The 66,128-nt window shown below is 47.7% G+C and overlaps 1 protein-coding gene and 1 pseudogene across 1 annotated transcript; both read left to right on the top strand.

The window, feature by feature from the left end:
- Positions 1–8,948: 8,948 nt before the first annotated feature.
- PECAM1 (platelet and endothelial cell adhesion molecule 1) lies at positions 8,949–62,763 on the top strand. Its single transcript, XM_049779098.1, has 16 exons — positions 8,949–9,158; positions 9,246–9,272; positions 17,468–17,764; positions 21,387–21,692; positions 23,341–23,616; positions 27,140–27,388; positions 30,942–31,217; positions 34,568–34,855; positions 35,709–35,816; positions 36,950–36,977; positions 38,182–38,258; positions 40,577–40,627; positions 42,944–43,006; positions 48,112–48,168; positions 57,180–57,202; positions 62,082–62,763. The coding sequence occupies exons 1-16, from the start codon at positions 9,095–9,097 to the stop codon at positions 62,112–62,114; spliced, it is 2,223 nt and encodes a 740-aa protein (XP_049635055.1). The 5' UTR covers positions 8,949–9,094; the 3' UTR covers positions 62,115–62,763.
- Positions 29,668–29,802, top strand: LOC126032102 (uncharacterized; annotated as a pseudogene).
- Positions 62,764–66,128: the final 3,365 nt, after the last annotated feature.

Genomic DNA, 66,128 nt, shown 5'->3' with positions numbered 1-66,128 from the left:
CTAATGTCTGAGGCACAGGATAAAGCAAGACCTTCCCTGAGAAGGACTACACTCTCTGTAGCTCCCCATATCACCGAGAACTGTCACCTTTAGGTGCCTCACAGTCCAAATCCAACCTACTTACTGAGACACGATTTGAGGGCATCAACCTGAATTCTATACATTTAGCATTTGTATATTTAGCACATCTAGAAAAAACTATATATGTATATATACTTTTAATATAGTTAGCATTTGCTCAAATGCCAACTTGAAAACAAATTTCTGGATCCAAGCCTAGTGATAAGCTGGAAACTGTACTTTTAGTTATTTTCAGTATCTGAAACTCAGTTGGCTGATCTTTCGATAAATCAGGGCCTCTCCCCTCATCCTTGAGATTTGTTCCTGGCAGGTTCTTTCTTCTGATAAGTCGGTTATGCCTTCTGCTTAGTTTGAGCCATGTTTGCTTCGATTTAGATAGAAGGGTCAGAAAAAGGGAGGGTGCACACAACCCGAATCCATCCCTGTGATCACAGCTGTCTCGGGGAATCTAATGGAATCCATTGTCTAAGGGAAGCTGTTTGCTGGTATTTCTGGATTTCTTGAAAGACAAGGGTGGGAGATTGGACCACACCAGGCAGTGTTTACTTCTGGCTCTGTGCTCAGGATCAATTCTGATGAGATTCAGGGGACCATACATGGAGCTGAGGATTGAGCTAGGGTAGGTTGTGTACAAAGTAAGCATCTTTTTTGTGGGAGCACACATGGCAGTGGTGCTCAGACATTACTCCTGGCTCTGTACTCAGGAATCACTCCTGACAGGCTCGAAGGACCATATGGAATGTTGGGGATCGAATCCAGATCAGCTGTATGCAAGGCAAATGCTTTATCCACTGTTCTGATCACTCCAACCTCCAAAATAAGCATCTTAATCTCAGTGTTGTCTCTCTGGCCATGGTCCTTCTGGATTTTATCCAAACACCAAAGACTGCTACAATGCTGGGGTCCACAGTGCTTAAGAGACCAGGAGGAGCTGGGTATCAAATGTGGGTCCCTACCTCTGAGCTTTCCCCTGGCCCTAAATAATTTTATGAAGGATTTGATGATAGTTCGGGTGATCTGATAAACTCAAAATTGGGAGAACTGGGAAGAAGAGTGTCAGACTTAGAGGATAAACTGTTGTTTATCAGTTTTTAGGGAGTTATTTATCAGTGAGTTGTTAGGGATATGGAAAAAGTCACTGCTGAGAGAGAGAGAGACTGTCAGGCAAACAGATAGGCAGGTAGGCAGATAGGCAGACAGAAAGTGACAGAGAGACAGAATGACAACGAGACAGAGACAGAGTGACAAAGAGAGACAGAGACAGAGAAGAATAAAGACAGAGAAACAGAGAAAGATGGAAACAGAGAGAAAGAGAGACAGAGAGGGAGGGAGGGATGAGGAAAGCTGGAGTAAGCCTTGGGGAGGAAACTGTCTTCCAGTATTTCCCAGAAGAGCAGCTACTCAGCAAGCCTGAAGCCAGTGATGTCACTTGTGTCAGGTAAACATCCTCTGTCCACTCCCAATAGAGATCACATCTTGGTCTCCCAGAGTGGATTCTTGCTGATTCCTCCCTCCAGGATCTTCTTGAGGATACCCACATGTTTCTTCCTGGTGTGTGGCCCCCTAAGCCACTTGATAGGAAAGGAAAACATTAACAAGTGGGCTCCTTCAGCCTTTCCTAAAAGAATTTGGAACATTTCTCCATAGAAGTAGGGTTTGACACAAACATCCTTGAAAAGGGGATTGTTTCTCATGGGGATCCTGAGGGAGGGCTGTCTTGTTATATGCAGGTGGATTTCCTTTTTGTTTTTGTTTTTGTTTTTGTTTTTGGGCCACATCCGGCGGTGCTCAGGGGTTACTCCTGGCTGTCTGCTCAGAAATAGCTCCTGGCAGGCACGGGGGACCATATGGGACACCGGGATTCAAACCAACCACCTTTGGTCCTGGATCGGCTGCTTGCAAGGCAAACGCCACTGTGCTATCTCTCCGGGCCCGCAGGTGGATTTCTAAGGAACCATAAGGACTTTGGGGAGTTACGCACACATGTAGAGCAGACATTGCCTGCAAAGTGACATGTTGTTTTGGTGAGCTCCAGGGACTTTTCTTTGCTAGATCAGGAACCCTCACTCTGAGCACATCCAAGGTGGCTCAGAGGTGATAGTTAAGAGCCTTTCAGGAAGCCTGGCTTGGGCTACTCCCTGTCAGTACCAACAGTCACCTATAGAGATGCTGGTCCCCCAAACCACATCTTCTTCCACTGATTCTAGCTCCACAGGTGTTCTGGGTGCTCCGAGGATCCTACCTCAGCACTGGGGTCTGCTATCTAGGGCTGGTCAGACCATGGCCACAGCAGCCATGAATCACTGTGGACAGCACATGATGGTATGTGATGACTATCTCCAAACTGCATTTCAGGCTTGTTTTCTTAGCAAATCTTTCTTCATTCATGACCCACCCACCCAGGCTCAGACCCAGGGGTGTTGGGGGAACCTCCAAGGCCTGGAATTTCTGTTTCCCAAGGCTGTCCTCTGCACACAACTCTCAGTTTTATCTACGTCCAATCTGTTGTTAGCACTATTTTTAATTTTTTTATATATTATTTTGGATTTTTTGGGCCACACCGGTGACACTCAGGGGTTACTTATGGCTCTGAGCTCAAAATTGATTCTGGCTTGGGGACCATATGGAATGCGGGGGAATCAAACCGTGGTCCGTCCTGGGTCAGCCGCATGCAAGGCAAATCCCCTTTCACTGCACCATCACTCTGGCTCTTGTTAGAGCTTTTATTCCAAGTGGTTTGAGAAATAGGATGCTCCGTAAACTCCCAAGCATCTGGGGCATAGTGCTTCCTTTACCCTTCTTCCAAGGGGAAAGGTCTGGCCACTTAAGGCAGAGAAAAGCAGCCTCTTTCCCCTTATCCCAACAAATACAAGCTCCAGTGCCCTCAACTGTTTTAGGAGCCCATGAAAAAACTGGCTTAAATTAGAATAGTAGCTAAGGAAAAAATTCCAAAGATATGTTTTAGTCATAGAATATTAACCTATTTTTATTTATACTCACATAGTTGTTGGAGGAAGACAAAAGCTTCCATAGTCAGGGGCCATAGAGATAGCTCAATGGGTTGAGCACATGCTTTGTGTGCAGGAAGCCTGGATTCAGTCCCCATGCCCCCATAGTCCCCTGAACACTTCTGGGAGTGACCCATGGATATCAAGCATATCAGGGTCTGACCCTGAACCTCCAAACAAAAAATGTCCACTCGTTGTATTCATGTTCAACCTCAGGGGGCAGGAGAGATAGGATAGCAGCTAAGACACTTGCCTTGCATGCTGCAGACCCGGGTTTGATCCCAGCATTCCACATAGTCCCCAGAGCACTGCCAAAAGTGATTCCTGAGTGCAGAGGCAAAATTAAACCCCGAGTGCTGCCAAGCATGGTCCCAAAATAATCAAAAGAACCCTCCCCCCCCCAAAAAAGGGAAACAATCCCATTACTGGCAGAGTGACTAAACATTATTATTATTCTGCCAAACTTGTTCTTCCTTTTTATTCCTCTCCCAATGTTGGCCTTTGTGAGGGGCCAGTGAGGGATTGGGGGACTCTGAGAACAGCATATGAGCATGGAGCCCAGGCCTGGAGCCCCTGCATCTCCAGAGCAGTAGTTTAACGGGGGCAGGCAGATGTCCAATGATCATGATTTCCACTCCTGTGATTAGTGTTACAGTAGTCCTGGTGCTGGCTAAATATGCCTTGAAATGGGAGCGTTTTTTGGTCTTCACGACAAACCCATTCAGCAGGTAGAGGTGGGCATACCATGCCCATGTTATAAATGAGAAAAGGAAACTTCAGAAATCTCAAGCTAGCCAGCTGCAGAAATGTTGCTGAAAGCTCAAGTTCTGCAGTGCACATGACTCTATCTATGCTTTCCCCTTGAGGTAGCTGCCTGATCCCCTCACTGGGGGCCTCTGTCTTACTTAGGAGCTGCCTAGCTTGGTTCATCAAATCCTCAACTGGGAGAAATGTCTGGAGGCAGGAGGGAGTGTGACCTCCTGGTGCCTGCAGGTCTCTGAGTAGCATACAGCCTGTCTCCCCTACTCTACCTGCAGCTTCTCAGAGGGACACACACACACACACACACACACACACACACACACACACACACACACACACACACACACACACACACACACACCACTTCCTGAGCAGTTCCAGCAGGCAGCTGAACTGTGGTGCTTGGGTTTTTTACTTCCCTGGTGTTTGAAGGCAGCAGAAGTCTGTTCTCTTTCAATCCTCTGGGAATCCTGAGCTAGCTGTGGTGCCCACAGAAACCCCTGAGTTCTTTCTTTTTGGGGGATGGTGACTCATCTATCAATGCTCAAGGGTCACTCCTGGTTCTGTGTTCAGGAATTATTCCTGGTGGTACTTAGAGGGCCATCTAGGATGACGAGTTGAAGCCAGTCTTACCCACTATCTATCTCGACTTGAACATCTGAGTTCTGTTTTTGCCAACATGAGAGTTTAATTGTTGATAAAATCACCCAAGGGTTGATATAGTCTCTCTCTCTCTCTCTCTCTCTCTCTCTCTCTCTCTCTCTCTCTTTCTCTCTCTCTCTCTCTCTCTGTCTCTCTCTCTCTCCTCTCTCTCTCACTCTCACTCTCTAACTCTCTCTCTCTTTTTTTTTTTTTTTTTGCACAAGGAGTGGGGGTTGGACCACACCCCTTGGTGCTCAGGGGACCAAATAAGATTCTAGGGATTGAGCCTGGGTTGGCTGTGTGGAAGGCAAGCACCCTACCTGCTGTGCTAGCTCTCCAACCCCAACCCCTGAGATAGTATTCTTTCTTTTCTCTCTTTTTTCTCTTTTTTTTTTTTTTTTTTTTTTGGTTTTTTTGGGTCACACCCGGCGGTGCTCAGGGGTTACTCCTGGCTGTCTGCTCAGAAATAGCTCCTGGCAGGCACGGGGGACCATATGGGACACTGGGATTCGAACCAACCACCTTTGGTCCTGGATCGGCTGCTTGCAAGGCAAACGCCGCTGTGCTATCTCTCCGGGCCCTTCTCTCTTTTTTCTAACCAAGAAGATTGTTAAATATAAAGGGAAGGAAAGGACCAGATAGACGAGGGCCATTCATATAAAACCACTCAATTTAGCAGATTATTTTTCTCTTATTAAGATTCTACTTTGTTTCTTTGTTTTTGGGCCATACCTGGTGACACTCAGGGATTTTTCCTGGCTATGATCTCAGAAATCGCCCCAGGCTTGGGGGACCACATGGGACCTTGTGGGATCGAACTGTGGTTCTTCCTAGGCTAGAGTGCACAAGGCAGATGCCTACTGCTTGCGCCACTGCTTGTTTCTTTTTTTTTTTTTTTTTTTTTTTTGGTTTTTGGGCCACACCCAGTGACGCTCAGGGGTTACTCCTGGCTATGCGCTCAGAAGTCGCTCCTGGCTTGGGGGACCATATGGGACGCCGGGGGATCGAACCGCGGTCCGTCTCCTAGGCTAGCGCAGGTAAGGCAGGCACCTTACCTCCAGCGCCACCGCCCGGCCCTTGTTTCTTTTTTTAAGGGGGACACCTAGCATGCTCAAGGATTATTCCTGGCTCTACACTCTGGAATAACTCCTGGCTGATGCAATGGATCCTAGAGGATGCCAGGGATTGAACCAGGGTCAGTTACATGCAAGGCTCACTATACTATCACTCCTGCCTCCCATGTTCTACTGTGGGTTCTGTGTCTTTTGGTCAATAAGATCTAAAAATACTAAATACAAGAAGAGACAGAGCACACATTCACATCATTTATAGCCTATCACTATAACTGTTCTATTTTAATGTGACTTGTTTTCATTACTCTTGTACCGTGCCTAATTTACAAAGTCGAGTTGATCTGAGTTATGTGTGAATAGAAAAGACGGTAAATGGAGGTGCGGGACAATTGGTTCTCCTGGGAGTCCACAGGATGGTTGAGACCATTAATACTCAGAGCCCAATTTCTTTGAGGTTGAAAGACTGAAAAAGGAGTGTGCAATATATATTCAAGCCATCCAATTACAGCTTCTAGCATGTCTATACTCACATGCAGGATCATCTTTGCAATGAGTAAAATAAGTAAAGGAGGGGTGGGGATTTGATTCCAGGGGAACATATTCAATGCTGGACACTATTTGGTCTCTGAACACTGTCAGCTGTAGCCCAAAAACTAGTAACTAAACTGACAAATGTAGGGTATGTATTCATCAGTTTTATAGGTTTAGAGAGCAAGGAGGACAATATTTTCATAGAGGGAACAGAGGAAGTGGTTCTCACAGAGAGGGATACAGATCAACTGAACCACAGAGTGTGGTGTTGGTGTCGGAGAACTGTCCCATGAGACCCACAAACCAGTGAGGGACCAATCCCATACAGTCTCCCAAGCACTGCCAGGATTAATTCCTGAGCGCAGAGCCAGGAGTAACTCCTGAGTACACCAGGAGTGATCCCAAAACAAAACAAACAAAAACAAAACAAACAAAAACAACCTACAAAAAATATTAAAAAGATGTGATTGTGTGTGTGCGTGCGTGCGTGTGTGTGTGTGTGTGTGTGTGTGTGTGTGTGTGTGTGTGTGTGTGCAGAGAAATAGTACAGCAGGGAAGGTACTAGTCTTGCATGCAGCTGGTCCAGGTTTGATCCCCAGCACTTCACAGAGTCTTCCAGGCTCTGTGATCCCAGGATTGATCCCTGAATGTAGAGCCAGGAACAACTCTGAACTCAGCTAGGTGATTTATTCCCCACCCCACTCCCGCAAGATAATAAATAAACAGATAAAAGCAATGGGGAACTGAAAGAGAGTTCCCATGCATGAACATGGCAAGGCATGAAGGGACAGCACAGCCTTAGGTCCCAGACAGGAAGTGAGTGAGCTTTATTGTCCTAGTGGGAGGAAGGAGGAGTCTGCTCTCTGTAACATTTAGCTAGTGAGAGACTGCCATAGCCCAGCCAATGAAACGCCACTACACTTTAATTCCAGTTTCCTCCAATGAACTCTGTTTATAATGCCCCCTCCCCACTTTATGAAAGAGCTCTCTTTTTCATCTAGGACAAGTGCTTGTGCTGAGACCCTCAGCTTCTGAATTGTGTTTCTGTTATTGCTTCTAAATAGGCCCGTTTAGTTGATGGAATAACTGTTTGTTTGTTTATTTATCAACAGGTGCAAAGGGAGTTCACTGGAGAACAGGTAGTCTTTTCAGTCAGTGATGCCAGGACAAGCCAACAGTCATGCAAAAAGGCAAAAGAACTTTGATCATGCTTTGGTCTCAAATTTAAAAATTAACTCAAAATAGGCAGTAGAATAAACATAAAGGGTTAGGGGTGAACATCTTTGTGATAATTATGAAGTGGGGGACTGGAGCGAGAATACAAGATTAAGCTCTTGACTTTTAGGCAGTCTATCCTGAAGCAGGTTTGTTTTAGAAATAGCAGAGCACCCGAACTTTGAAGCAACAATGATCCAGACTTCTCTATAGACTTGTTTAATTCATTCATTCTACTAATGCTTTTGTTTTATTTTTGTTTTGATGCCAAATCTGGTGGTGCTCATATCTAGCAGGCTCGGGAACCATATGGGATGCTGGAGATTGAACCCGGGTTAGCCACATACAAGGCAAATGCTTTACCGGCTGTGCTGTTGCTCTGGCCCCACTACTAATGCATTTTGACCATCCACTAAGTACTAGTCTAATCTTTTCTATTCTGCAGCCAAAAGACCAAACAGAAGGGGCCCCACTGTGGAAAATGCTTTCCCTCATCACTCTCATATGTAAGAGCACAAGAGCGAGCTGAGGGAGGAAGTACAGTTCAGTATGGGAAAATGGGGGAAAACCTGGAGGAGCTGATGCCCACAATGGATGGTGACAAATAAGCAGGAATGAGTTAGAGAAAGAATTAGGAAAGGAGGCTCAAGGTAGAAGAACAGCATGAGGAGTCCAACCATGATGCTCTCTGGAAACCATAAATCCAAGCAACCGGATTGGAGGGTTCAGGAAGGATGTGGTGAGAGACAAGATGACCAAGGTCTTGATTGTGGAGGATTGACAAGTGACTTCTCTGGAGGGCAATAGGGAACCATACAAGTTCTAAAACAAGAGAGTAAAATGAAAAGATGTGGGGCCAGAGAGATAGCTTGGAGGTAGGGCATTTGCCTTGCATGTAGAAGGATGGTGGTTCGAATTCCGGCATCCCATATGGTCCCCGGAGCCTGCCAGAAGCGATTTCTGAGCATAGATCCAGGAGTGACCCCTGAGCGCTGCCAGGTGTGACCCCCCCCAAAAAAAAAAAAAGAAAGAAAAGATGCCACACAGAAAACCACATGGTCCATGTAGGGAAGATATTTAGGAGTGCAGGCTTCGGGGTCCCCAGAGGTTGGTAGGATTTTATGGAGATGCCTTCATCTATGCTAAAGCCATCTATAGATTCTCAGAGAGGCTTCAGGTTATGAATTCCAAGCTTGGTTTCAGGTTGAGAACTTGCAATTTGGGGCCCCCATCAGTTCTTCCTCATCACAAACTTGTCAGGAAAGGCCAGAGTCAGTCTTGGAAAGAAAGCCCTGGTCGTGGGGAGAAGAGGGAAGGAGGAAGTGCCAGAAAAGCAGAGCAAGTTTATTGAGTGTCAAAAGATAGGAGTCCTTTGGTGGAGGATGAAGAGAAGGACTAACCCATTCTTCTCACAGTGAAATGGGCCCTTCAAACTAAATGAGTCAGGAAGGTCAGGAATGCTGAGGCAAGTATCGCTATGCCATTTTTCCCCCTGTAAAAAAATTAACAAAGCGACTGTATTCAGAGGTCCCTCAGGAAGGCCAGTCATTTCCTGAGGAGATATCAGGCCAACCCAGGCCTCATTGTTCCTGATTTCCAGAAATGGCCGCCATTACCTGACCAGCCGCCCAGCCAGTCTCTCTGTAGCTCCAGAGAAGTGACCGGAATAATTTCTCTGCTTTTCACAGGGCATTTTTCAGCATTGGAGTGTGGAAAGTGTTTCCTGCTCACGGGGGCATGGCCGAAAGGCAGGACTAACTGCCCCAAGTCTTCAGTGTCAGGATGAAGCGAGATTGGGTTCGAGGAGGCAAGATGTGGCTTGGGATCCTGCTGGCATTTCTGCTCTGTGAGTTTTTATTCTATTCGAGCACTATTTAAAATTCAGGGGATCCAGGTGAGAATGAAATCAATGTCTTGCTTTTGTCTTTTCTAGGTTCAAGCCTTGAAGGACAGACAAACTGTAAGTTGACCATGTTTCTACTTCATCTTTTTAGGATTCTTAAAAGTCATGTCAAATTGCTTGTGCTTTACGTCTATAACAACTGAGAGAATATGTTCATTTCCTTTTGGTTATACTTAGAAGCTTTTAGAGACAAACTCTTCGTTTTAAACCAGGTTCTAACAAGTTATTCTAGAAAGAGCTTAAAATTTCTAAGTCCCAATGCACTGTTTATTAGGAATTGGGAATCTTGACCCAAACATAATGTCGTAACTGGTTTTGTTGTTCTACTATAAGTGTCTCGTTCATATTCTGCCTCACCCCCAATTATTGTTATTCACAGAGGAGATATAATCCATTTACTAGGCTCATGGAGACAGAACACAATCTATAGCTGCTACAACATTTTTTTTTTTCTCCCAAGCGATCTCAGGCTTTATTCCCCAGGAAGCCATGATCCTAATAGCAAGGGAGGTGAGGGCTGGGGGGCAGGAGGGGGGTACAATCTGGATAAGAGCTGGGATTCTGAACATCTGGGTCTCTTACTCTCTGGCTTCCTGTTTCCCACGACCCTTCCACCCCTATGCTTTCCCATCTTCTTACCCACCTCAGATAGAAGCCAATGGCTCCCTTCCCAGGGTTCCTTGACAATGCCCTTTATAGCTGTCAGAACTGCAGTCTCTCTGTGTGCCTCTCTCTGTCTCTCTGTCTCTCTCTGTCTGTCTGTTTCTCTCTTTCTCTCTCAGTCTTCCACCTGCTTTGAGCTCTGAGGTTCTAACATATTTGTACACCCTCAATGTGGATGTTGGGACCTGGGCTTCCTCTTCCTTTGGCCAACCGGGATTAGATCACACGGGTTCAACCCTGACCCTACCAGTCCTCTTCAAAGGGGCCTGCTCTGTCTTTCCCCTCGTTTTATCTCAGGTCTTGCCTGCTTACTTGCTGGCCTCAGGAGATGACCTCAGCTCCTTCTTCACCTAGAAAACAGGCGTCTGGAGGGAACTCCCTCCACTTCCCGCCCTGCCCGGCTGCAGGCTTATCAGCCTCCCCACCCATCCTAGCTTCCCTCCAGGCTCAGAGGAGTGGACTGTTCCCTTCTCATCTTCACGAGGCTGGCCTGTCCACCTGGCTCCCTAGAACCTGTCCTTTTAGCAGTGTTCTTTCCCTGTACTGGTTCTTTCTCCTCAGTCTGCAAAACACTTGCTTGTTGAGAAAAAGAAAAAAAAAGTTATAAACAATTCGTCCCCTTCTGAAGTTCTGAAGCTGCTCAGCCTAGACCCTGCAGAGCACAAATGCAGAATGGTGAAAGAATTTACTCTTGAAGAGGAGAGCAATTTACTTCTGTAGAGAGAGCAAAGAAAGTGTAATTAAAAGAATGCACTGGTCAGGGCCCGGAGAGATAGCACAGCGGCGTTTGCCTTGCAAGCAGCCGATCCAGGACCAAAGGTGGTTGGTTCGAATCCCGGTGTCCCATATGGTCCCCCGTGCCTGCCAAGAGCTATTTCTGAGCAGACAGCCAGGAGTAACCCCTGAGCATCGCCGGGTGTGGCCCAAAAACCAAAAACCAAAAAAAAAAAAAAGAAAAAAAAGAATGCACTGGTCAGAGAGGGATACAGCAGGGACCCTTAACAGAGGAAACTCTTTCTAGTATCATTTGGGGGGGCACTTTTTATTTATTCTTTTGAGGACATTCCATTTTAGGAATATAGGACTTTGAGGTTTCATGTGTTAGAAAGGTCACCCATTAGGGTGTCACCTTTAACCATTATTAAACTGGAAGCTATGGTTTTTGTGTGGGGTCATGTGTGCCTGAGATTTTGTCACTGTCAAAGTTAGTCCTTCTTGGGAAAATGGAAAGATAGGACAGTGGTTAGGATGCTTGCCTTGCATGTTGCTGACTTGGGTTTGATCCTTGGTGCCCCTTATAGTTCCTCAAGCCCATCAGGAGCCAGGAAGTAAGCCCTGAGCATCTCTGGGTGTGGCCCAAACACAAAATAAAAGTCCTTATTGGAACTGTTATGCTGTAGGGGCCCAGAATCTATGAAAGTTTTACCTTCATATGAATTGGGAACCTTCCCATACATATAAGTGGGCATCTTGACCACTTGACCCTCTACCTATCCTCTAACCCTGCTCTACATACATCTTCTTCCATCTCCAAAACCTGGTTTAGAATCAATCTCTTGGTCTCCTCACCCTTCAGTGGCCCCTCATTAAACATTTTGTCCCAGCCTTCTGCTTAGAGGTCACTAAAGACACCCAATGCCACACAGCATGAATATTTACATTCCTCTCAGCTTCTGAAGTTGAGCAAAGTCCTTTGAAACTCTCTTGCCTGGTGTTTCTCTGCCCTCGGGTCAAACTTGTTTCCTTGTTCACCAGCAAAGACTTTTCCTGGAGTTGAAAGCTGTTCTGATCTCTACAGGCCCTGAGGTCTCATTCCCTGTGAAACTCAGTCAGTACCTCTCTTCATATCTCTACTCACTCCCATCCCAGTTGAGGCCTGGTCTGACCTCTAGCTGTCTCCCATACTTTGTCTCTTTCTGGCTTTTGTTACTTCAGTTAATCATATCCTCCTGAATATAGTTAATCCAGGAAACTATTTTTTGTTTTTTAAATGATTGTTTGATTTTGGATTATACCTCACTGTATTCAGAGCTTTCTCTTGATACTGTGCTCAGGGATCACTCTTAGAGATGCTGAGGAAATCAGATACAGTGCCAGGGATCAAACCCAGGTCAACCATAGGCAAGACAGGTGACTTCTCTATTGTACTCTCTATCTGTCTTTTACGCTCTGCCTCAACCTCCATATTCAGTCCAACAAGAGGCACACATGTGTAAGTACATAAACAAAATTTATGATGAGTGACAGGATACTTATCATGCAATGCCACCACCCCCAAATGGTCTCGTTCCAGAAATTTTTTATCACTCCCCACAAAAATACTCCAAATCCTCAGAGTAAGTTACAGTTAAGTTTGTTACCACCATATTCCTATTGTATCTATCCAATCTTAGACCTTCCCAATTTTCAGTAGAAACCCATTTACAAGTCTCTTCTTCTGGCCTTCTGGTATCTGGCTAAAGCTATTGGATCAACCCTGGACAGGGCTTCCTGTCAATCTTCTCAGGACAGGGCCCCTTGTCAGCTCCTTCAGGACAGGATCAGCTTATAAGCCCCCTCAGGACAGGCCTGTGTCAGCTCCCTTAGGATGGGGTCCAGTCTGTCAATCCCCTCATTAGAGCCCAATCTGTCAAATTCCTCAGGATAAGGTCCAGCTTGTCAGCCACCTCAGGACAAGATCCCTGTCAGTCCAGTGTGCAGAACCCTCGGTACCTAACCCATCCCCAGTGTTCTGGTTCCTGTAACTGCCTGTACCCAAAAGACGTCAGTTCCTCAGACCCATGTGCCCTGGTACATGCTGTTTCACTCCTGTTCTTGGCTGACCTGAGAAGGCATAGTACAGAACTCATTTCCTTCAGATGTTCCTTGGCTGCTCCTGCACAGTCCTCCCCAGGTGCCTACCTCACTGCACTCTGAGTTATAACTGGGTTATCTAGTCCCCCAGAGACTGCATGGACATAGTGATTTCTGGGGTCCAGGAGGCTCCATAAATGTCTCCTCCAAAGGCATATGAGATAAACATGGGGTTTCTTGAGGCACAGCCAAGGAGCTGGGTCAACAGGGCACCCACCTTGAAGGATGTCATGTCACTTTTCTGACGAGGGTGAGTTAGCGGCCCATCTCCCTCTGCCCCCTGCTCCTGAGTCATTTCCAGATTGAGGGCCAAGGAACTGGCTGAGTCATGACCCCTCACCTTTCCCAGGAACATTTGGCGCCAGGGTGGGAGGCTGCCCAGGGAGGGAAGTGGGCCCCTTCGGGCAGGGCTGGGACTTGGCAACGTGGTCCCTTGGTGCCGTGGTAACTCTGTGACTTTGACCTTCCTTGGCAGCCCTTTCCTCTCAGGCAGAAAATTTCTGATCCTTCAAGATGGTGCCTTCTCGCTCATGCTTTTGTCCCCTCAGATACAATACTTTGGGTATCAGAAGGGAAAGCAATGAATGTTCTCACCAAAAAAAAAAAAAAAAAAAAAAGAACAGGTGTAAAGTCTGAGGTAGTTTGTAGCTGACTTTTCTCTCATCCTTGATCCTGCCAGGTGCCATGTATTCCAGATGGTAAGCACCCATTACAACAACATACACACATGGAAAGCCTGTTCATTGTCTTGGGCAGGAGAGATAGCTCAGCAGAGCATAGGCTTGGCATGCAGGAGGCTTCCATACTGGCATTCTGTGATCCCCTGAACACTGCCATGAGTTGTCTCTGAACAAAGCAAGGTGTGGACCAAACCAAATCAATCAACAAAACAAAAGAATCAGGTTGAGCTTTTTGAAGTTTAATCAGATTGTGACATTTGTGCTCTGTTGCTATTTAATTAGCCCCAAAGTTCAGTGACTTAAATAAGACCTTACATATGAATAACTGCTCAGTGGTAGAAGGTAGATACATGAGACTTTCGGTTCAATTCCTGGCATTACAAAACACACACACACACACACACACACACACACACACACAATTATTAAGTCACATAGTTTTTGAATGGCAGAAATATGGATGATTCTGGCCCAAGAGATGTCTCTTAAGCGTGCAGACAAAATGATGATTAGGATTGGGCCCAGAGTGAGATGCTTTGCATGCAGGGGACCCAGGTTCAATTCTCAGCATCCCATGATCCCCTGAGCCCTGCCAGGAGTCAGTTCCTGAGCACGAAGCCTAAAATAGCCCCTGAACACCACTGGCTGTGACCCCAAATTCTCACACACATGCCAATGTTAGTCAAGGTTACAGTTTTCTGGAAACTTGGCTGAGGCTGAAGACTTTAAGCTCACTTTGTTGGCAAGAAGCCTCATTCCCTGTCAGGTAGACACGAGGCCGCTCAGGTCCTGGCAGTTGGCTTTGACTAGAGGGAGTTATCCCAAAGGATATAACAGACCAGGTAAAAAGCTCTGATGCTCTTTATCTAATCTCTAAGAAGGGACTTCCCCACACTCCTGTTATTCTTTTCTTAGGTACATAGATCAGCTCATCTGAGGTGAGGTGAGGCAGGTAGAAATATGAGGAGAAGGCAATGCTCCTGGGCATATATTGAAGACTAGGGGAATACAAAGGGGATAGTGGTAGAGGAGGAAATGGGGATTAGGCTGCTGAGGTGTGTGTGTGTGTGTGTGTGTGTGTGTGTGTGTGTGTGTGTGTGTGTGTGTGAGTGTTTAAATTTTCTGTGTTGATTGAGGTACTGTGATTCAGTATTGTAGTACTGTTAGTGATGGTTTCACAAGTACATAGTTCCAGTACCACATCCATCATCACTAGACCTGCCTTCTTCTCTCTGGCTGCTGTTTTTCATTGCATCAAATCAGTGAGGCTTTTTATTCAATTAATGAACTGTGATACCTAATTTAAGACATTTTATAAAGTATTATTTTAAAGTTTGCTTGTTTTGGGGGTCACACCTGTCAGTGTTCAGGGTTTATTTGTCCCTGTACTGTGTCCCAGTCTAGGGTATCACCATCTCATGGTGATGGCAGGCAAGCTGCCTAGCACCATGGGGCAGGGCTCACCCTGGGAATTAGGGGTCACTCTGATTTACCTGAAAACAGGAAATGGTTTGGTTCATTTGTGAAAAAATTCACAAGAAACATGGAGTTAGAGCTCTACAGTCCCGAAGATTTAAGAGTCGAACCAGAGAGCTGATTTTTTTTTTTCTGGGATTGGCAGGATCTAGTCAACAATTCTCAAGTACTTTTTCTGTACCAGGAGCATGGCTCCAAGTACCTATCCCCCAGCCTCCCATCTGTACTCACTTCCGATGTCCACTGAGTGGATTGCACAAAAGGGCACTCAGGGCAGCTGAAAACACGTGAGGCTGGGCCAAGTGCCTGTCACTCTCCCTTCTCTCTGAGTGGCCTCAAGTCACTGACTCAGTGTGACTCAAGACGCAGGACTTTCCACTGTGCATACACGGTGCATCATCTTCTTTGTCCTGATTTCCTCATCACCATCAGATTGGGTTTGTGCCTATTTTAACATGCTCATCCCTTATCACCCAGCACAGACACATTCTGAGGCATCAGGGAGAGGTTTTCAAAATATGAACAGGGGTGGGGAGGACTGAGAGGACCCAGAGCAATAGTGGGTAGGGCGCTTGGTTTGCACAGAACTGACCCAAGTTTGATCTCTGTTGCCGTATATACCTCCCCCAAGCTTGTCGTATATACCTCCCCCAAGCTTGCCATATATACCTCCCCCCAAGTGATCCCTAAACACAGAACCATGAGTAAGCCCTGAGTACTGCTGGGTGTGGTCCCAAAGCAAAAAAAAAAAAAAAAAAAAGAACAGAGGTTTCTTCCACTAAGGTGGGTTATATGGGAGCTAGAGGATGGAAATGGAAATGTGAAAAATGTTTTTTAAATTAATAGATGTTTAAATCGGGGCCAGAGAAATAGCACAGCAGTAAGGCATTTGCCTTGCATGCAGCTGACCCAGGATGGACCTAGGTTCGATTCCCGGTTCCCTGAGCCTGCCAGGAGCAACTTCTGAGCACAGAGCCAGGGGTAATGCCTGAGCATCATCAGACATAGCCCAAAAACTAAAAAAAAAAAATAATAAAAGCTTAAATTGAAACTGTGTGATATACACAATTCATGATTTAGTTTCAGTCAAACAGTGTCTAACACCCATTCCTTCACCAGTGCATATTTCCCGCCACAAATACCCATGTCCTCAGTTTCCCTCCCATCCCCAGACTGCCTCTAGGGCAGACATTTTTCTTCTCGCTCGCTTTCTCTTCCTTTTTTCCCTTTAGGCACTGTGGCTTCCAATATTGTTACTGAAGGGGTATTATTCATAAACTTTATTACCGTATCTTCTTTTATAATATTCTGCAAATGAGTTCAGTCATTCTATGTCTATCCCTCTCTCTGACTCATTTGTGAAAGATATTTCATAATGTCTAATTCTCTGTATTTTTCTTGAGAAACTTCTAGTGTTCCGCAAAAATTATTTCTGTCATTCATGTATGGCTGGCTTTGATTTGTTTGTCTCATTTAGCTGCACTTTTTTCCTTTGTTGGGCTAGGCCCTTCCATGCAGTGCAGAGATCTGGAACCTGTTCCCACTGACACTCACTCAACTAGCCCAGAAAATTCAATGTTTAGGTTCTACCACTCGGGGGGCCATCAAGGTCACACCTCACAGTGCTTGGAGGACCACACAATGAGAGGGATATAGTATCTAAGCACGTAAGGCATGTGTGCTCCCTTGACCCCAAGCTATCTCCCTGGCCTCAATCATGTAATAAATTGAATATATCATGTAATAAATTCACTGAGAAAGAAACAGCAATAGCAGCATCACACCTGTGTAGATCCCTCTTCCTCTAATCCTCATGAGCTAAGATTCCGTTTCTGGCCTTGGCTGGTCAGCTCACTGGGCCTTGTTGGCTGCTTTGGGTGCTGGTTTGAGGCCGTCCCCCAATGGGCAAAGAAGAAGCAGTGCCTTTTGCTTCTCAGTGACCCTGGGGGGTGGCAAGTGATGAGGTTTCACTTTCTCACTCAAGTGTGAGACTCTGCACTCAGAACCAACACCATCAGTGACTGGGCTGCTGGGGTCTGGCCTGGGTGTGGAATGAGAGTCGCTGGGTCTGAGTGTTTGATTTTGGGTGTGAGTGATGGTCATTTATCATGTCTGGGGCAGTAACTAATTGCACAGTTATTTAAAAGCTACGAGCTAGGTGCCTCGTGGAATGCTTTCCTATGAATCTTGCAACAGCCTGGGAAGTAGTGCTAAGAACTCCATATTACCAAAAATGAGACTGAACCTTGAGAGGCAAGTTAGACATGATGCAGGTTGAACCCACCTATAAACACTCATCTGCCTGAATCATAGATCCCTCCAGGACCCACTTTGATCACATACTGGGACAGGCTTTATTCATCCTTCTCTGCATGCAACTGCCTTATCTTGAGAGGCCACAAGTCCCTTGGCGCCAACTGCTGCTGCCCATGCAACTCCTCCCCTGATTCATCTAGGCATCTGGACCCCCAACACTGTTTTTTAGTAGACTCAGGGGGTACTAACACAGAGCAGAGAAGGTGGCTGGGGAGGGCGGGCACTCCTAACCACCGTATCTGCCCTCCTTTCTCCGGCGTGTAGCCCTGACCATCAACAGCGTCCACATGATGATCCTGCCAGAGCTGGTTGTGAACAATGGGGAGAACCTGACCCTACAGTGCACGGTGGACATCAGCACCAACCTGCAGGTGCAACCCCAGCACCTGATGCTCTTCTACAAGGATGATGTGTTGTTCTACAATGTCACCACCACCCAGAGTACAGAGATCTTCTTCATCCCCCAAGCCCGGGTGTATGATGCTGGAATGTACAAATGCAGGGTGATCCTCGACAACAAGAAGGAGAGGACTACGTCTGAGTACCAGGTGTGGGTGAAAGGTGAGTCCCCAGAGTGGAATCTAGTGCCAGCAGGTGGCACATCACTCCTGCTGAACAAAATGGCAGCAAGGACCCACCTGCCCTCTGGACTCGCTCCTCACTCCTCTGCCTGGTGATACCTAAGGTTCCATCCACACTTGCCTTTGCACCTGCTCTTTCTTCTCCTGGGGAAGACCTCCTTCACCTCATCTCCTCTTGAACTCTTTCTTCTTCCCGATTCAGCTCAGCCATTAGACAATTTAATGATTTGCACAGGGCGGCCATCTTTCCCAGGTCTGTGCCTTTCAGTTCAGGATGCTGGGACATGGGCCCCAGGCCCCAGAGGTAAACACTCTGTGTTCGCTCTGCCTGACTGCTTCTTCTTCAAATAGTTCTATTTTTTGGAGAGAATGGGGGGGGGGAGGTGTCACATCTAGTGGTGCTCAGGACTTACTCTGCACTCAGGAATCACTCCTGGCAGAGCTTGGCCAACTGTATGGAGTGCCAGGAAGGAATCCGAGTCAATCACAGGCAATGCAAGCGTCCTGTCTGCTGGTACTATCTCTACAGCCTCTAGATAGTAAACTTTTGTCCACTTCTGTGAGTGAAGAAACTAGCCCTCTCCAGGTCATGGAGCAGTTGAGAGGATGAAAAGTTATTTATTGTACAGCTCAAGTATTTGCTGTGAGTTCTAGCACATGAGGGAGTTCCAGGAAATGGTTGTGCCCACTTTCCTTGGCACTACCATGAACTTTCACACAGCTCACTGCTCCCCTGAACTATGGGAGCTGGAAGAAAGAAGGGGTGTAGGTTCTATTTATGTATCATGAACAAAACCTTTAGTTTATTCTAGGAAGCACTCAAGGAGTGCTCGTGAGAGAAAATCCACAGATAAACACAGAGTAGAAATGGAAAGGAATGAGGAACCAGGAGGGAAATTGTGGGAAGTTTGGGCCCAAAGATAGAGTTTCCATTCATTCATTTTTTTATTTGTTCACTCAAGAAACATTTCTCAAGGCTGTAAGCCAGGAAGAAAAGCAGATGCCAACAACGAAGATTTATCAGGAAAACCTGGGTATTGAAGCCAGTTACCTAACCAAGGTCAAAGAGTCACAGGTTCTGTCGAAGAAGGAAGAAAAGGATTTCTTCCACTAAGTGATTTCTTTCACTAAGGAGGAAGAAAGTGACTTTCCCTGGAGAAGTTCAGGATGGCTTCCTGGGAGAAGAGACATGGGGTCCAGATACAGAAGATGTCAGGAGTTTGTCTACTGATGAAGTAGGGGCAGAGGTGGGTTGAGGGAATGTAGCACAAGAGTGAGAGAAAGGAAGCTGTAGGTTAGTGCTCCAATAGATTGGATACTACCTTACTCCCCACCTTCCTGGTGACTTCACTTCCTGCCTCCATAAAGAGAAGCAGCTAAGCAGGCGAGTCCCAGAAAGATATTTAAAGGACTAGGGTGGGGGAGTGACTGAGCATGTCCAGTACCCAATCCCATCTATCTTTAAAGAAAAAAGAACCCCAAGGCCTGAGATAGCACAGTTGTAAGGCTTTTGCCTTGCACACAGCCGATCCAGGACGGTGGTTCGAATCCTAGCGTCCTATATGGTCGCCGTGCCTGCCAGGAGCAATTTCTGAGCGCAGAGCCAGGAGTAACCCCTGAGCGCAGCGCAGGGCAGTGACCCAAAAAAATAAAAAAATAAAATAAATAAATAAATAAATAAAAATAAGAAGAAGAAGAAGAAGAAGAAGAAGAAGAAGAAGAAGAAGAAGAAGAAGAAGAAGAAGGAAGAAGAAGAAGAAGAAGAAGAAGAAGAAGAAGAAGGAAGAAGAAGAAGAAGAAGAAGAAGAAGGAAGAAGAAGAAGAAGAAGAAGAAGAAGAAGAAGAAGAAGAAGAAGAAGAAGAAGAAGAAGGAAGAAGAAGAAGAAGAAGAAGAAGAAGAAGAAGAAGAAGAAGAAGAAGAAGAAGAAGAAGAAGAAGAAGAAGAAGAAGAAGAAGAAGAAGAAGAAGAAGAAGAAGAAGAAAAGAAAGAAAAAGGAGCCATTTCAGCAAGCCGAGAGCAGGCAGACCCGGTGATCAAGCTTTGGTTCATCTTCCTTCTGTGAGCATAAAACCCCTGACCCCAGTCAGTCAGTAGCTGAGCCTCACTTGGGAAAAACTGGGCATTCGAATGAGTGGGCTGGAAAGACCAGGCAGGCTCCAACGCTGGGAAGTGTATGTTAAGGCCCTGGCCTGCAGCCTTTAGAAACTCAAGCTTTTTCTTAAACCTTGGAAGATTTGGGAGTGGCTTCCCTAGCAATGTTCAGGGGATCTGGTTCTTACCCTAATGTGAACCAACTCCTCGCCGAATGTCCCGTCCCCACCACCCATTTCTCTAGACAGCCCTATTAAAAAAAAAAAGTCACATCGGTTCCTCATCCCAAACTATTCTCCATGTACAGAGGCACCCTGAAATGCCAGTCCCTCCTCATATCCACCTCATCTGTCTGAATGACTCTCTCCCTCAATGATTCCTCTTGGGGTCTGAGCCTTTCTGGCATCTTTTCTGATCTCCCCCAGGCAAAAAGATTGTCTCCTTTCATGACTGCTCCATCCCTCATTGTCTCTGGGAATACATCCTGGTATGGTGCCATGCACCTTGGCTTTGCTTCCTTGTCTGTCTATCTGTCTCTCCCCCAAACACACATCATCCTTCACCTCTGAGACAAATTCAGGCATTAAATCTTAGCCTAGAGTTTGATGGTGATAAACTTTGAGAGAGCTTGGAGTTTCACATTCTTCATCTATCAAAGGAACATAATTTTGTTGTTGTTGTTGTAGTCATTGTTGACCCAGGGGTGTTTATTGGGAGAATGATTTAGGACCATACATCTAAAGTCAGTCCTAGTATGTGTTTAGTGTTTGATCAATTACAACATCTATCACAATAATAACAATGCAGGCTGACATTTCTGCTTTGCTTTAACTCTATCAGTTGAAAAGATACCGTTGCTTCATAAATCCCAGTGGAATTGTGAACCTTAAAAACACCAACTGGATCTTGAGAATCTTTTATCTTTTTCGTTTGTTGGTTGGTTTGTGAGCCACGCCTGGTAGTGCTCAGGGATTACTCTTGGCTCTGAGGTCACGAATCACACTTGGTGGTGTACAGTGGACTATATGGGGTGCTGGGGATTGAATCCTGGTCTGTCATATGCAAGGCTAATCACCCTACCTACTATAATATTGCTCTGACCTCATCTTTTATATTTTTTATTTGTTTTTTTGTTTTGTTTTGTTTTGGGGGTCACACCCAGCAGCACTCAGAGGTTACTCCTAGCTCTGTGCTCAGAAGTCACTTCTGGCAGGCTCAGGAGACCATATGGGATGCCGGGAATCAAACGCGGGTCTGTCGTAGGTTGGCTGAATGCAAGGGAAATGTCTTATTGCTATGCTATCACTCCTGTCCCAACATCTTTTATATTTATGAAGTATTTGGTTCCAAGCAAAAGTTTTAACCTTGCTCCATATTTTCCCGGTTGGTGGTACTGGGTGTTTTGGGGGCAAAATAAAAGGATCCTCTGATGGATCCACTCAAAGGCTCTCGGTGGACCCAGCCCCTACATTAAATTGAGACTGATTTTTTTTTTTGTCTTCTCCCAAAGGAGTGCCCAGCCCCAGAGTGACACTAGATAAGAAAGAGGCCATAGAAGGTGGAGTTGTGCTGGTCAACTGCTCTGTCCCAGAGGAAAGACCTCCAATACATTTCACAGTGGAAAAATATGAACTTGATATAAGAGATGCCAAGCTGAAGCGAGAAAAGACGTCTCACTATCATAATTTTGTGACCATGGAATTTCCAGTTGAAGAACAGGACAAGATTATATTCTTCCAGTGTCTAGCCAGCATTGTTTCTGGGACCCACGTGGAGACCTCCAGTACCAGCAGGAGTGACATGGTCACTGTGACGGGTACTATCGGGCTCATTTATTTACAGTTCATGCTGGTGGCTGGGGAGAAAGGAATGGAACTTCTGGTGGGACCCTGTTTACATGATTGGTCTTCAAATCACTTGTCTATACCTGGCAAAGTCTATCACTGTGCCACAGAGACATGCTCTCTCTATATATAATAGACACATGTGTATAGATCCACGTGTATATGCATTAATATATGTGTTATAAATATATACATATAAAATGTTAGTCAATCTATAAGTGTATTTGCACACTACTGATGGCATCTATTGGCATATAAATGCAGACATATAAACTTACATTTTGACTCTTTAGAGATGAAATATTTGAAGGTATATATTTGTTTACATTCTAGTATAATACATAAATACTTATAGTAACAGTTCCTGAATATGGGACATAAATCATTATCCAATACAAAGGCTTTAAATATTAAAATGGGGACCAGAGCCATAGAGCAGAGGATAGGGCACCTACTTTGTAGATAGCTGATTCAGATTTTATTTACCTCACCACATACATTCCCCTGAACTCTGCAGGGGTGACCCCTGAGCACAGAGACAAGAGTAAACCCTGGGTTTACTGGGTTTGTATAGATAATGAATAATGAATAAATATCACCCACAGTTCATAAAACAAAGTAATAAATATTATATCCCCAAGAGCTAGATGCTATTGGCCAATTCAAAAATGAAACAAACAAATAAAATGCACACTATAATTTTTTTTTCTTTTTTTTGGGGGGTCACACCCTTGGAGGTACTCAGAGTTACTCCTGGCAAATTCAAGGGACCATTTGAGATGCCGAGGATCAAACCTGAGTCAGCTGCAAGCAAGGCGAATATCCTATCTGCTGTGCTATCACTCCAGCCTCATAGCTATCAGATTTGAAAAGGAAAAAAAAATGCAGCTATGTCTTTTTACTGTCCATGTGGTTACATTTTTTTGTCTCCTGCAATTAGATATCAGGTGTATCTAGAATTAATCTGGGTATAAAGAAAAAACTTCCACTTTAATAAGTTGCTCCAGAAGGTACTCACTGAGTTTCCATAAATATATACACACCCCTTTTAATTTTATTCAGAAAAGCAGACTATTGTGGTTCTGGGGATCCAACACAGGGCCTTGAGCCCAAATCTTTCACAGTAATTTTTTAGATTCCTCCATATTTTTCTGAGGGTCTGCACATCCAGCATTCTGAGTGCTCACTCCTGGCTCCATACTCAGGGATTACTCCTGGTGGTGCTCAAGAAAGATCATAATTTTTTGTTGTTGTTGGTGGTGGTGGTGGGTTTTTTTGGGGGGGGGGTCACACCCGGCAGCGCTCAGGGGTTACTCCTGACTCCACACTCAGAAATCACTCCTGGCAGGCTCGGGGGACCATATGGGATGCCAGGATTCAAACCAATGACCTTCTACATGAAAGGCATGCTATCTCTCAGACCATATTTAATACCAGGGATCAAACCAGGAACCAGTACAAGGCAAGAACCTTGACCTCTGTACTATCTTCCCAGTCTCATGATTTTTTTTAATCCACAAGGAAAAACAATGGTTGCAATAATAAGCAAAAAAATTAATTAAATTAAAAAGGGAGGAAGGGTTTGAGCCTTAATTCAGCCAGCTTGTCCTCTTCTTGCAGAATCTTTCTCTTTGCCCAAGTTCCACATCAGCCCTGAGGGGAAGATCATCGAAGGAGACCAGCTCACCATCAAGTGTACCATTCAAGTGCCGCACTTCATCCAGGCATATCCGGAGATCATAATCCAGAAGGACAAAGTGATTGTGGCAAACAACCGTCATGGCAGTGAGGCTGAGTACTCGGTGATGGCCTTGGTGGAGCACCATGGCAACTATACCTGCAAGGTGGAATCCAGCCGCATCTCCAAGACTAGCAGCATCCTAGTCAATGTCACAGGTAGGCTGCAAGGTCATTGCCACAAGGTCGGCTGTGGAGGCTGCGCAGAGCTGAAGCTGTGGGCCTGGCCATCAATGAGAATGGATCCTTCTGTTCCTTCAGACTGAAGGAGAGAACTCAGATGAGATGAGGTGGGACGAGTGCAAGGGAAAGGGGACCCCTTGGTACCCAAGCAATAAAGTCTAAGGAAAGTTTAGGCAGTTAGTAAATTGTCACTCACTCTTTCAGAGATGTTGGGTAAGTGTACTGATTTTCTTCTAGTCTCACTCCAAGGAGATCCTCATAGTGCCCACCTAGGAGACTGCTCTCAGGAGCCTCAGACAGAGTCAGAGCTAAGACACACCAGCTCCTATTTTTATTATTGCCTGGTCCCTCTGGGCTGGCATGAAAGCTTCAGTAAATACAAAAGCAGGGACCACTCCACTTGGATACTGCTGATGTATATGCATTTCATTTCACACTCGGGCTAAAGTTGTCAGAGAGGAATCAAGATTGCAAACTTCTAGATGTGGAAATGGGCTGAGAGGTTGGATCCTTTACCTAGTGATTCCCAGGGCTACCAGAATTTATCCCCACTCCCTTTTGACTCCATGCCCTGTGCTGGAAGTTCTTACACATTCTCCCCTTTCTTCCAGAGCACTAGGAACAGGAAAAGTGCTATTACTTCCTCTATTTTTTACATTCAGCAATAAAAAGAAAATCGCCGTGGCAAGGGCATTATTTTGTTCAGTGCAGCATCATTTGCTTTAAGACTGAGGCCATGCCTGGCTCCTTGTAAGGATTCTATCCAAACTGGATGGATGGACAAATGAATGCTGGATCAGGGTTTCAAGGGAGGCAGAGCCCACATTGCTGATTCCTTCATTCATTCATTTGGCTTGCCACTACATGCAGCTATGCTCAGGACTTACTCCTGGCTCTGTTATTACAGATCAACCCCTTATTGTGCTTTGGGGATCCTATGTGGGGCTAGGGATTAAATCCGGGTTGGCTGTGTGGAAAACAAGTACCTTGCCTGTTATAGTCATTCTTCTTCAGTCATTTCCTGGAAGCCTCCTGTGTGTCCAGCTTTGAGTGAACACAAGGTATCATATGTAGACCCAGTATCATATGTAGACCGTCCAACTTGGTGATTGGCCTGTGTGTGGAATCCTACACGTCTCTTGTGGACACAAGCCATTGAGTTGGTCATTGTTAGAGATGCATCTATTGGTGGCATCTAATCCTTTCATGGATAGATGTACATTGCCTCATTAGGAAAGAATTCACCATTCAACAGATTGAGCACTGGCTGTATGCTGCATATTAGAAAGGCTTTGACTTTGAAGAATTCACAGCCATTAACCTAACCTTAAAATTCCAGTCAACAGGTGGGAGCAGTGGCACAGGTGGTAAGGCATTTTTGCCTTACATGTGCTAACCTAGGATGTACTGGGGTTCGATCCCCAGGCATCCCATATGGTCCTCCATGCCTGGAGCGATTTCTGAGCACATAGCCAGGAGTAACCCCTGAGCGTCACTGGGTGCAGCCCAAAACAAAACAAAACAAATTTCTAGGCAAGGATAAGAAAATGACAGGCATTTTGAGGGGACAAGTTGAAGACTCACAACTATTTCCCCAGTTAGAACAGGTTAGTGAGGAAATAGTGCCAGGTTGTTTTGGGAAAGCATCACTAGACCCCTAGATTTATTTGTTGGTTTGTTTGGGGGTCATATCCTGAAATGCTCAGGTTTTGCTCCTGGCTCTGCTCTCAGGAACTACTCCTGGCAGTGCCTTGCGAACCATATGGAATGTCAGGATCAGCAAGCAAGCACCCTCCCCACTGTACTATCTCTCCAGCCTTCTGGACCAATAAATTCTATCATTGTAGCCCAAAGTAGCCAAGGGAGTATGAAGAGATCAGTCTTCCTGGTCCAGGAAAACAAAGGGAGTCTGTCTTTCCTGCTTTGCCTTTGTGTCCTGGGATCCTGAGTTCTAACCAAGCTGTGCTCTATAGATAAGTGAACTCTTCCATGTTATCCTTGTAGCACTCAGGCCTTTGACAAGAATTTCAGCCGTCAGTGGGTTGTCCTGCTTCTCTACTGCTAAGCCTCAGTGAAAAAGTCTCCACATAGTAATAGTGGAGGCACATATGGCTGGAGGACCAGGAAATTTCTTGCATTAGGGGGCTGGAGAGATAGTCCAGAAGGTAGAGCATTTGCCTTGCATTTAGCTAACCTGAATTTGATCTCAAGCACCCCACGTGGTCCTTCCCAAGCCCCCAGGAGTGGTCCTTTGAGTGCAGAGCCAGGAGTAAGTCCTGAGAACCACCAAAGTTTGGCCCCCAAATAACAACAACAATAAATCCTGCTGTAACCCATTCTCCCATTCTTCCTGTGTAATTTGATCTTACCTGCTAGACCCTCCCATTCCTGGGAGGGGTCTTGCTACCTGTAACTTTACCTGCACGACCCTCCCAGTCCTGGCAGGGGTCTTGGGAAGGTTAGAGAAGGCCTTTGACCAAAAGGGCAAGGGAGATTTTGCCTGGATGGAGGTCAGAGGAGACATGGTTGAAAGAAGTTAAGACGCAGGGCAAGCTAAGAATGGCATGTGCTTAAATAGGTTTATGATATAGGCCACACACGTGATGGCCAGGGCAAATAAAGATGTTATCTCTCTGAAAGCCTGCCTGTGAGTGAGATTCCTGCCCGAGACTCTCCTGGACCCAGATACCCGCTGGCTGAAAGGGGATTGCAGAGCCACGTGGTCTGGGATGGCAAAAGGGTCCTCCATCACCATCCATCGACCTCCATCCAGCTCCATTCAAAGGGCCTTCTTTTTTGGGGGGCCACACCCGGCGGCACTCAGGGGTTATTCCTGGCTATCTGCTCAGAAATAGCTCCTGGCAGGCACGGGGGACCATATGGGGCACCGGGATTCGAACCAACCACCTTTGGTCCTGGATCGGCTGCTTGCAAGGCAAATGCCACTGTGCTATCTCTCCGGGCCCCAAAGGGCCTTCTTATTATTTTAATCAACATCCTGCTATTAGTCATTTGTCTTTGACTAGAGAAAGTGTTTCATCCACTTCTTTCCTCCTCCAACTGTCAGATCTTTTCACCCTCCAGATTCTTCCAGTCTTCAACATGGTCCTGGCTTCAGTCTTTGCCATCACTCCTGATGCTGGGCTCACCATTGTTAGCTCACCAGTCCCCTCAACATCTCTATTTTCATTCCTTTTAAAAAGTGGGAGTGCATGTTTTGTGTGTGGGAGCCCCAGTTTCTATCTCTGATATCCTACAGTCCACCAAGCACCAAGGAACAGCCCCTGATCACTGCCTGGTATCCCCCTGGAAAAAAAACACAAGAGCTTTCTTTCTGAGGGTACAGGTAGATGAGAAGGCAAGGAAAGTCTTGTGCAGGCATCAAGGAATTGGTTCTGCCAAAATTCACTGGGGTGAGGGGTAGAGAGCCCTACAAAGGAGGCTCTGAGAATGGTGCCCCCCAATATCTCACCTTATTTTCTATTCCCTGTGCTTTCAGAGCTGTTTTCTAAGCCTCACCTGGAATCTTCCGCCCTCCATCTGGACCACGGCCAGACCCTGAGCCTGTGGTGCTCCGTTCCGGGTGTCCAACCCACCAACTTCACCATCCAAAAGGAAGGCATGATTGTGTCGCTGACTCAGAATTTCACCATCATTGCTTCGGAGTGGGACACTGGCATGTACACCTGTGTCGCAAGCATTGGCAAGGTGGTCAAGAAAAGCAACAGTATCTACATCAAAGTGTGTGGTGAGTTCACTCAAATCCACTCCAAGAGCCTCGGGTGGGCTGGGAGGAGGGGACCCTGTCCCTATTTGTGAGGCACATAGACTGAGACAGTGAGGAAGGGGAGAGAGAAAGAGAGGACAGAGGGAGGGGGGAGGGGAGGGAGAAAAGGGGAGAGAGAAGAAGGGAATATGGGGAGGAAAAGAGAGGGGGAGAGTAAAGGGAAGAGGGGAAAGGGAGAGAGGGGGAGAAAGAAAGAAAAAGGAAGAAGAGAAATAAATAAAGAGAGGGGCCGGAGAGATAGCATGGAGGTAAGGGTTTGCCTCTCATGCAGAAGGTCATCGGTTCGAATCCCGGCATCCCATATGGTCCCTCGTGCTTGCCAGGAGCGACTTCTGAGCGTGGAACCAGGAGTAACCCCTGAGCACTGCCGGGTGAGACCCAAAAACCAAAAAAAAAAAAAAAAAAAAAAAGAAATAAAGAGAGAGAAAGAAAGATGAAAGAAAGGAAGAAAAAAATAAAGAAGGAAGGAAGGAAGGAAGGAAGGAAGGAAGGAAGGAAGGAAGGAAGGAAGGAAGGAAGGAAGGAAGGAAGGAAGGAAGGAAGGAAGGAAGGAAGGAAGGAAGAAAAAGAAAAAGGAAGAAAGGTAGGAAGAAAGGGAGGGAGGGTGGGAGGGAGGGAAGAAGGAAGGAAGGAAGGAAGGAAGGAAGGAAGGAAGGAAGGAAGGAAGGAAGGAAGGAAGGAAGGAAGGAAGGAAGGAAGGAAGGAAGGAAGGAAGGAAGGAAAGAAGGTAGGAAGGAAGGAAGGAAAGAAGGAAGGGAGAAGAAAGAAAGATTGATCCAGAGAGCAAACAGAAACAAAGGGGCCTTTTTCTAGAAGCTGAACAGAGCTATCTATGTGGATGTCTATAAGCAAGGTCTAGGTCTAGTTCTGCTGCCTGCTCTGACATGGCTTGGTCAGTGTTAGACCAACACGGAAGCTCCAGTATCTTGTGAAAAGGGCGAGGACTTCTTGGGGCAGCGTGTGTGCTCTAGAGTACTGAGAGCCCGGGCAGCCTGACTCAAGGTGGAACATCCAGAGGAAGGTGGGACTTTTCCCACATGATCCAGGTCACAGTTCAGCCTCTGTCCTATCAGTTAGCCAGTGACTGGAGGTTGTCCCAAGATTCTAGTCTAGCGGCAACTCTAGTTACAGAACTCAAAGGGAGAAATGCAAAGGGATTAGATGTTAACTCGTTTCTTCTTCTTGAGACATAATTTTAATCCGTAAGTTTTAGAAACCTGGGGTTGGAAAGATAGTACAGGTAGGTGTTTGCCTTGTATGCAGTCAACCTGGGCTCAACACTCAGCATCTCATCCTGGTCTACTGAGCCCTGCCAGAAACGATCCTTGAGCACCTCTAGTTGTGCCCCCAAACCTACAAACACATAAGCTTTAGGAATAAGCGACCTCCTCTATCATGACTTCTTAGAGTTGCCGTTTATTGAAGGAATTATGCTTCCTCAATGGAGTCAGTGTTTTGCCAACAGGAGACACAGGGACCTTGAGAACTCATTTAAAATCATATTCAGGGGGCCAAAGCGGTGGTGCGAGGGGTAGGGCGTCTGCCTTGCATGCACTAACCTAGTACAGACTGAGGTTCGATCCTCCAGCATCCCATATGGTCCCCCAAGGCAGGAGCGATTTCTGAGTACATAGCTAGGAGTAACCCCTGAGCATCATCGGGTGTGGTCCAAAACCAAAAGAAAAAAACTCATATTCTGTTTGGAGAGCTGGAGCAATAACACAGCAGGTAAAATACTTGCCTTGCATGTCGCTGGCTTGGTTTTAATCCTTGGCACCATATATAGTCCCCTGATCTCTGGCAGGAATAATCCTGGAGTGCAGAACCAGGTGTAAACCCTGAGTACTGCTGAGTGTGACCCAAATCCAGAAATAAATAAATAAATAAATAAATAAATAAATAAATAAATAAATAATCTTCTGTTTGGGTCTGGAGATGGCTTAAAGCCCTGGAATGTATAGACATATTTGAAGGCCCAAGTTTGAGCCCCAGGATCATACAGACCCCCAAAGCACCAATGGGCTTAATTCTAGTGATCTTTGAGCATTGCCAGGGAGGGTCCCAAAAGAAAAATGATTTATCTTTGTGGATACTTGTTATTTTATTATAGGTGGAAGGTAGGGGCCTGGGGTCACATCCAGCAGTGCTCAGGGGCTATTCCTAGTTATGGGCAAGGGGGCATTACTCCCAGTGGTGGTTGGGCACCGAATACACAATGGAAGATAAAACCAGACGAGGATATACTTACCTGGTAGGGAAGATACCATGATCACGAAGGTGGTTTCCCCAGGGTGAGGCTCACCCATTGCACTCCGGGTGGGCTGACCCCTGCGATTTCCCCAAAAGTGGGAAACTCAACTGCATAATTAAAAAACAAAACAAAACAAAACAGATGAGGGTTTGTGTACGAAAAGGCCTCACCTATTCGTGACTTCTCCAGTCCCTACTGATTTTTTTTCTTTGCTTTGTTTTTTGGTCACATCAAACATGGTGCTCAGAATTTATTAGTGGCTCTGTAGTCAGAGATCACTTCTGGCAAGCCCAGTAACCTTATAAGGTGCTGGGGATCGAACAAACTCAGGTTGGCCACATGCAAGACATGAACCCTATCTATTGTACTATTTCTCTAGTCCCCCTCATTGACATTTTTTAAAGATCTATATATTTATTTATTTATTTTGTTTTTTTTTTTTTGGATCACACTTGCTCAAGGATTACTCCTGGCTCTGTGCTCAGAAATCGCCCTTGGCAGACTTCGGGGGACCATATGGGATGCCAGGAATTGAAACACCATCTCCTGGGTTGGCCACATGCAAAGCAAACACCCTACCACTGTGCTATCTCTCCACACTCCCTACTGACTTAAAAAGTAAATTTCTGAGGCCGAAGAGATAGCACAGCGGTAAGGCATTTGCCTTGCGCACAGCTGATTTGAAAGACTGTGGTTCAAATCCCGGCATTCCATATGGTCCCTCGAACCTGCCAGGAGTGACTTCTGAGTGCAATGCCAGGAATAATCCCTGAGCATTGCCGAGTATGACCAAAAACCAAAAAAAAAAAAAAAAATTTCCAGTGCCTTCTTAGTACAGAAAAATACAGCTATGACTGTTGATGCAAGGGAGATACTTGAAAATAAATAACTGCATGTCAGGAATAAAATGGTTTCTTGCCTTGGCTTCTCTTCTACAGGTTCTCTTTGCACTTCCCTTTAACACACACACACACACACACACACACACACTTTGACACACTTTGACACACTTTGACACACTACCCGACCATCAGAGATGAGTTTCTGAAAGTGGCAGGCTGAATGCTAGAAGTTTGGAGAAGGAGGATCTGAAAAGATAATGTAGTCTTTAATCCCTGGCACCACCAGGAGTCCAAAAGCAAAACAAAGCAAAGAAACTTCTCCAAAATAGCCCTCTAGAAATAAGTTCAGAAAAGGCATCCTTGGGTTCCACATTTTGCTTTTGCCTTCAATGAAGCTGTGATGGTTTCTCTGTCGTTCTAGAAATGCTCTCCAAACCCAGGATTTTCTACAATTCCAGCTCCGAGGTGGTTAAAGGACAAACCATACAAATTAGCTGCCAATCCATCAATGGAACCTGGCCCATTTCTTACAGTCTTCTAAAGGCAGGGAAACTTCTGGAGAGGAAATACCAGGACTTCAACCAGCCCGCAGTCTTCAAAGACCAGCCGACCAAGGACACGGAGTATCAGTGCATCTCTGACAATTGCCACTCGCACACGAATATAGTCAGCAAAGTTCTGCACGTCAAGGTGATAGGTGAGTGTCAGCTGGGAAGGAGTGGCCCTGTGACTCATTTCCAAAGATTTGGGGTCGTTCAGGGATTGTGTGAACCAGAGAAGATGCAGGTCCTTCTGCTGCATCCCTGAACATGAATGTAGCAGAGCAGGTGGAAAGGGCTGAAAGGTAGTAAGGGGCTATGGGTATGGTCCTGTTGATCGCTTTTCAGGGCTTTTCAAATGAGTTAAAGTGAGGGGTTCTGACTTTAGAAAGTGCTCAAGTTGTGTGTTTTGACTATGCTAGCACTAGTGGCTTCAAGCACTGTGGACCAGAGTTCTTCTCTCCCATTAGCCCTAGTGTGGAATCTATAGCAACTCAAGTTCCTCATTCACCAGGACTCTTGACTCAGAATGAATATGCCAGCCTCTGGGGTAGCCATTTGCCCTGGAGCTTCCTTCATGTGTGTCTCAGAAACCTAAGGGTAATAGTCCTTGCATCTCTGAGTTTTTCCTCTCGGGTTTAGTGAGCCTCCCTCCTCCTTTTCTTGTCCTAACTTATCTATAACTTATCTTATCCTGATGTCATGGTGGACATCAGGAGTTGGACAGAGATTTCTGCTCTATTAATGTGTGGTCTAAGAAACTATACTCTTGGGCCCGGAGAGATAGCACAGTGGTGTTTGCCTTGCAAGCAGTCGATCCAGGACCAAAGGTGGTTGGTTCGAATCCTGGTGTCCCATATGGTCCCCCGAGCCTGCCAGGAGCTATTTCTGAGCAGACAGCCAGGAGTAACCCCTGAGCAATGCTGGGTGTGGCCCAAAAACCAAAAAAAAAAAAAAAAAAAAAAAAAGAAAAGAAAGAAAGGAACTATACTCTCTGAGTTCACTTCAGCACATAGAAAGCATGGGATTCTTATATAGAGAAGGAAAAAGGGAAGAAGGAAGGAAGGAAGGAAGGAAGGAAGGAAGGAAGGAAGGAAGGAAGGAAGGAAGGAAGGAAGGAAGGAAGGAAGGAAGGAAGGAAGGAAGGAAGGAAGGAAGGAAGGAAAGGAAGGAAGGAAGGAAAAGAAGAAAGGAAGAGAGAAGAGAAAGAAAGAAGGAAGAAAGAAAGGCCATGCTCAAAAAGATTTTGTTGAGAACAGAAGAAAAGGGGAAGGAAAAAACACTTTTCACAATATGAGAGGGATGTCCCCTAAGCCTGATTCTTAAATTTTTTTTTGTTTTGTTTTTTGGGTCACACCTAGTGTCACTCAGGGGTTATTCCTGGCTAAGCACTCAGAAATTGCCCCTGGCTTGGGGGGACCATATGGGACGCCGGGGGATCGAACCGTAGTCCTTCCTTGGCTAGTGCTTGCAAGGCAGACACCTTACCTCTAGTGCCACCTCTCCAGCCCCCCCTAAATATTTTTAATGATAACTCAGCAATCCAGAGTCTCCTTATGAACCAGAGAGGAGATTTTTATATTGTTGAATATTTTATATTGTTGGCAACCAGACATGGTGGGAAATGTTTCCAGGCAACCCAACAGTGTTAAGTGAAAGTGTTCTTACAGTGTTTTAGAAGCTTAGGGCATGATGGTGTAATCTAGCTAGTGAGTTACAGGGGCAGCATCTGGCAATGACTGGGCAGAGATGATTTGATGTGGGTCACATGGCCCCAGGCCTCCTGGAACACTTCAACACATTGTGGCCAGGCTAGGAATGTCTTCAGTGGAGCACAATATCCAGGGGTGTGAGGCCTTGAATTCCATCCCTCGTTCTGTCCTGCAGCTTCTACAAAAGGGGAAAGAACTAGGGATAAATTATAGGTTGAAAACAAAGGGTCAGAATGGAGAATCATTAGGCAAGAGTGTATGGGCCCTGAATGTCTGTGTTCAGAGTTGGGATTCTGTTTAGAATAATATAGAATGACAGTATATATTGACAGGAAGACATGCAGGAATGGACTCTGAGGGGGGTTGCCCTGTGGCTCTGTGCCTAAAAGGAACACAGAGGTCAGAGCTTGAAAGACCATAGGAAAATATTGGAGAATCCCATGTTGTGTGAAGTGATGACTTCTATCAGGGTCACTCTTTTTTTTTTTTTTTAACCACACCCAGCGGCACTCAGAGGTTACTTCTGGCTCTGTGCTTAGAAATCACTGCTGGAAAGCTTGGGGGACCATATGGGATGCTGGGATTCGAACCAATGTTTGTCCTGAATCGGCTGCATGCAAGGCAAATGCCCTACAACGCCCTACAACTGTGCTATCTCTTCATGGGTCACTCTTCATGGATAAGGCTTACAAAACTCTGAGCCTATATGAAACAATCGAGCAAACCATTCCCTTCCCTGCTGAGAAAAGTAATACAAGACTGGGGAGACTATAATAATTGCTTGTCTTACCTGACACAGTGGAGGATCAGATAAAGCAGGATTGGAAGGGAGGCCTGGAGTGTGGAGCTGGAACCTGCCTTACCACCTGCTCTTGTCTGTTCTTTTTTGTTTGGGGAATATACCCAGTGATGTTCAGGGTTACTCATGGCTTTGCACTCAGGGATCACTCCTGGAAAGACTCAGGGGAATATGGGTTATTGGGGATAGAACCCAGGTTGGCCACATGCAAGGCAAGTGCCCTACATGCTGAATTAACTCGGGTCAGAAGGTAGAGCTTATGCTTCTGCATTTCATGAACAAGTGGTAGATGAAAATCACCAAAAGAGGAGCCAAAGTGATAGCAGAGCAACAAGGCATTTTGCCTTGCACGCAACCCATCCAGGATGGACCTTGGTTCTATCCTTGGCATTCCATATGGTCCCTGAAGTCAGGAGCTATTTCTGAGCACATAGCCAGAAGTAACCCCCGAGCATCACATCACCAGGTATGGCCCAAAAAGAAAAACAAATCACCAGGGGCCAGAGAAATAGCATGTGGAAGGACGGTGGTTCGAATCCCAGCATCCCATATGGTCCCCTGAGCCTGCCAGGAGCGATTTTTGAGCATAGAGCCAGGAGTAACCCGAGTGCTGCTGGGTGTGACCCAAAACGACCCTCCCCAAATCATCAAAAGAGATGGAGAGCAGAGATTAACAACTGAATCTTGCAAAGAGTCTCTACTGATGAAGTATTAGTAAGAAAACACATGAATACAGAGAAAGTGGACAGCTCAGGAGACGTCCTTGACTGCTCTGCCTGGATGATTGGGGAGGACACAAGAAGCGAAGAGAGCTCAATGGGCTGGAGCATGTGCCTGGCACGTGTGAGATTCCGAGTCTGATGGTCATAAAAAGTGCCCCGTACTGCTGAAAAATCCCAACATACCAGTCTGAGGTGACAGAGAGGAAAGACATGCACGAAGGGCACAGTCTATATTCCCTTCCTTTCTCCATGCTAAGCCTTTTCCTGCCTTTCAGCCCCCGTGGATGAGGTCAAGCTCTCATTCCTGGTCAGCGATATGGTAGAGTCCGGGAAGACCATTGAGCTGCAGTGCTCTGTGAACGAAGCGTCTGTCCCAATCACCTACAAGTTTTTCAAGGGGGACGAGAACAGGCCCTTCTACCAGACCTTCTCCAACAAGACTCAGGTTATTTGGCGCCAGGCAGACGCTAGCAAGGAGCAGGAGGGCCAGTATCACTGCATTGCCTTCAACAGAGCCAACCAGCACACCCGTGCCCCCCGGAGCAACGCCCTGACCGTCAAAGGTGAGGCAGGAATCTGGAGTCAGGGCAAGAGGAAGTGGGTGGAAGTTGAGTACTCCACTGGCATGACTCTAACACTGTGGCCCTCGGTGTCTTTGGTTGCTGGTGACAAAATCCATTCAAATGAACTCTTGGAAGAGGATTGGATTATTAGCAAGCATTAGCAGCATTTAAAGGGCATAGATGAGGGATGGAGAGGTGTTCGTGATGTTTATGGTCCAGGGATTTGGGTCATACAGAGAAAATGTTAGGGGAGCCCTAACCCCTGAGTTACTTCTGGTTCTGCGCTCAGAAATTTCTCCTGGCAGTGTCAGAGAGAGAGCATAGCGGTAAGGTGTTTACCTTACTCTCAATTGACCTGGGACAGACCCGGGTTTGATTCCTGGCATCCCTCCCATATGGTCTCCCGAGCCTGCCAGGAGCAATTTCTGAGTGCAGCGCCAAGAGTAACCCCTTAGCTCAGTTGGGTGTGGCCGAAAACTAAAAAATTAATTAATTAATTAATTGTTAAAAGAAATTTCTCCTGGCAGGCTGAGGAAACCATATGGGATGCCGGGAATCAAACCTGGGTCAGTCAGGTGACAAGATAAACACTCTATCCACTGAGCTATCCCTCCAGCCCCAAATCTCCATAGTCTTAACAATCCTTTAATACCAGACCTGGGTCAGGAAGTGCTCATTGATAGAGCACTTACTTGCCTTGCAGGTATGAGGCTCTGAGTTTGATCCCAGACTATGCCCTGCCTACCCTTACAATACCCCCAAAGGACTAAAATCAAGTCAATAGTCCAGGAATTTCCATACCCACTGGTCAAAAGCTGACACTGTTGTGTTTTTCTTTCTCTCTCACTGTTAGTCTTTTTCGCCCCTTGGAAGAAAGGCCTCATCGCTGTAGCGATCATTGCTCTTATCATTGCTGCCTTGATTCTGGGAGCCAAATGCTACTTCCAGAGGAAAGCCAAGGGTGAGCATGGACCCCTCTGTTTGGAGGAGCTGCTTCACTGGGAGTGTGGGGAGATGGGGCTTCAGGTTGGGTGAGGGTGAGGGGCAAGCTGCAGCAGAGGAAAAGATGGCACTGAGGACAATGTCTTTTCTTTTTGGACAGTTACCTTGATCCAAACAAATCTGTTCACTTTGGACATAGAACTTTTATTGTCCCTGGACTGACCGAAATACCCCAGAAAAGATGGGTTTGGAGAGGGGAGCTGTGCATCTATCTATATATGGGTGCACAGAGCCATTTGACTGCATTCCGGCTTGCCTCCCAGTAGGCTGCTAGGGTTAGGGAATGCCCATATCCTAATGCCATCTAATCAGCAAGACAATTGTGCCATATGTCTGCCTTGTGCTTGGGGTTCGCTGTGCACGAGAGGGAAACCAGGATCACCCACTAACACCCAAAATTTAGTCAGTAAGGAGAAACGGTTAACATGGAGGTTGGTTTGTTTGCATGGAGGTTTTGCCTGTTGGGAGGTTACACCCGGAAGTGCTCAGGCTTACTCCTGGTCATGCTCAGAGGGTCATATGTAAGCGCCTTATCCTTGTCCTGTCTTCCCAGCTTTGTGTAAATATTTTTGAGGGTGTGGGGGTGATATTGACCTGGGACCAACAGGAATAGAAGGAAAGGGGATGGGCCTTGATTTCGTGCCCAGCAGGAAAGCACCAAATCTCCCTGGGGAAAGAGGCTCCAGAAAACCCCTTCCTGAGCCGGGACTTGACCAGGGTCTCAGGCCAGCTTGGATTTAAGAGCATAGGGATTGAGTTTGCCTGTTTGGAATGGTCTTGAGTCAAAGGGATAATTGCTCATTCATTTGATAAAGGTGGTTCCTGTACCATTGTCTACATCCTATTCACTAAGAAAAATCACTCTTAGTTAAAACAGCGAAAATGCCACATTTCGGGGAAGTGATGTAAAATTTTCTACATCAGACTAGCTTTGTTTGTCTTAAGTGGGGCTAGATTTGGCTTTCTTTCTTGAGGAATGAATAGGCATTCATTCTCCAAGAAATCCAAGTTGCTTAATGAAGGTATCTGGTTTAGACAGATTTTCTCTGTACTGACCTTGGGTTTTTGTTTTTTTTTCTTTCTCTCCCAAAGCCAAGCAGGTGCCGGTGGAGATGTCCAGGTGAGTGGATTTGGGTTTGGGCATGGAAAGACCTGAGTACAGGGGATGATGGTCATAGAAAAGTTTAAGTGGTTCTAGAGAACTTAGAAGAATAGGTTGGATGTAAGGAATGTAAGGTGTGTGCGTTTTGTTGAATGGCTTTATTCTGAGGTTATGCTCGTCTCATACTTTAAAATTATGAAGCCCCTTTTCCTTATGAAATCCTAGTGGTAATAGATGAAATTTTCTCTTCTGCTTTTTCTTTTTATTTGTTTATTTATTTATTTATTTGGAGGGGTCACACCTGGCGGCATTCAGGGATTACTCCTGGCTCTGCACTCAGAAATCGCTCCTGGCAGGTTCAGGGGACCATATGAAATGCCGGAAATTGAACCAGGGTCTGTCTGGGGTTGGCTGCATGCAAGGCAAACACCCTATTGCTGTGCTATTGCTCCCACCCCTCTTCTACTTTTTCTTAGACTTGGAAAAATAGAGTTGACCTTAAGTATCGGTCAGACTATTTATTTATTTATTTGGTTTTTGGGTCACACCTGGCAGTGCTCAGGGGTTACTCCTGGCTCTACACTCAGAAATCACTCCTGGCAGGCTCAGGGGACCATGGGTGGGATTCGAACCACCGACCTTCTGCATGCAAGGCAAATGCCTTACCTCCATGCTATCTCTCCGGCCCTGGTCAGACAATTTTTGATTGTTTTTATTTTATTTTATTTTATTTTATTTTATTTTATTTATTGAGGGTGTTTTGACTTTTGTTTTTGTTTTTGTTTTTGGGCCACACCCGGTGACGCTTAGGGGTTACTCCTGGCTATGCACTCAGAAGTCACTCCTGGCTTGGCCGGAGGATCGAACCGCAGTCTGTCCTAGGCTAGCGCTGGCAAGGTAGACACCTTACCTCTAGCGCCACCATCCCGGCCCCTGTTTTGACAATTTTTAATTCCCCAAATCCAAAAGTATGAAAAGCACAGTCTGTTCCCCAAAGCAACAGCAGTACCAAAAGAGGGGTTTAAGAGGTTTGGATTTAGGTATAACCAAAAAAGGTTTTTGTCAAAGATAATCTTAGAGATGAAAACTAGATTATTTTCCAAATAAGAGTTTGCTCATATTGGAAGACACTCCCTAAATTTCTCATGCTTTTTCCTAGATTGCAATTAGAGCCATAAACATTATGGATGTATATAGCTTTTGTTTTTACTTCTTTTTGAAGGCCAGCAGACCCACTTATGAACTCTAACAATGAAAAGATAATGTCCGATTCTGGGGCTGAAGCCAACAGACACTACGGTATGGCATGGTTCAGTCTTTGCTCTCTCCTTTCCCCTTCACTCCTCTCCCCTGTCCTTCTCTCCTCTTCTCCTCCCCTCTCCTCTCCTCTCCTCTCCTCTCCTCTCCTCTCCTCTCCTCTCCTCTCCTCTCCTCTCCTCTCCTCTCCTCTCCTCTCCTCTCCTCTCCTCCTACCTCCTCTCTTTTCCCTCATCTCCTCTCTGCCCCTCTCCCCTGACCTCTTCCCTCTCCTCTCCTCTTATCTCCTCTCTTCTCTTCTCACCATACAAAATGGTCTGTTGTGGACTGGACTGAGGCGGGGATGTGTATAATTTCCTTTGTTTATCTTCAGGCTTGGGATTAAGCTACCCTAGTTGCGTTTGGATTCTATAAAAGTTTCCCACAAAGAAGGATTATTTAGGTTCTACCTTTTATAGGTGGACTTGAGAAATAGGTCTGAAGGGCAGAGCATCCCAGATCATCTTTTTCTCTTTCCTTCCCATTTCTTTGGGGTTTTCCCCACAGAAAGGATGTTGGTAGGAGGTGTCTAGCCACCATAAGGGCTGGTCTACTCTCTGAGCAAGTTCTAGGATTGACCCTTACCCTACAGACTTGCTTAGGGGTGACTCTTTAGCTGCTCCTTTGAGAAGTAAAATGTGAATTCTTTTTTTTTTTTTTTTGGTTTTTGGGCCACACCCGGCGGTGCTCAGGGGTTACTCCTGGCTGTCTGCTCAGAAATAGCTCCTGGCAGGCACGGGGGACCATACGGGACACCGGAATTCGAACCAACCACCTTTGGTCCTGGATTGGCTGCTTGCAAGGCAAACACCGCTGTGCTATCTCTCCGGGCCCGTAAAATGTGAATTCTAAAAAAACATAAATAAATTAAGTAATTCTTAGAGTATTAAGTTTTAAACATTAAAAGAAAAGTATGTGGGGCCGGGCGGTGGCGCTAAAGGTAAGGTGCCTGCCTTGCCTGCGCTAGCCTTGGACGGACCGCGGTTCGATCCCCCCGGTGTCCCATATGGTCCCCCAAGCCAGGAGCAACTTCTGAGCACATAGCCAGGAGTAACCCCTGAGCGTTACCGGGTGTGGCCCCCCCCCCAAAAAAAAAAAAAGAAAAAGAAAAGTATGTGGGACCAGAGAGATAGTACAATGGCAGGGTGCTTTCCTCGCACATAGCTGACCCCAGTTTGATTCCTAGTACCTGTAATGGTTCCCTAGGTACTACCAGGAATGATCCCTGAGCACAGAGCCAGGACTAAGCCCAAGCACCACTAGTGTGATCCAAAGACAAAAGAAAAAGATGAGTGAATGTTTAGCTAGAGTAATCCAGCTCAATAGAAAACATACCTGTTTGTGATACAAGGTGGGTTTTAATGGGTCTTGTATTCTCTATGCATAGCTAAATACTTTACATTAAAAGCTGATATAGATTTTATTAGAGTAGTATTTCCTCAAAATATCAAAAAATGTCATTCTATTTCTGTTTTGGCAGTGCTCAGGGGTTATTCCAGACATTGCACTCAGGAATCATTCCTGGCATAGTTTAGGAGACCATATGGGATGCCAGGGATCGAACCTTGATCAGCCATATACAAAGCAAATGCCCTCCCCATTATGCTATTACCCCAAGCCTAGTTGCTCTATTTTTAGTATATAATCTCCCATGATTATTTTAATTTTTAAATACATTTTGGTGGTCCCAATAGCATTGGTTCAAATAGATTGTGGGAAGCCATTGTTCTTCAGAAATACTTATAGGGATTTATTTGAGTTAAAAAAAAACAGCTGATGAAGAAGATGTTTGATGCCTACCCATGGAGGTGGCAGCCTAGAGGAGCAGCAGTTTCCTGAAACTATGTTCTCATGGGTCTGGTGCTCAGCTGAGGGGGAAATTTGTTGTTGTCTTCATGTTTACCATTGCTTTCAGAATCCAATTTGGTTTCCAATAAATTTGCTGAAAGAGATGATGGTGTGATGAACATCACCAGTGTTTGGAAAAACCACATGGCCAGTCCCATAGGTCAGCTCAGCTTGACTTTCTTTGTTAGTGGCCCTGATTTTTTTTTAAGTTATGGAGAGGGACCAGAGATAGCACAGCGGTGGGACATTTGCCTTGTAAGCGGCCAACCCTGGAGGAACCAGTTTCGATTCCTGGCATCCCCAGTCTGCCGGGGTGATTTCTGAGTGCAGAGCCAAGAGTAACCCCTGAGCGCCACTGGGTGTGGCCCAAAAGCCGTTCTATCTATCAATCAATCAATCAATCAATAATAAAGTTATGAAGAAACTATATAGAATTTCCATTGCCATGTATCCTAACTGTTATTTTCAATTAGGTTATGATGATGTGGGAAACCATGCCGTGAAATCAATAGATGAGAATAAAGGTAATTAATCTCATTTTATTTTATTTTAAATCAGAAATTTTAACCTCCCAAAAGACCCTAAACAAGAGCTAGATGCTGAAAGGAGGCAAAGTGATTTGCATGATACCCCTTCAATAACAATATTAGAAACCACAGTGTCTAAAAGGAAAAAAGGGAGGGAGAGAGGGTGTTGGAAGGAGAAAAAGAGAGACAGATAGAGAGAGACAGAGATAGAGAGATAGAGATATAGAGAGAGAGAGGAAGGGAGGGAGGAAGAAAGGAAAATAATCTGCCATAGAGGTAGACATTGGGAAGGGCGGGAGGGAAACTGAGACCTTGGTGGCAGGAAATATGTACTGGTGAAGGGATGCACCAGTGTTGGACATCGTATGACTGAAACTCAAACATGAACAACTTTGTAACAGGGATTCAATTAAAGAATTTATTTAATTAAAAAATATTAGGGGGGGCTGAGAGATAACATAGAGGTAAGGCATTTGCCTTGCAGGCAGAAGGACAGTGGTTCAAATCCTGACATCCCATATGGTCCCCCGAGCCTGCCAGGAGCGATTTCTGAGCGTAGAGCCAGGAGGAACCCCTGAGTGCTGCTGGGTGTGACCAAAAATCAAAAAAAATATATTGGGGGGCCGGGCGGTGGCGCTGGAGGTAAGGTGCCTGCCTTACCTGCGCTAGCCTTGGACGGACCGCGGTTCGATCCCCCGGCGTCCCATATGGTCCCCCAAGCCAGGAGCGACTTCTGAGCGCATAGCCAGGAGTAACCCCTGAGCGTCACCGGGTGTGGCCCAAAAACCAAAAAAAAAAAAAAAATATATTGGGGGGACCAGAGCAGTAGTGCAGTGGTAGGGCATTTGCCTTGCACACGGCTGACCTAGGATGGACTGTGGTTCGATCCCAGGTGTCCCATATGGTCCCCCGAATCAGGAGCGATTTCTGAGCACATAGGCAGGAGTAACCCCTGAGCGTCACTGGGTATAGTCCCTCCAAAAATAATATTGGGGCTGAGTAATAGCACAGTGGTAGGGTGTTTGTCTTGCATAAAGCTGACCCAGGATGAACCCAAGTTCAATCCCTGGCATCCCGTATGGTTCCGCAAGCCAGGAGCAATTTCTGAGCTTAGAGCCAGTAGTAACCTCTGAGCATTGCCGGGTGCAGCCCAAAAACAAAATAAATAAATAAATAAATAAATAAATAAATAAAAACAATGATTTTAAAATATTGTAAAAAAAAGATGCTGAGGACAACTAAAAATGTTCATTTCTTACAATGTCACTATGATCCAGGGTCCCCAAATTAGAGATGACCAGTGGCATCTTCCCAAGATCTTACCGACACTGAGTTGTGTTCTTAATTCCTTCCTAAGAACTGGGAACTACTCCAGAAGGAATTTCCTGATACAGAATGGATTTCCTCTCTCTGGGATAGTAAAGTGGAGGTGTATTTAAAAATCACATCAGGGTCTGGAGTGGGTAGAGTGCTTGCCTTGCACTTGGCCAACCTGGGTTCCATCCCCAGGATCCCATATGGTCCCCCACGTCCAACAGAAGTAATTCCTGAGTACAGAGTCAGGAGTAACCCCTGACTATTGCCTGTGGCCATTTGTGTGGCCCCAAAACAAAACAAAGCATAACAAATCAAACCACTGAAAAACATTTTGTTTGTATACTTTAGACTTCTTGCTCTGTGTCTATCCTGTCTCAAAGCTGGGGGCAATGTGAAGGGGCAGTGGAGGGAGCTTCAGTACATTCATATCTCAAAGGCAGTAGGAGTGGAAACAGTTACTGGTGACATTTTTATTGTTTCTGTCACACATGACTTACAAGCACCCTTTGAGAACAATAAAACACGGAGTTCTCAAAACAAAGCGAGAAAGCAGGACTGCTGGATTCCTTTGTGCAACCAATGCAGTTCTGTGCTCTGAGCTTTCACAAATCCCCCTTTCAGATGGAGACTGCCAAGAAGAGGGAAAGAGGGTGTTTCCACATCTGGGGTGCTGCAGGCATCATAGCCACCTCCCCAGTCTGCAGAATCTCTTTTTTAGTGGGGGGGTTGGGAACCCTGCGGTGCTCAGGGGTTACTCTGGCTCTGCCCTCAGAAATCACTCCTGGCAGACTTGAGGGACCATATGAAATGCCAGGGATTGAACCCAGATCTGCCCTACCACTGTGCTATCGCTCCAGCCTCAGTTTCTCATCTCTTAACAATGACTGACGCCTGTGTTGTTGGGTTCCCCTCACACTGGAAATTTCATAATCTCTTGACCGGAATCTCTGGTGTGGCCTGTGATTGACTTCCGGATACTGTGGTTCTTTTGGGCAGAGCCTCTGACAATGGACGTGGAATACACAGAAGTGCAAGTGACATCCACCGAGCCTCACCGAGGTATATGCATCGCACTGGGGGAGACAATGGAATGGGATGTGCTGTAGCTCAGGGACCAGAATCTGGGAGTCACTCCACTGTCCCATTAGTGTGTGGGGGGCAGTAGAAGACCCTTTGGAGTTCTGCAGACAGGAACCAAGAGCCCAGAGGCTCTGGGTGAAGAATATCACACCTACCAGTTTGCTGACTATGGTCTTGGAAAAGGGTTTCTTTGAGCTTTCACTAAAGGTGCTCAGAATTATGTGATGTTGGATAAATGTCTGTGTGGGGACTTCCTGAGAGTTATGTCTCTACTGTGTTTCGGCTTGCGGGAGGGCATACCCTTGTCTAAACCCAGATTATCCTTGAAACCAAATGTAGGAAAAGCTTGCTTTAAGAGGGCAAAGGGTCGGGCCCGGAGAGATAGCACAGTGGCGTTTGCCTTGCAAGCAGCCGATCCAGAACCAAAGGTGGTTGGTTCGAATCCCGGTGTCCCATATGGTCCCCTGTGCCTGCCAGGAGCTATTTCTGAGCAGACAGCCAGGAGTAACCCCTGAGCACCGCCGGGTGTGACCCAAAAACCAAAAAAAAAAAAAAAAAAAAAAAGAGGGCAAAGGGTCAACTCTGTTTCTCTTTCTCTTTTTCCTCCCTTGCCCCTTTGCCTCGTCTCCCTCCCTTTCTTTCCTGGCTAATTTGTCACAAAAAAAGAAAACAAGAAAAAAAATAAAGAAAGAAAGCAAAGGGTCCAGAACCATAGCACAACAGATAGGGCATTTATTTGCCTTGCAAGCAGCTCAATCCCACGGTTCGATCCCAGGTTTGATCCCGGTATCCCATATGGTCCTCTAAGCCTGCCAGGAGTGATTTCTGAGTGCAAAGCTAGAAGTTATCCCTGAGTACCACCAGATGTGGCCCAGAAAACCAAAACAAACCAAAACAAAAGCAAACCAAGTTTTAAAAACTATTAGGTCATATCCTGTGGACAGGGCGCTCGGAAAGGGCTCGAGAAAAGAGCTGAGGGAGCACAGAAACCCTTTCCATGTCTCTGTGCTGCTGACTGATGGATGCTCTGGCCAAGCCAGTTCAGGCAGACACAGGAACATTTTCTTCCTCTACCTCCCCACTCCTCCACTTTGCAACCTTAAGTGTAGCTGCCTCCCCGAGCCCTCCTGGCTGGCTGGGAAGCTCAGCAGAGTGATGGCCGGTGTGTCCATGTGTCAGACAGGCCCAGGGCCCAAGGCAAATGGTTTCCTCTGGTCATCTCTGGCTCCAGGGCTGGGAGCTATCTGGGGACTCCGTCCTTCCTCCCAGGCACAGGTGCCTCATCAGCAGGTGAGCAATAAACATTCCTGCAGGGCCGCCCTGTACAGCTCCTTGGTCCACCCACAGTCCTGACATTGGTTTCTTAGGGTAGCTGCCACCAGCCATACATAGGCAAGACACTGCACTTCAAGGTTAGACTGTCCTGTAGGAAGAGGATCCCTGTGCATTTGAGAGGAGTAAATTGAGCTGGACCTGGCCCAGCCAGACCCACAGTGAGGGCAGGCCCCGCTTGGCGCTGACCAGCCGGTTGGCCGCTGACCAAGGGGCCGCTTGGGGCTGGAGGAGGGGCAGGAAGGAACTTGTAAAATCCAGGCTACAGTGTGTTTGCCTGGTGTTTCATCGCCGGGAAAACCCCATGACGTTGAAGCCCCCTCATTCTCCCTTAACAGAGGAAAACAGAGGCCAGAATAAAGCCTCGTCCGGAAACAGGCTGACACTCTTACAAACAGCAGCGGGCCTGGTTCAGTCATTAGGGCAGCTGCGGGCCAGAGAGGGGAGATAGTGAGCGCTGCCCCCATCTCTGGCCCAGCTGGGCAGGAAAGAGGACCCCTAAGGAGGCCTCTGCACCCCTAAGGGCTCAGCCACAAACAGGCCCCTGTGGCAACCTGGCTGACTCACAGTTAGGAAGTGAAAGGGATCTTGAGATCACAGAAACCCACCAACTACCCTGTATGCACCCAGGGCTGGTGAATTTATGGATCCAGGCCCCCAGACTCGGTCTCCTTGACCCCTGATCCCACTTGGGGCTGATTAGAGAATGAGCTGGCAAAGCCCCAATATGCACCACATCCCAGAGTGGAACCTGGGACCCACCCAACCTTCCCTGATCTGGGTCCTGGTTCAGTACTGAGTGATCCAGGCCTGCTGCAGGTTTGTGCTCACTCCCCCCCACCCCCCCACTACCACCCATTTCGTGCAGCTATGAGCATCCCTGAAACTGCTCTCAATTCCCAAAAACCTGGTGCATCAGAGAGAGTAGAGAGAAGGGCAGAATCTCACAGGGTTGCATCTCACAGCCTTGAGACTAAGGATTCTGCTTTGAGCCCTGATGGCCCCAGATCAGCCTTTATCACAAAAGCTAAGCCCCTGCCCCCTTTCCCCAATCAGGGCGCTCTTCTTCTGTCCATGACTCAGGGACAGCCACTACCCAAGGCATGATAAATGCCAGAATTGTCGACTGAGACCTGATGGTGCTGCCAAGACCTCCCGGGGGACAGGGGCATGAGATAGGCACCGAAGGGACCTTATTGTCCCCAGCCATGGCCAGCCCTCCCAGGTGGCTCCTGGTGTTCATCCATGGCCTATAACAGGGTGAACAGATCTCAGGTGCTGTCCAGGAGAGGCTCTGGTTCCCCAGGATGTATAGTAGGAAACAGAGCAAATGCCAGAGTATCATTATGCTGTAGATATGAGTCCCTCAGTGTGGTGTGGGAGCCTGGGAGCAGAAGGGGTGCAGGTGGAGATAAATGGGATGGGGGTGCAAAGCTCATCCTCGAATGGAGGGCAAGGAGGGAAGAGTTGTGCAGGAGGCTCAGGAGTGCATGTTGGTCTGGGTGACAGGGGGTGTCACTAGGCAATGAATCGAGGTCTCCTCCCTGCAGTTTGGGTTCCAGGAGTGTCCTGGCCATCAGCACTGACAGTGGCAGAAGGATGCTTCCGTCCTGCCTAAGGGCTGCATCCCCCCATGCTGGCCACAGGGCATGTGGGCCTTGCCACAGTGACGGCTAGGAGTGTATGGATGTGTGATGTATGCATGTCCTGCATGCATGTACTCAGTACCCAGTGCACATGTGTTTGTGCTACTTGTATGTCTGTGAAGCTCACGTTGACAATGTGCACATGCTTGTCCACGTAGCCTATGTGTCTGCTCTCACTTCAGACAAGCAACTGGCCTTGTCACTCTTCAGTATCCCTCTGTCCAAGGGTCTCCCCTGGCTAGGACCCACACCTGATGGCTTGTCTTGTCTTTTCTGCTGCTTTGAAATGGCCTAGGGCAAGAACTAGCTCAAGTAGTAGAGTATGTACTTAGCCTGTTTGAGCCCTGAAATTCACTCCAGCACTGTATAGCCCCTGATCTACATAGTGGAGGGCCCCATGACCCCTGAACACAGCAGAGAACCTCCCCTATTGAAAGAAAAGTTCGTGAAAGGGCCCATCCCCAAGGAGCTCCATATGATCTGCATATAAGAATCCCCCTGGAAGGCCCAGAATGATAGTACAGAGGGTAGGGTATTTGTCTTGCATGCAGCCACCCCAGGTTCAATCCCCAGTGTTGCAAGTCAGCCCCTGAAGAGGTTGACTGATGGAGGGATGAAGGATGAGGTCTTTCCCCTTCAGCTCGGAGCACGCGTCTGCCACCCTGTCTAGCCGACGGTTCTGAGGTGAAACAGTGGGTAAACAGCTCCCAGACAGGCTTGTAGAAATATTAGCTTTATTTGGTGGACAAGACTGAAGACCAAAGACTCAGCCTCAGTTCTAGCAAAAAGCCTTTTGCCTTCCACAGACCCTTGTTTTTATCCCCCAGAATCAGGTACCACCCAATGGTGGGATCAGATACCAACCAATGGTGGAAGCAGAATCAGGTACCACCCTAGGGTGGGGGCAGAATGCCAGGTCACACCCTAGGGTAGGGCACAATCACCGATCAGGGTAGGGTCAGTAACATAATAATCCCCTAAAATATTTACATACACAACACCCCAGTACCCCTTATGGTCCTCCAAGCCCACCAAGAGTGAGCCCTGAGTGCATAGCCAGGAGTAACCTCTGAGCACCACCGGGTGTAGCTCTCCCCACAATAAATAACCCCCTGTAGCAATAGTATAACAGGTATGTGTTTGCCTTGTGTGAGACTGACTTTGGTTCAATCCCTGGCACCCCATTTAGTCCTCTGAGCTCCATGAATGTTCCTGGACACAAAGCCAGGGGTGACCCCTGAGCACTGCCAGGTGTGGTCTAAATATTAAGAAAACAAACCAAAGAATTTCCCAGAAGGAGCTGAAGAGAAGTTACTGGGGCCGGGCGGTGGCGCTCAAGGTAAGGTGCCTGCCTTACCTGCGCTAGCCTAGTACGGACCGCGGTTCGATCCCCCGGCGTCCCATATGGTCCCCCAAGCCAGGAGCGACTTCTGAGCGCATAGCCAGGAGTAACCCCTGAGCGTCACCGGGTGTGGCCCAAAAACCAAAAAAAAAAAAAAAAAAAAAAAAGAAGTTATAGTTAAGGCCCTTTCCTTATATAGGACTGGGTTCGATCAATATAGGGTTCAATGGAGCATTGTCAAGAGTGCTGAGCACCACTAACTGTGGCCCTCAAACAAACGAAAGAATCCTCCCAATTGCCATAGACTCTAGTGTGTCAGAATGCGTCCCCCACCAAGCATGTGGGGACCTGTAGAGGTACTGATGGGTACCAGCCCAGGCACGATAGATTTATGAGCAGCTCTTGGTGCTGGCTGGTCTCATGACGGTATCCAGGCTCAGCCCTGATTCCAGGCTTAGCCGGGTTTCTAGGGAGGGTCTGGCCACATAGCGCAATCCAGGAGTCCAGAGCACAGAAAGAGGGACCTGGCTTCAAGTTGGAGGCTTCACTGTGTATTGGGGCCCCCTAGAAAAGCATCCCTAGCACAGGACCCTTTGACTTCAGACCTCCAGGCTGAATACAATGCGATCAAACAAGGTCCCAGAGTTCCTGGCTCTGCAGTGATGAGGTCTCAGATGATGTCTTGGGTGGGCTCATGGCTGCAGCCTTGCTCGAGGCACCGGCGGTTTCCCTGCAGGACTGACCCCCACCCCACCCCTTTCCAGGTGTGGAGGCCAAGGGCACGGAGACCGTTTACAGTGAGATCCGGAAAACTGACCCTGGTAAGTGGGGGTGGGGGGCCTTCCAACCAGGATGCTGCTCCTTCCCTGTTCCTTCGCCGGATCTGGGAGTGGGCAGAAAAGGGCAGCAGCAAAGGAGGCCCCAGAGGATGCCCCTGTGGCAGCAGCACAGACACTATCCTGTCCCTGCAAAGCAACCTCTGATGGTGCAATTAGTCAGGGTGAGTCTCACTGAGGGTGCCTGGTGCACACAGGCCTGCTCACAGCCTTTGGTAACACTCCACAGCTCAGGTCTCAGAGTGAACAGAGTGGGAGAAAATATTCTCCCATCTCCTCTGCTTTGATCACATCACTGCTGCTCCCTCAGGAAGAACTTTCGAGGGAGCCTACAGGGACCAAGGCATTCCTAACTTTATAAAGTGCCTACTTGGACCTGAAGCAGGAAATGCTCCAAAATTCATTCTCAAGGCCTGTTCTTGGGTACTGCAGAATTCTTGGGGGGAATCATTTCCTGGGGAAGTTGGAGTTTCTCATTTTGGATCCTCCGGATGTTCTGCATGACCGTGTGTGAATTCAGAGACAACTAGATGATCCCTAGCCTCAGATGGCCCAAGATGAGGTAGGGTCCGAGCTTGGTCCCATGGGTAATTGTGCAGAGCCCCAGTGCATCCTGGGGGTGTCCGAGATGGCCTGGAGTAGTCTCTGTTATAGTAATTTTCTTTCAGCCCTCAAGTTGAGTCCCTCTTACCGAGAGTTAAGACCCTTGTCAGGTCACACCACAAAAAGGGGTGACCAGCCAGCACCAAGAGCTGCTCATCCTGGACCCAGACATCAGGGTCAGCTCAATGAGCACCTTCCCCTGGGACTTCAGGCAAGGGAGGGTGACAAGGCCTACCCTCACAGAGGGGCTGGTGAAGTCGCCACAGGGTGGAGTTCTGGGACCCCCGCATTAGACCCATAAAGTTAGATTAACAGGAGGAACCCAAATGAGTGGTACAGATTAGACCTTTTTTTTTTATTTTTTTTTTGGGGGGGCCACACCCGTTTGGTGCTCAGGGATTATTCCTGTCTAAGCACTCAGAAATTGCCCCTGGCTTGGGGGGACCATATGGGACACCGGGGGATCGAACCGTGGTCCTGATCCTTGGCTAGCGCTTGCAAGGCAGACACCTTACCTCTAGCGCCACCTCGCCGGCCCCAGATTAGACCTTTTGAACAGCTTCACAAAAGGCAAAAATTTGCTGCTGCAGCAGCTGGGGAAGGAGAAATGTGAGGTTCTGATGGAGGAAGGTGAGATTGTGCAGGTTTACATGAACCCCACATTTCTCCCCAAGAGGAATTGCAGGAACACAGCCCTTCCCTTCATCGGAAAAGCTGCATTTCTCTCTTTAGCACTGGACCTCAATTTGCCTCCATCTCGGAACAATCCTTAAGGCAAAGTAGTTTTTATGTATGGGTTTGTGTGTTTGGAGTGTATGTATCTGTTTGTGTCTAAGTATATGGCATGCAGTGCTCCCTCATGCAGACTGTCCAGGCAGCTTTTCTGGAGTGTCCAGGCTAATTCTAGAGACATCCATGTTGGGATCTCATCTTTCTCCCTGGCTGAGATCTTGAATAACCCAAAGGCTGGGAGAGAATAGTCAGCTCTAAAGAAATCAGTGGTGGGGCCTGAGAGATAGCGTGGAGGTAAGGCATTTGGCTCGCATGCAGAAGGACGGCAGTTCGAATCAAGGCATCCCATATGGTCCCCTGAGACTGCCAGGAGCAATTTCTGAGCATAGAGCCAGGAGTAACCCCTGAGCACTGCCGGGTGTAACCCAAAACCCAAACCCCCTCCCCCCCAAAAAATCAGTGGTGACAAAGGAGAGATGTGTGTGTGCGTGTGCGTGTGAGTGTGCGTGTGTGTGTGTGTGTGTGTGTGTGTGTGTGTGTGTGTGTGTATAAGAAGGGTGTACATGCAAAGTGTCCATATGTGTATTTGAGCCACATCCAGAAGTGCTCAGGGATCACGCCTGGCAGGGCTCTGGGAAGCACATGTGGTGCTGGGATTGAACCAGAGTCAGCCTCATGCAAGGCAAGAATTGCCCCCTCAAGCCTGCCCCTGTCCTGGTGCAGCCGCTACCCAGCGGGCAACTGTAACCAAGACTTGTTTCTTAGGGCTGGAGCAATAGCACAGCAGTAGGGCATTTGCCTTGCATATGGCTAACTCAGGACAAACCCAGGTTCAATCCCTGGCATTCCATATGGTCCCCCAAGTCTGCCAGGAGCGATTTCTGAGCACAGAGCCAGAAATAACTCCTGAGTGTTGCTGGGTGTGGCCCAACCCCCTACACACACAAATAAAAAACTAATTTTTTACCTGTGAGGTGGAAGTGGGACAAAGTGAGGTCTCAGGGAATGTGTCCTCCCCCTCCCCCCCCCCAATGCAGCCTGTGTGCTTCCTGGAGCCCAGGATGAGCATTTAGTCCTTTCAGCCTAACAAACACAGACCCTGAGCTTCAGAACACAGGAGGCTTGTCCAGGCTGAGACACCCTGCAGGTGGGGCTCCCAAGCCACACCATGGCATCATGGGGAGCTTTGGTCCTTTGGAAATCTGGTCTCTAACCCAGACCCAGGCTCCTGCCTCAGGAGGATGAGACTTGGAGTACCTGGAGTCTTAGGACCAAGTCTAAGTGTAATGAGCAGAGCCAGTCTCCCCTTCTTGCCTTGAAACTGGGGGACCTGGGGTGTGCTGTTTCTGACCATTTCCTATTCAGTTGCTGCTCAGAAAGCTGAGGGAAGGAGACTACAGATATTGGCTGATTTCCCCCCCCCCCAACTTTTTCTATCAGACTAGTTGCTTTCAGACTTGTAAGATTGTAAAGCAATTCTCAAAACTGTCTCAGATTGATGGAGACAATTGATGGAAGCTCCAAGTATGAAAATAGAACAGGGATTGTACCTGGGCAAGGGTCTGTATACAGGGATCTGGATGCAGAATAAAACCCTCCCCACGTGACACTTTCCCTTCCCTTCCTGGGTGGCCAGACCTGTCCACCATGTACTTGTGCATGTTATAGGTGACCTTGTCTTCTGCCTGGTCATCCCTTTATGATGAGTTCAATTCTGTCCACGTTAGGACCATTTTCTAGATGCTCAGGGTCTGCCTTCTGATCATCCTCCTCCAAGTCCTGCCCTGCTTCCCAGTGGAAGGCAGAGGATCTTTCTGACTCGCCCCTAAAATCCTGGAGGACTGACTCAGAGCCAGCAGGCAGAGAGAACCAAGAAACACGAAGTGTGTTTCTGTGTTTCAGAACGCCATCAAATACAGGCCCTTGTGGGCATGCCCTCTGGCCAGGGCAGTGAGTAGCCCCAGGCAGAGCTGTTTGCTGGAACCTTTTTTCCACCCTAGCACCTTCATTCTCATCATCTCTCAGCCAGCAACAATTTAGGGCTGGCTATTTTGGGAAATGCCTCGCAGACCCAGTTATGGCTCTTACCCCACATTTTCCCTGCCTGGTACAAAGGAAAGCTGGTCCTCCAGATAAGCAAAAGGGCATGGGGCAGGCCAGCCCCAAGAAGTGAGAAGGGTAGGGCTCTGGCCAGAGTGTGGGCACAGCTGGCACAGGGCAGTCAGGGATGATAGAGACTGGGGTAGGCAGGGCACTGCGATCTTGACTTGAGGCTCTATGTTCAGCTCTTTTCAGAAAAGTTACTTAAGGGCCAGAGTGATGGCACAGTGGAAGAGTGTTTGTCTTGCACACAGTGGCCCAGGACAGGCTTGGTTTTGATCCTAAGAATCCCATATGCTGACCCCCCAGCCAGGAGTGATTTCTGAGTGCAGAGCCAGGAGTATCCCTGAACACTGCTGGGTGTGGCCCAAAAAACGAAAGAAAGAGAGAGAGAAAGAGAGAAGGAAGGAAGGAAGGAAGGAAGGAAGGAAGGAAGGAAGGAAGGAAGGAAGGAAGGAAGGAAGGAAGGAAGGAAGGAAGGAAGGAAGGAAGGAAGGAAGGAAGGAAGGAAGGAAGGAAGGAAGGAAGGAAGGAAGGAAAAGGAAAGGTATTTTAGGTTTTTAAAAGCATCTATGTGGGTGACATGAAGAATGGTCACTTTGTGACACAACTACGAACTCCCTCTCAGAACTTTGTCCCCTTCCCAGATTGTACCTCTGTAGCCATTAAATATAACACACCCCCACCTCGTTACCCAGACCCTGGAAACCCCTATTCCAATCTGCATCTCTAAATTTGACTGTGTTCCACCTTCAAGCTGTCAAATAAGGCTGCTGAACAAAGACCAACTCAGGTGGAACAGGAGCGATAGCACAGCTGGTAGGCACACAGCTGACCCCCTGTCAGGGTTTGATTCCTGGTATTCCATATGGTTCCCTGAGTCTGCCAGGAGTAATTTCTGAGTGCAGAGCCAGGAGTAACCTTGGATGCCACCGGGTAAGGCCCAAAAGCAAAACAAAAAAGAACATCTCAGGAGGGGCCAGAGTGATAGCACAGTGGTAGGGCATTTGCCTTGCATGCTGCCGACCTGGGACAGACAGACCCAAGTTCGATTTAGCATCCCATATGGTCCCCTGAGCCTGCCAGGAATGATTTCTGAGTGCAGAGCCAGGAGTAACACCTGAGCGCCACTAGGTGTGGTCCAAAAACAAAGCAAAAGAGACCATCTCAGGAGCCAGGGAGCAAGGGTGGGGATTAGAGCTGATCTTTATCCAATCCCTGGCACCACATGGTCCACTTAAACATCCCTGGGTGTGCCATACCAGAGCCATGCCTGGGGTCCAGGTCATTCTCAGCACAAGACCCAAACATGGCAGCACTCTTACTTTGAACTACCTGCCCAAATGACTGAGAAGTACGAAGTGACCCCAAGGCCCCCAACCAATCTCGAAAGGTGCCAACATCCCCAAAGAAAGCCTCCAGGAAGCTTCCTTTATCTTGGCGCCTGCAGCATGTGCAGTGTCCCTCTGGCTCCCTTCCCCAGTTAGGGTCACATCCTAATTCCTCTGGTCAGTCCTACTACTTGACCTCCTTGACTTGACCCTACTGTTTATTAATCTAAGCCCAAGCACTCCCTTCAATTTGAACCCAGTCTTGGCTCTTGGGCCCAGCAGGCCATGACCTGCTAGAGTCCTGCTGGCCAAGGGCCAGCCCTCGTGGTTCCCTGCTCTCTCGAGGAAACCACCCCATGTTGGGATGGGTATCCGGAGTTCAGCCTTCATCAGCTTATCAGGCCTGCGCCCCAGGCCTCGTGGTGCTTCAGGCTTTACTCTTCTCAGTAACACACACACACACACACACACACACACACACACACACACACACACACTGTGTTTCTAGTGCTCACCTAGTGATAAGAATAAAGGAGAAAGTGAAACTGAGTTGGGAGACCCCCATTAGTGCATGGCTGATGTGGACATCATTGCCACTGGATATGGGGTTACTCTATCTTATAGGCAGAGGCAGATTTTAAGTATTTTCCAATGTACAAGATCAACCTAAAGTGACAAGGAAAGGGTTGGCCAGTCTCAAAGATCAGCAGTGTCACATTAGGAAGCCCGCTCAGTGGATTGGCCCTTCTGAGGTCTGCTAAGGCTTGCCCTGAGCACATCCGATCAGCCATGCTGTGACTCTGTGGGTTCCCTCTGTCATCTGGGCCAGTGAGGGTGGCCTTTCTGGCCCACGGCACTCACCAGGCCTCACTACTTGGCCCAAAGAGGTTGGGATCATTCTGAGGTGGACAGTGCTTAGGTCATGAGAGTCGAGTAGTAGAGACCAGGCCGTGAGGTCTCCTCTTGGGGGCTTAGATGGGCTTATGAGGAACCCCCATCACCCCCAGGAGGTTTTAAGTAAGCCCACCCAAGGACTGGGGTTCACATTTTAGACAGAGGATAAGAATAGGTCTGAGGAAATGGACCCTCCCCACTAGTTTCTGCCCTTATGGTGGTCGCTCCATTACCAGAAAGCAAAGCACACAGGAGCAGGAACTGGGATTCATGGCAGTGTGGAGCACATACTCTGAGGTGCTCTCTCTGCATGTCTCATCCCAGAGGCCCAGTGAGCCAGGGAGGCAGAAAGTCCAGGGTTCTTTTGTTTTGTTTTGTTTTTTGAGTCACACCCAGCAGTGCTCAGGGGTTACTCCTGGCTCTACACTCAGAAATTGTTCCTGGCAGGCTCGGGGGACCATGTGGGATGCTGGGATTCGAACCACCATTCTTCTGCATGCAAGGCAAACCCCCTACCTCCATGCCATCTCTCCAGCCCCAAGTTCAGGGTTCTTAAGGTCCTGCCAGGTCAAGCTGGGGTGGGATGAGAGGACTGCCATGCTCCCCTCCCATTTTGGTGTATCGAAGTTTGCAAAATGGCCCAGCTCCATGGTCCGGGTGATTCATCCACTTCACTATTCCATTGTCCTCAGGCCCAGTCAGAACAGAAGGGGGACCCGGGACTAGAACACCCCCTCATTCCTTCTTGAGGGGCATCACTATAGCTGTGATAAGACAGGGAAGGGGAGGCAGATTAGGGGAAAGAGGATATTTCTGAGTTAGTGAAAAGAAGCAGAAAGCCGAAGCGCCCACGGTCACGTATGGGCCCTGAGACAGTCCCAGATGTAAGGGTCCAGGCTGGAGCTTGGGATGGTGGGTGCCCATGGGACTAGAGTTGGCAACTCAGAGATAGCACAGTGGATAGGGCATTTGTCTTACACAAGGCTGACCTAGGTTCTACCCCCAGAATCCCATATGGTCCCCCAGACCCCTACAAGGAGTAATTCCGGAGTGCAGAACTAGAAGTTAGCCCTGAGCATCACTGGATATGACCCAAAATTGTTTTCTAAGTTAGACTTGGTGGGGTATTGTGCAGTCACCTTCTTTCAGCATCCACAGTGATTCAGTTAAAAAAATCATTAAGAAAATTAAATTAATTTGGGGGCCACACCCAGCTGTGCTCAGGGGTTATACCTGGCTCTGCACTCAGAAATCCTCCTGACAGGCTCAGGGGATCATATGGGATGCCAGGGATCAAACCCGGGTCTATCCTGAGTTGGCCGCTTGCAAAGCAAATGCCCTACCACTGTGTCATCACTCCAGCCCCAGAAAATTAAATTAGTTTTTTAAACATTAGACTTGGCTGGGGCAGGGCCCTCCAACTTGAGGCTTCTTTTCCCATCTCCTCCCACATCCCTCAGGGGTCCCCTGTTTGACCCCTGACCTCTGTCTCTAAAACTCTTTCACAGTGAGCTGTGCTGTAAATCAACCCTAGCACACTTGGGCACAACTGTCTGGAGGCACTGGGCCACAAGGCTTGTCCTCTGTCTCCTGGGAGACTCATGCCCTGGGTTCACCTGCCCATGTACCCACCCTGCAGCAGAATTCCTTCTATTCCCCACACCTTCCTTTTCCCTCCTCATCCTCCTGACCTGTGACCCAGCCCTTGGTACCCCCGAAGCCTACCACACCCTAAGGAACCCAGGTGGTCTCCGGAGTGGTGGGTCCCTCTCTGTGGGCTCCCCTTGACCCTGCGGAGGGCTGAACTGTCTCCTTCTTCCACTCCGCTATTTCACTTCCAGGAGTGGGCAAAGCTAGTAGGAAGTGTGAGACAGGGTTGGGGGGATCAGCACAGCAGACAAGGCTCTTATGTGTGGCCCAGTCAGCTTCAGCTCCCAGCACCCCACATCTGGGGGATTGGGAATCACTCCAGGAGCAAGTCTTGAGCACAGTAAGCGTAGAAATAGCTTTATTTCCCCTAGAGGATGCAGGCAGCAGGATTCTTTTAAAGGTAAAATCTTGGAAAGAAACTGAATGTCTCAGGTAAGAAACTGGCCAAATAAACAAATTCGTAAGTATGGTGTAGTCACGAACTAAGCTGTCCAAGAAGGCCCCAAACATGTTTCTGGAATCCTGGTGTGAAATTATGGAATCTGGTATGAAGAAGACATGATATACAGCAGTAACCACTGCAGCATCCTGACTTTTCCAGTTAGGAGCTGTCTGTTCCTATACGTGCTCATGCTCCCAGCCATGCAGGCCTAAGGACCAGATAGGGTGGTGCTGCTTAGGGCTAGCAGAACTGAACATCAGATGGCCCACCGTAGTGGTGCACAGGGGATCGACCACCCAGTACCAGGCATTCAACTCAGGTCTATCACATACCTGGCATGCATCGCAATCCTGTGTGCTCTCTCCTGACCCCTTGCTATGACTGTTTATTTTCTTTTTTTTTTTTTTTGGTTTTTGGGCCACACCCGTTTGACGCTCAGGGGTTACTCCTGGCTATGTGCTCAGAAATCGCCCCTGGCTTGGGGGGACCATATGGGACGCCGGGGGATCGAACCGCGGTCCGTTCCTTGGTAGCGCTTACAAGGCAGACACCTTATCTCCAGCGCCACCTTCCCGGGCCCGACTCTGTTTATTTTCATTTTCTTTTTTTTTTTTTTTTTTTGTGGTTTTTGGGTCACACCCGGCAGTGCTCAGGGGTTACTCCTGGCTCCATGCTCAGAAATTGCTCCTGGCAGGCACAGGGGACCATATGGGACGCCGGGATTCGAACCGATGACCTTCTGCATGAAAGGCAAACACCTTACCTCCATGCTATCTCTCCGGCCCCTTATTTTCATTTTCATTTGTGGTGCCCAGGGTGGAATCCAGGCCTCACACATACAAGGCTGTCACTTTACCCTTGAGCACTTTACTAAAGTTTCCTATGACTTTTTATTAAAAGGCCGATTCATGGTAGAATTAGCCGGAAGACAGCGTGTCAGCAGGGTTGGAAGAACCGGAATCAGAGATAATGTTTTTATCCATGACCTTGTACTCTTTCAGTAATTTTCCACATTTTCCTAAAATAACATTCTTTTTCTTTAAAAGAAAAAAGAAAGCTGCTTAAAACATCTAATGAACATCCAGGTTCCTGTCTGTATATCCAGGGATCTGGGGTCTGGGGTCCCCTTGGATCCTGCTAACCTCCTTTCCTCTTTTCTGCCCCTGTTGAATCCCCCTGGATATTGGGCACTGTGAAAAAGACTCTTACCATGGCTGACTTACATATTATTCTTTGTTTTACAGATTTCCTGGAAAACAGATATTCTGTAAGTATACTTTGAATCTATATACTTTTGCTTTGTTGTGTTCTGTGTTCTGGGCAATGCTTGGGGGATCAGGCTTTGCTGGGGGTGGACTTAGGGCTGCCTGCTAGAGAGCCTGTGCTCAAGCCCTTTGAAAGACCTCCCAGCCCTATGTTCTTCCATTGCTGATCGGAAGTGGACAGGACCAGGCCTGGGATTCCAGCTTCTGCTTTCCTACTCAGAGTGCCCCAATGCCAGCCTCCTGCTACCAGGCCAGGGGCCTGCATGCAGCCTGGGCCCATGTACACTGGCTGCTCTGCCAGCTCATCTACTTGACAAGCTGAGATTTCAAATATTCCCTCCCTTATTTGCATATTAGATCACAGCCTACCTAGAGGAGTTTCTGGATACCACCCCACTAAAAAAGGCCCAGAGCTCCAGATGAACTGAATCTGGGGCTTGGAGTGTAAGACCAAAGGAAAGGGTATACCTAAGGCATGGAACCCCTTTCCACTGTGAGGGTTTGGTCACCCCCCCAACCTTCAAGCCCTTCTATTGCAGGAACCCCTAGGTCCATAAGGGAGAGGGGTCAGACAAATGTCCCTGACTAGTATAAAAGGTGCTAACAGCTCATCAGGACACACAACTGAAGAGGGGTCCTTACTGGTCAGGGAGGAGTTGCTAAGGAGGGAAGGTGTTAACACTGCAGGTTAAGGAGGCAGCTAGTATTGTGGTTTGGTTTTGCCACACCCACTTCCCCGCCCCCCCCTCCACTGGTGCTCAGGGCTTGCTCCAGGCTTTGTGCTCAAGGATCACTCCTGACTCTGTACAGTGGGATGGCTTCTAGCAGTGCTTTGAGGGCTGTATGAAGTGCTGGGTACTTGGGTCAGACCTTGCAAAGCAAGTGCCCACCTACTATACCATCTTTCTTTCCTATATATATGTGTGTGTGTGTGTGTGTGTGTGTGTGTGTGTGTGTGTGTGTGTGTGTGTATACATATATATTTAACTTTGGGGCCACACCCAATGATGTTCCAGGTTTATTCCCAGCTTTGTGCTCAGGGGTCATTCCTAGCAGTGTTCAGGGGACCATATGAGATGTTGGGGATCTAACCTAGGTTGGCTTCACGCAAGGTAAATACCCTCCCCATTGTGCTATTGCTCTGACCTATATATATATATATATATATATATATATATATATATACATACATACATACATATACATATACATATATATGTGTGTATGTATACATAAATTTTTAATTGAGAGCCCGGAGAGATAGCACAGCGGCGTTTGCCTTGCAAGCAGCCGATCCAGGACCAAAGGTGGTTGGTTCGAATCCTGGTGTCCCATATGGTCCCCCGTGCCTGTCAGGAGCTATTTCTGAGCAGACAGCCAGGAGTAACCCCTGAGCATCACCGGGTGTGACCCAAAAACTAAAAAAAAAAAAAAATTAATTGAATCACCGTGAGATACACAGTTACAAAGTTGTTCATGGTTGAGTTTCAGCCACACCCATCCCTTCACCAGGGCACATCTCCCCACTGCTCCCCTCTAGCTGGGCAGTACTTTCTCAAGGCGCTAGTGACCCTTCTAGGACCCTTCCTTTGTTTGACTTGGGTCTGAATTGTGCCTGACAGACAGGAAGCTGCTGACTTTTTTGTAAGGGAGGAAAACTTTCCATTTAAGAATGAGAAAATGAAGGTCTTTTCCAAGCCACCACCCCCACTCCAACTCCTAAATTGGGCCTGTTGTCCCAAAAGGGCAGAAAGCCCAATTTATGGGTAAGAAAATCAAGGCCTGAGTTAGCAGAGCAACTTGCCAGGCCTCACCCTACGAATCAGTAGATGAGCCAGGTTTTGGGTACCAGTTTCAGGGTCTGGGGCTCACCTAGGACTCAAGACTTGCTCCACAAAGTGATGGCCCTGTCCCCTGTAGCCAGAGAGAAGGTGTCTAAATGGGCAGTGGAGACCTGAGAGAGAGACAGAGACAAAGACAGAGAGACAGAAAGAGGCAGACACAGAAAAAGAGAGATAGATACAGACACAGAGAGAGATAGGGAGACAGAGGGAGACAGACACAGAGAGAGAGAGAGAGACAGAGACAGAGAGACAGTCAGACACAGACAGGTGGATAGACACAGACACACAGAGACAGATGGACAGAGAGACAGACACAGAGAGACAAAGAGACAGGCAGACACAGAAAGAAGAGAGAGAGAGAGAGAGAGAGAGAGAGAGAGAGAGAGAGAGAGAGAGAGAGAGAGAGAGAGAGAGAGAGAGAGATCTCCCCAGCATCATCAGGCCTGTGCCCTCCGGGTTCAGAGCTGCAAGGCCTGCAGCAGTCACAGATTCATTTTGAGTCCTTCAGTCCAGACCTTGTTTCTGGATGGACCTGGCACCTCAGATCCCACTCCCAGCTCCAGCCCTGACACTTTCCCTTTCCCAGAGCCATACAGAGGTCCCCCAAGCCAGACCCTCCACACCTTCCTAAGTAATAAGAGGCCTTTGGAGGAGCCCAGGAGGGCAGTTGTGAGGAAAGGTCACCTGGAAAAGGGTATCAAAGTTGGAAAGCAAACTCTAGCCGCAGGTAGAGCCCTCCTTCCCTTTCTTCATCTGGCAGCCCCGTCAGGAGAGAATTGATTGAATTGCCCAGCAGGGAACGGGAGGGAACTTCCTTCCTGAAATCAAACCTGGCAATCATTCCCGCCTGGCTTGTTTCATGGTCCTTGCCTCTGAAAACATGTAGGAGGAAATATCTGAACAATGAGATCGTTGCTTCAGCCAAAGACTGATTTAGTATTGTTTGACCTACTCCACTGGCACTTTCTGACTTCATTTTTCCCCCTGCCATTTTGGCCTTGTTTATAAAAGGTGTTTGTGGCCCACGCAGACAGATAATGAGAAAGAGAACATTCTGTACCAAAAGGGGCCAAGCCGGGTCTGGCCTGGCCTGGCCCAGAAGCCTGGAGTGAGTCTTGGCTTCTTCTTAGTGAGAAAGGCTCAACCGACTTCCTTCTGGGGAATCCCGTGAGCATGCGTGGGAACCAGCCCCTGGTCCAGGGCAAAACTCTGGAAGGCAAGCATCAGCTTTTGGGACATCTGGGGGAGGGAATGCTGACTTCCTCAAAGCCCCCAGTCCACCTCTGTATGGAGATGGTGATAACACAGGAATGGAGGCTGAGTAGGGGGTTTCCCACCATTGAAATGAGAAACTGAGTACCTGTCCTAGTCCCATGGGATGTCTTAATGCTCTTGGTCTGTCCTTTGTTTGTTTGTTTGTTTGTTTATTTGGGTGAGAGGCCACCAGCGATGGCACTCAGGTGTTGCTCTTGGCTCTGTGCTCAGAAAGTACTCCCGAGGCCTGAGAGATAGCACAGCGGTAGGGTGTGTGCCTTGCACGCAGCGGACCTAGGACAGACGGTGGTTCCAATCCCGGCATCCCATATGGTCCCCTGAGCCTGCCAGGAGCGATTTCTGAGCACAGAGCCTGGAGTAACCCCTGAGCACTGCTGGGTGTGACCCCAAAACAAAAACAAAAACAAATTAGTCCTGACTGGGGCTGGAATGATTGTACTATGATCAGGTGTTTGCCTTGCATGCAAGCAACCAGGACTGATCAGGTTTGATCCCCTGCATCAATATGGTCCTCCAAGCCTGCTAGGAGAAATTTCTGAGCACAGAGCCAGGAGTAAACCCTGAGCACCTCTGGGTGTGGTCCAAAAACAAAACAAAACAAAAATTACTCGTGACAGATTCGAGGAACCGTATGGGATGCCAGGGAAGAAAGCAGATCAGCCACACACAAGACAATTCTATCCATTCTGTATTGCTCCAGTCCAACTCTTAGTTTGTCTTAATACTCTTGTCTTCAGGACTGGAAAGAGAGCACAAGAAGTAAAGGCACTTTACTTGCAGCCTCCTGACCCCAGTTCCATAGGTGGTCAGTCCCCTGAGCACTGCCTGGGCTTATGCTGAGTACAGAGCCAGAAATAGCCCCTTAGCACCACCAAGTATGGCCCAATGTCCATCTTCATCCAATCTTCATCTCACCCCAAAATCTTCATTCCAGCAATGTGGGTGTGGCCGGGGCATTGAATCCCTAAACACCAGGGACCTAGGCAAAGCCAGGCTCAGACTGACTCTGGCCAAGCTACTTTCTAGCCCCTTCTCCTGAGGGTTGACTCCCTAACCTCTCTGCCTCAGTTTCCTCTTCTGTGAAATGCAAGTTATCAAAGCCCCTTGCCAGGTGATCACGAAGATTACAGGAGAACAGGCACAGAGGCTAGGGCAGAGGGGCCAGAAGCAAGATGACCTTAGAGTCCTTTTAGAGTCTGAGCCCTGCCACCTCTAATCTAAGCTCAGGCCCTCACATGGGAGCAGCTTAACCTCAGAACCCCAAAGTCCTTCTTGTTGGTGCAGTGGCTTCTGGTCCTCCGTCCCCCTGAGGAGGCCAGCAGAAATGTCTGGGGAGGGACTTGGTCTGCAGCCTGCAGAAAGCTAGCCATCAGCAGAGGAAATGGGGTGAGGGGAGTTGCCTGGCGGGCAGGGCTCCAGCCCTTGGCACGTTTCCCTGGTGTCTCCTGGCAACAGCCCTGGGCTTCCCACTGGGGCTGTGGGATTTGCAGCCTTTGCACAGATCTCGGGGCCCAGCACAACACGGGCACAACATTCTTGGGGGACAAAGGGCACCCTCTCAGAATCCCACTGCCTAATCATGGGGTTTTCAGACCCTAGCTCAGCTGCTAGCAGAATAAGGTAGATGGTCTAAATTTGGGGTACATGGGGAAAGAGTGTCCACAGCCCTGAATGTAGAGACTCTGCCTCTAGCATTCGCACGGCCTGCATTTCTGCACATCCTGAGGTAACCCCACCCCACATATCTGATCTCTTGTCACAGCAAAGAACGGAGGGATCCCTTGACGGCACTTAGAAGGGAGGACGCTGTTCCCGGGGAGGATCATCACACCGAAGAGGAGCAGACAGACGATGATGCCCCGAGCTCCTCATGCTTCTCCGTGAACCTGCCTTGCTCCCCGGACACAGTCCTTCCAGCATCCACCACTCCGTCCATCAGTTCAGTTCATCCTGTTGCACCTTGGTGGGGGCTGGACCACTTCCCCAGGGCCCCCACTCCACCCACTGAATTGGCACCTCCTGGGGAAGGGAGAGCAGCCAGAAGGTTTTGGGCCGTTGAGATATTGAGATATTTTGAAACTTGAATCTTTGGTCTTGTCTAGAGATAAAGAACTTTTCCAAGTACCTTCCCCAAAGGAAAACTGTCTGGGTCAGGCCAACAGTCCCTGCAAGCAAGCACTTGGCCTAGCTTGGGGGCTGCTTTTTTTCTTCATTTTTGGGCCTTCAAAGGCCTGCAGCTCTGGATCCTAATTGCTTGGAGCAAGGTGAGCCCAGCTCTGACCCCTTCCCTGCTGTAATCTGGTCCTCTGGGCCCAGCTGGACCAAAGGCTGCCAGGGAAAACCATGGAACCAGCCTGATCTGGGGCAACATAGCTTTGACACTGGAGTCAGACAAAGCTCTGATGGTTCTTTGTTGTTTTATTTTTTGATCTGTTTGTTTGTTTTTACTGGGGGTGGGGGTGGGGTTTGGGTCACACCTGATGACGCTCAGGGGTCACTCCTGGAGGTGCTTGGGGGACCATAAGTGATGTTGGTATCGAACCCAGGTCAGCTGGGTGCAAGGCAAGCGCCTTCCCCACTGAATTATTTCACCAGCCCTCTGAATGATTGTTAAACTGTTTCCTTTCTTTCTTCATGCTGAAGGCAGCCAGACAGGAAGACGGTAATCTACAGCAAATACTGTTTTTTAATAGAAAAATGAAATACATATTTTTCTTACTAATTTTTTTAATTTATTCCTTGCTAAGGGCCTGGTTTCCCGACATCTTCAGATGTTGCGAATGGTAGAGGGTGGGGGATTCTCATGTGGGTGTATGAGGGGCTGTGACCATTTCGCTGTGGGGGGTCACACTCATGAGCATCTCAAGCTGGAAGCTCTTCCCTCATCACTTCAGCGGCTCAGCTGCAGGGATCTATGAGGTGCCATATTAAATAAATTTGATTTTTACTCGTCTTCCTATGATATGTCATCTTGAGAGTTTCATAGCACTCAGGAATACCCGAAAGAATTGGACTCTTTATTTTTTTATTTTATTTATTTATTTTGGCCACACTCTGCTATGCTCAGGGATCACTGCAGGTGGGACTTGGGGAATTATATGGGATGCCAGGAATTGAACCTGGGTTGGCCACATACAAGGCAGTGCCCTACCATTGTGCTATTGCTTCAGCCCAACAAACAGATTAAAGTTATTCATACAGGGAGCTTGGTGGTTTCACTGAGGGTAGGGCCAGAGAAGGTCTGATTCACTACTACAGACTTCCAGGAGGTCTTTGGTCAAGAGAGTTGAGCAAGAGATGGAGCGAAAGCAAAGCGGGTAGGGCATTTGCTTGCACATGGCCCACCAGAGTTCAATCCCCAGCATCCTGTATAGTCCCCCAAGCCAGCCAAGAGAGATTCCTGAGTACAGAGTCAGGAGTAAAAACTGAGTATTGCTAGATAAGATCCAAAAACCAAGAAAAGAAAAAGAGTGTTGTCCCACAGAGCAAAAACAAAACAAAAAAAGAAACAAACAAACAAAAAAAACCCAGCAACATAAGGATGTTCCATTAAATCTGAGTTTCAGATAAAACGAAATTAATACTTTCAGACCGTAAGCCTGTCTCATGCTCTGTCTGGGATGTAGACTAGGAAAGTATTCATTTACCTGAGATTCAAATTTTGGAGGGGACCACACCCAGTGACGCTCAGGGGTTACTCCTGGCTACTATGTGCTCAGAAATCGCTCCTGGCTTGGGGACCATATGGGACGTCAGGGGATCAAACCACAGTTTGTCTGGGTCAACCACATGCAAATTAAATGCCCTACGACTGTGCCATCGCTCCAGCCCCCTGAGATTCAAATTTAACTCATATATTGTAGCTGGCAAATCTACTTGTAAAACCTCTTCCCATCTGCCTAGGCCTCGTGACACTCTTCTCCCAGCCACCAGAGACCCCAACTCAGGGCCCTGCAGGCTAGGATCCCCCCAGAGCACTATCCCTTCACCCCAGGTGTATAGGCCAAGAGTGACCAAGGCCTCCGGCTCTGCTGAGTTCCTGCCACAGAAACTCAAGCAGCCTCTGAGCTCTGGAAATTCAGATTCTTCTGGCCTCACAGGGGGAGATTCATGGCCAGCACCTGGGAGGTTTAAGTTCCTTTAAAAACAGGGAGACACCTGTGGGTCTGAGCAAAACAAACAAATAGAAAAAAGCAACCAACAACAACAACAACAACGAGGTGACACCTGTGAACCCCCAAAGTCAAATCACAAACACAATGACAGGGTATAAACTGGAGGCAGGGGGTACAAGCGCTCAGGGGTTACTCCTGGCTCTACTTTCAGAAATCGCTCCTGGCAGGCTCAGGGGACCCTATGGGATGCCGGGATTCGAACCACCATCTTTCTGCATGCAAGGCAAATACCCCACCTCCATGCTATCTCTCCAGCCCCAGGATGGAGATTTCAATTCAGTCCAGGTCTGAGCTGGTGTTCCTCGCCTGCAAAAGTGCCTGGACAGCCGGGCTAAGGGCGCGCGCCCCCTCATGGAATCTTTCGCTAATGCGCCCCAGAGGACCAAGAACACAAGAGTGGAATTTTTTTTCTCTCTTGGCCTATGGGTCCCATCTGCAGTCACTGATGAACCCAACTCCTCTCTGTCACCCACATTCCATAGGGGCTAAGTCTTTTAAGCAGTGGCTTCCCAGGGATCTAGGTGCAGTGTTGGGAGGTCTTTTATGTCAGGCCAACGACATTGGGGTGCTACCTGAAGATGCTGCTACATTCAAAGCACTTGGCTGGCACTTAGGATAAGAAATTTTGGGGCCAGCCTGAGACAATTCATTCATTCATTCAACATGCACATGACCGAGGGTCCTGTACTCCCTAAAGCTAGAAACAGGAGGGATTCCCAGGGCCGCTGCTCTCCAAAACACACAGTCCAACAGAGATACGGATGAATCGGGGCACAAGGAAGAAGAACCCAGAATAGATTTGGAGACAGGGGGTTCGGGTTAGCCTAGCCCTCATGGCCCTGGGTTTCCAGAAAGGTGGGAGGCTGAGCCTGGCCCACAAGTGGTCAGATGTGCAGTGGCCCTGAAGCTAGGGAGAGGGGACATCCTGGCAGAAAAGCAGAGAGACTGCCTACAGCTCAGGTCCCTTCTGAATGTCTACTTCCTGTTCCAGAAGCTTCCAATGTCCCCTTGCAACTTCTACAGGACTCCAGCTAACTCAGCTCAGTGTTTGAGAATCTCAAACCCGAGAAATTCAGCTCCTGGACATGGTGGTGTGTAAGACTGTCCAGCAATGCCCTGGGTGAGCTGGGTCCAGATTTAGTCGTTGCTGGAGAGACATTGTCCAGCATGGGAGAAGGCCCCAAGCTAGGATGGGAGTTGCACATGGGGCCCCAGTTTCTATTTCTGAAATGATTCTTTCTCCAGCCTCTTCTGATGTCAGGGAAGAGGACTCAGCAGGCTGGAGGCACAATCCACATATGCTAATTCAGGCCTCCATTCTCAGCATCACATAATCACCCAAGTGCTCTCGAGTGACTCCAAGGACAGAGCTTCTCCCCTCTTCCTCTTTCTCCTCCATTTAATATTTACTCCCGAGGGCCAGATTGGTACTACAATGGTTAGGGCGTTTGCCTTGCATGTGGCCAATCTAGTTTTGATCCCCAGCATTGCATATGGTCCCTGGAGCTCTGCCAGGAGTGATTTCTGAGTACAGAGTCAGGAGTAAGCCCTGAGTACTACAGGATGTGACCTAAAAACAAAAAATCCACACACCCCTTCCAATTAATTGGCCATAATCCGTGTAAATGTTCCTT

This window comes from Suncus etruscus, chromosome 1 (genome assembly GCF_024139225.1).
Source record: "Suncus etruscus isolate mSunEtr1 chromosome 1, mSunEtr1.pri.cur, whole genome shotgun sequence".
In the NCBI taxonomy this organism is placed as follows: Eukaryota; Metazoa; Chordata; class Mammalia; order Eulipotyphla; family Soricidae; genus Suncus; species Suncus etruscus.
The sequence above is the reverse complement of the archived record's forward strand: the minus strand, read 5'-3'. Positions and strand labels throughout refer to the sequence as shown.

Bases quoted from the DNA above. Each gene is read 5' to 3' on its own strand.
- PECAM1 (XM_049779098.1), top strand. From the start codon at position 9,095: ATGAAGCGAGATTGGGTTCGAGGAGGCAAGATGTGGCTTGGGATCCTG. The intron at 34,856-35,708 runs GTGAGGCAGGAA...TCTCACTGTTAG, and splicing joins CAACGCCCTGACCGTCAAAG to TCTTTTTCGCCCCTTGGAAG. The intron at 40,628-42,943 runs GTAATTAATCTC...TCTTTTGGGCAG, and splicing joins ATCAATAGATGAGAATAAAG to AGCCTCTGACAATGGACGTG.